This window comes from Thalassophryne amazonica, chromosome 14 (genome assembly GCF_902500255.1).
Source record: "Thalassophryne amazonica chromosome 14, fThaAma1.1, whole genome shotgun sequence".
In the NCBI taxonomy this organism is placed as follows: Eukaryota; Metazoa; Chordata; class Actinopteri; order Batrachoidiformes; family Batrachoididae; genus Thalassophryne; species Thalassophryne amazonica.
The window spans coordinates 49,822,882-49,890,169 of record NC_047116.1 but is presented as its reverse complement, the minus strand read 5'-3'; the positions used below and the strand labels follow the sequence as shown (position 1 = coordinate 49,890,169).

Sequence of the window (67,288 nt, the reverse complement as noted above, 5' to 3'; positions counted from 1 at the left end):
ACATTCACAGTCATTGGACAAAAGCACACGTGTCTTCTATAGTTTTCCATGTAATAAACACTGTATATACTGGATTTTGTACAACGGATTTTCAATCACATCGTGCAAAACGTCCTGTCCGACCGCAATGCATTTTCATTAAAACCCGACAGAGCAGTCTGGACGTGCACAGTAACAGAGGTATGACATTAAAGTTCAGCACTGACACTCGCCGATTATTATTATTTTTTTCAAACTGATGGGACCTGCAGTCTGTGCGTGTGCTACATGGGACACCACTAAAGGCTGTGATCACTTTTACATTTTCATTTCTTTCTCTCCTGTCATATTTTAAAAGTTGTTGCAGTGCGCAGGTGATTACACCCACAATTCATAGAGGAAATTTTCCACCTTACCTTTGATTTGGAGGTTGTAGAAAGAAGAGCTTGCTGAGGGACAAATTCTCCAGAAAAGCCATAAAAAGCATAATCCAGAAAAAAATACATAAAGACGCGACAGAGACCTTTAAAACTGTAACACACTTTTTTTTTTAGATTTTTGGAGTAAATTCAGTTGATTGGACATGATTTGCAAAGGTACACATCTGTCTACATATAAATTCCCAAAGTTGACAGTGCATGTCAGAGCACAAACCAAACATGAAATCAAAGGAATTGTCTGTAGACCTCTGAGACAGGACTGTCTCAAAGAACAAATCTGGGGAAGGGTACAGAAATATTTCTGCTGCTTTGAAGGTTTCAATGAGCACAGTGGCCTCCGTCGCCCGTAAATGGAAGAAGTTTGAATCCACCAGGACTCTTCCTAGAGCTGGCTGCCTGTCTTAACTGGCGATGGGGGGGAGAAGGCCCTTAGTCAGGAAGGTGACCAAAAAACCTGATGGTCACTATGTCAGAGCTCCAATATTCTTCTGTGGAGAGAGGAGAACCTTCCAGAAGGACAACCATCTCTGCAGCAATCCACAAATCAGGTGGTAGACAGAAGTCATTCTTTAGCTAAAGACTCATGGCAGCCCACCTGGAGTTTGCCAATAGGCACCTGAAGGACTCTCAGACCATGAGAAACAAATTTCTATGGTCTGATGAGACAAAAATTAAACTCTTTGGCATGAATGCCAGGCATCATGTTTGGGGGAAACCAGGCACCACTCATCACCTAATCAATACCATTCCTACAGTGAAGCATGGTGGTGGCAACATCATGCTGTGGGGATATTTTTCAATGGCAGGAACTGGGAGACTAGTCAGGATTGAGAGAAAGATTAATGCAGCAATGTACATAGAGATCCTGGATGAAAACCTGCTCCAGAGCACTCCTGACCTCACACTGGGGCAACAGTTCCCCTTTCAGCAGGGCAGTGACTCTAAGCACACAGCCAAGGTATCAAAGAAGTGGCTTCAGGACAACACTGTGAATGTCCTTGAGTGGCCCAACCAGAGCCCAGACCTGAATCCGATTGGACATCTCTGGAGAGCTCTGAAAATGACTGTGGACCAACACTCCCCATCCAACCTGATGGAGCTTGAGAGGTGCTGCAAATATAAATGGACAAAACTGCCCAAATATAGGTGTGCCAAGCTTGTGGCATCATATTCAAGAAGATTTGAGGCTATAATTGCTGCCAAAGGTGCATCAACAAAGTTACTGAGCAAAGAGTATGCATATTTATGTACGAGGTCTGTCCGTAAAGTATCGTACCTTTTTATTTTTTCAAAAACTATATGGATTTCATTCATATGTTTTTACGTCAGACATGCTTGAACCCTCATGCGCATGCGTGAGTTTTTCCACGCCTGTCGGTGACGTCATTCACCTGTGAGCACGCCTTGTGGAAGGAGTGGTCCCGCCCCCTCGTCGGATTTTCATTGTCTGGAAATGGCGGAATGAAAAGGACTTTTTTTCCATCAGAATTTTTTCAGAAGCTGTTAGAGACTGGCACCTGGAAACCATTCAAAAAATTTATCTGGCTTTCAGTGAAAATTTTACGGGCTTCACAGAGAATAAGGACTTTAACTACAGGTTTAAGGACCCCTTTAAAGGACGGTCGGTGCGCCGCGCTGCGAGCTGCGACGATGCGGCACAAACCACTGGATCATTTCTAAGCTGATGGCTCTGTGGATACGAGACCGTCGTGTGCTCTTTCTCTGGTTATCACAAGACCTGGACATCAGCCATTTTCCGGCAGATTTTACTTTTAACAAGAGATTTTGTCATGGAAAGCCGCGCGGAGGCTTTGCGCGTCACGACCGATTCGCTGATGAAGCGAGACAAAGGAACACCTCCGTTTCGGAGTGTTAGAGGACAAGTTGGGACATGTCCAGCTCTCCACAAGTTCTGAACTTGTGGGGTAATGGATGGATGGGCATACAGAGTCCATTTCAATAACACCTTTTTCTGTTCCCTTTATTTCATGGCGGGGGGACAAAAACTGTTTCATGGATTACAGTTAAATGTTGGCCCTGAGGTCTTCCTGCTCCACTTCCTCTCTGCTCAGTACTGCTCCCCTTGACCCACCATTTCTTCCTGCAGCCCAGGAAAGGAAGGAGGGTCAGGAGGAAGGATGTTACTCTGCAAGGTGAAACAGATCACACCTGAAAATTGCTCAACTGTAGCAAAGGTATGTGATCTAGGAGAGCCCCCGTCCAGTTAATTTAGCACTGCTTTCATGGCTTTACAAGGCATCCTGTGGAGAATGACATGAGACAGCAAGCGAGCAATATAACAGAGGAGAGGTGTGTGTGTGCTGTAGACCACTCTAACACCAAACCCACCTCTGACTTAATGTGTGGCTAGGTGCTGGTCAGTGAAGTCCAACATGTTGGTTGATCATTACATGCAGTAATTACCAGCAAAGCCTTCACTGTGAGCCATCACAAGCAAATGAAACAGCATAAAACTGTTCTGATGGTCTGCCCCTTCAAATAAATGTCTTTTCCTGTGGTCATTGCATTTTAGATCGGTACCTGTGATAGGATCTGTGACTCTCAAATGAAATAAATGGACCAACTGCACAGTGTCTGTTGACTCAGTGGACCTTATGATGTCTAATCCCAGGATTTTCTAGTCAATAATCCTATTCATTCGTGATTAACATCCCTGGAGGTGCCTCATTTAGGCTTGGGTGGATGTTCCGCTTAACATATGTTTTTGTTACAATGCATTTGCTTTGATGGTATTTTCTGGATGTGTATCATCTTGCCATCTTGCAGTGAGTGCATTTTTGCTTTCAATCATGAATCTCTTTAGCACACAGTTTTATTTAATTTTTTATTCATATGGCATAATCACCCTGTCCATCTATCCCCAACTCTTCAGTTGTAACGGGTTTAACAAAAATATTGAATTAACATGGAAGAATTATGGCTATTTCAAAGCCTGTAATAATTGGACAAAGGGTAAAGACAATTTAATGATTACTTTTTAAGCAAATCCTTACCAGCCAGTTGTGTTTAGGCAAGTTAGGGGATGGATCCATGAACATTTTCAGATCACTGAACATGTCTTGGACCCTGTTTACATTAATCATTAACAATGCAAACGGCATGTTACTGTATGGTAAATCTGTCAAAAGTTCTCAAAAAGTGAGTGACTGTGCAAAGAGACTTGTGAGGGAAGCCTCCAAGACACAACTCTGAAGGAGCTACAAGCTTCTGTGGCTGTGACAGGAAGAAACTCCACAGTGCAACTCTTCTGTTGTGTAACCGGTTATACGGCTTCATGGTGGAGTAGAACAACCTGGTCGCATGGCAAGTCATGATTCAGCAGCATGAAATATACATTAATCTATTGGTTTGTGATATTGTGACAAAAGCGCCTCATTTTCGTCACAGCAGCACAAGTTCATTCTAATTCATTCTGTGATGGCTGCACAAAATTAAAAGTGAAGTGGGGGGAATTGAGGTGGTTATGGTTAGGGCGGGTGGAAAGAGTAAGATTAGATTATGGTTAAGGTTAGGGTTGGGGGTAGGAGTAGGGTTATGAATAGTGACTTAAAAAAAAAAACCCGTCATGAAAATTTGACTCATTTCGTCATAGAAAAATGAAAAAACAAACAAAAACGTGAGACTGGGCTGAGTAGAACAGAGAAAAGAAGACATGAAATTTCATTTCCAGTTAGAAAGAAGGTTGAGCCTACATCTGATCTGGTTTCTTGTATGAAAATTCTTAAATAGTTAATGCAATATTTTTGAAATACTTGAAATACTTGAATTACTTTTGAAATACTATATTCTTGAAATACTTCTATACCTGACTGTCAGTGATACTCCTCCTAAATGCTTTGTGGATTTCAATGACACTTGACTCGGTAGTAGCAGACCATATGAAGATGTCTATGAAGGAATATTATTCTGAGATAATTGGAAAAATGATATTTGTCAATTAGATGTATAAACAGACAAATCTTGACAAGTTTTTTTTTCTTTTCAATTTAATATCACAATATATAAGTGGTAATTGAACTGAATTTATCAAGTGCTTTTGCATGTGATGCACACTCCCACCGTGCTTCACAGTGATGCCTTACATTTAATTTCACACTCGCACACTGATGTCAGTGTGCTGCCAACGTGAATAAGAAGGCTCTTGTTCAAGGAGACCTTTGTGATTTTCCTCTCAGATGAGGAATCAAACCAAGGATCCTGATCACCACCCGTACAACATACATACAAGCAAAGTATGGCAGACAGAGCGTAGGGTTTCATTTTGTCATCTTGCTGATTGGTCTCTTTTCTTTTCTGTTTAAGCACAGACTTTTGCAGAAAGCATTGAGCAATATTTACAACGTGGTTAGTTCCAGGTTTATCTTTGAACAGGGGATCTGATCTGACCATACTCACAGCAGTCATGTTGCCAGACATCAGATATGAATCAGGAGTCATGTGCAAGTCGCTAACATCTGATACGGAGGGGAAAAAAAAACCCCAACTGATTTGACATGATGGAACTGCACAGAAAATATCAGATCTGTCACATACAGGCACACACAATTTAAATTGAACCCACTTTAAGATAATATGAAGTACTTATCTCTTACTTGTTCTTTTTGTCACGTTTACTATGTCTGGCATCTCCCACTGTTCCTGTGTCTGAGTTTACCCCAAAACCTGTCTGAACACCCTCTGAAGGAATGTGCTGCTTGACAGAGAGACACCGATTGATTGATTGATTATGTTTATATGGCCTGTTTTTAAATGGCTCTGAGATCCAAATACAAAACTGCAAGTGTTGCTTGTGGACATGCAGCACAGTTGCATCAATTCTGATTTGACCTGCGATTGACCTTTGAGAGTAATTGTGGAAAAGGCAGGAGAAAAATTGCAGTGTAATTTACTCTGTTCAAACACAAATCAAATTTGGTGAAAGTTGAACACATCATCTTGACAATAGTTGTTTGTTCTCAACTATTGCAACTGGGAGGGCTTTAAGCTTTTGGTCGGAAAACATTTTTCCCACCTTTGATTGTGGAAAATGACTGACTTTCTTGCTTTTATCTGTCTGACATGTTTAAGTGACATGCAGGTGGTCAAGTAGATTGTCGGGATTTCATTTTCGGATTCTCTTTTTTTGAAGTTTTACTAATTTGGTGTAAGGGGCTGTCCTTTATGCTCACAGTTATGTCAGTGTGACTACTGTGTGTTTTGTCTGTCACTCACCAAGATGTGATGTATCACAGACTGGTCTTTTTTAAAATCCCATTCAGTGTTTAGCTTTGAAAACATTTGACGGTCCAGTTGTAGTTATTCTTTTGGTGCAGGAAAGTATCCTGTCTTGTCCCTGAAAACTATTCAGTGGAACAGGACCACACTGAAATCAGCACAGCTGTCAAAGATTAAGGGGTAACAAAAAAAAAGTGTCTCGAAATGGGAAATGGGAACTGAAAAGGAAATCTAGACTTGGTTTAGTTTACTTGAAAGCGGATGTGTTTTTGGAAAACAAAAATGCCACAGTGGTCACATCCTGCTTTCATTATCAACTTAAATCAATCTGGATCCTGTAGTGGATCTGAAGAGTTGTATCTCTGCTGGACAGAGAGAAACATGGAGAACTCCTGCCACCTCACATACTGTTTTATTTCTTTAAAAAAAACTGTGTCTGTGTGTACCGTAAATACCACCTGTTTTTCCACATCATTCTTGATTTCTTTCCATCAATGAGAAAATTTTATCATTACTACTTTTTTCTAAACCTTGTAGATTTGCAACGACATGTTAGTGTTTTTATTGATTTATTTTTAGAAATTTGGTGGACTTGACATGGTGGATTAGTGATTAGCACTGTCGCCTCACAGCAAGAAGGTTGTGGGATCTCTTCCAACCTGGGCCTTTCTGTGTGGAGTTTGTACAATAGTGTTCAGAATAATACGTAGTAGTGCTATGTGACTAAAAAGATTAATCCAGGTTTTGAGTATATTTCTTATTGTTACATGGGAAACAAGGAACCAGTAGATTCTCACAAATCCAACAAGACCAAGCATTCATGATATGCACACTCTTAAGGCTATGAAATTGGGCTATTAGTAAAAAAAAGTAGAAAAGGGGGTGTTCACAATAATAGTAGCATCTGCTGTTGACGCTACAAACACAAAACTATTATGTTCAAACTGCTTTTTTAGCAATCCTGTGAATCACTAAACTAGTATTTAGTTGTATAACCACAGTTTTTCATGATTTCTTCACATCTGCGAGGCATGAATTTTGTTGGTTTGGAACCAAGATTTTGCTAGTGTGCTTGGGGTCATTGTCTTGTTGAAACACCCATTTCAAGGGCATGTCCTCATCAGCATAAGGCAACATGACTTCTTCAAGTATTTTGACATATCCAAACTGATCCATGATACCTGGTATGTGATATATAGGCCCAACACCATAGTAGGAGAAACATGCCCATATCATGATGCTTGCACCACCATGCTTCACTGTCTTCACTGTGAACTGTGGCTTGAATTTAGAGTTTGGGGGTCGTGTCACAAACTGTCTGCGGCCCTTGGACCCAAAAAGAACAGTTTTACTCTCATCAGTCCATAAAATATTCCTCCATTTCTCTTTAGGCCAGTTGATGTGTTCTTTGGCAAATTGTAACCTCTTCTGCACGTCTTTTATTTAACAGAGGGGCTTTCCGGGGGATTCTTGCAAATAAATTAGCTTCACACAGGTGTCTTCTAACTGTCAGAGCACTTACAGGTAACTCCAGACTGTCTTTGATCATCCTGGAGCTGATCAGTGGGTGAGCCTTTGCCATTCTGGTTATTCTTCTATCCATTTTAATGGTTGTTTTCCATTTTCTTCCACGCATCTCTGGTTTTTTTTGTCCATTTTAAAGCACTGGAGATCACTGTAGATGAACAGCCTATAATTTTTTGCACCTGCATATAAGTTTTCCCCTCTCCAATCAACTTTTAATCAAACTGCGCTGTTCTTCTGAACAATGTCTTGAACGTCCCATTGTCCTCAGGCTCTCAAAGAGAAAATCATGTTCAACAGGTGCTGGCTTCATCCTTAAATAGGGGACACCTGATTTACACCTGTTTGTTCCACAAAATTGACAAACTCACTGACTGAATGCCACACTACTATTATTGTGAACACCCCCTTTTCTACTTTTTTTTACTAATAGCCCAATTTTATAGCCTTAAGAGTGTGCATATCATGAATGCTTGGTCTTGTTCGATTTGTGAGAATCTACTGAATCTACTGGTACCTTGTTTCCCATGTAACAATAGGAAATATACTCAAAACCTGGATTAATCTTTTTAGTCACATAGCACTACTATTATTCTGAACACTACTGTATGTTCTACCCGCGATTGCGTGGATTCTCTCTGGGTGTCTCCAGCTTCCTTCCACTTCCAAAACATGTAGGTTAGGTAAAATGGTGAGCTTAAAGGGCATATCACACTCCAATCAATGCCATCTTTTAAAAAAATTATGTACCAAATTATGAATTATTACTTTCAACTCCTTAACTTGTGCGAGTCCTGATGTATCTGAAAAAAATAAAATTAGTCATATAGAGTCTGAAAAGTGCACACAGATTCAGAGCTAATTTTAGCCATAAAAGTGACGTAACCTCAGGTGCTGACTATTACCTGTCTGAACGTCACTCCACCTGTGTCCACTTCATGAATTACACAGTACACACAGTCCACCTGGGTTGTTTTTTTTTTTTTTTTGTCTCCAAATGTAATATGGCTTGAACTTGGCTTTCAAATCAAATTCTTGTATTTTGTGGCTAACATAGTGTCAGTCTTGCCCTTTTTGTAGCCCACAGTGTATTCATAAAAACAAAACATCAACATCACATATGTCCCAAAAAGACTGAATAATAATGATTACTTTCTGTGAAAGTGGTGTCCCTGATTTCACTCCTGCTGTGTTCACACACAGAGCCATGTAGAATTATTGTTCCACTATGTGGCGCTGTCTTTTGTCCACAGAAAAACAATGTTCCTCAATCAGACTTCTCCAGACTTGCTGGGCTCCTGGTAGCACTTACCTTAGCTATCGATTTAGCACAGCTTACGCAGTAACTCAAAGGGCTGGGATCTGGTCCACGTTCCGGCTGTCCCGTCATATTGTCATTGCCACAAACCCCACATTGACTTGCTGGTGTCCCGCTTGTAGTGTCTTAGCTTAGCGCGACACAATCCACAAACGTGGCCGGTTCCCCACTTTCACTTTAAGAAGTTTTCTCCTGGGTGCACAAGGGTGGGGGGGTGGGTCTTTTGTTGTCCAGTCAGAACTTTTTTTAAATGTGTTGCAGGCATCCATTTCAAAACGAGAAAATATTTGCACAAAAATAATAAAGTTTAGCAGTTTGAGCATTAAATATCTTGTCTTTGTGGTGTATTCAATTGAATATACACTGAAGAGGATTTGCAAATCATTGCATTCTGTTTTTATTTACATTTTACACAACGTCCCAACTTCAGTGTAATTGGGGTTGTAAAAGCAAAAATTAAATAATAATAATACTTATAATAATGATAATAATAATACTGTGCATATGATAACAAGAACCTTAACAGTCTATAAATACATTAAGACAATAAATTAACATTAAAAAAATTACATAATTAACAGGAAATAAAAAGGTTGAGTTCTTCCTCTAAAAACTGTTTTGGTCTAAGGTTCTAAAAACATTCTGAACTCACACACCATTACCACCCTTGAAAAATGAGGCAATAGTGCAACCCACTAAGCGGCTGTGCTGCCAAAAATAAATAAAGTATAAAGGCTAGAAAAAAAAATCAATAATTGAGAGATTCTTTTGTTAAGTATGTGTATGTGCGCGCTGAATAAAAATTCATTCATTCAGATATACCACTGGGGTTCACTTGGCGCCCATGTGTACTGATTAGGGTTTAAAAAGGAACTACTCCCATTTTATCCTAAATCTGCTGTGGTTGACATTACCATGAAACTACATGGTCCACATAGTTATACCTGACAGACACCAGACCATATCTGAAGGACAAATTTAAGACTAATAAACTGTTGCATCAGTTTAAAATGTCAGTGTGACACAAAGTTCTCAGTTATGAGTAGTGGGTCCAACATCAAAGGAAATCATGAAGTGAAATTTATTCAGTCTGTTGTTGCTGCAGCATGTACAAGTTGAAATTATTAGCTCTTCATGATTTGACAATCACAAGCACAATTTTTCAAATCAGAGATGCATTTTTAATTAGGCTCTAACTTGCGTTTTAGGACTAAACATTCTTTAGAAATTTGTCTGTGAGAGCCAGAATTCTTGCTGGTTGGTAGCTGATCAAATACTTATTTCATGCAATAAAATGCAAATTAATTATTTAAAAATCATGCAATGTGATTTTCTGATTTTTTTTCTTTTTGGATTCTGTCTCTCACAGTTGAAGTGATGCCTATGATAAAAATTACAGACCATTCCATTTGTCGGTGGGAAAAGATGCAACATCAACAGTGGATCAAATACTTATTTGCCTCACTGTATGTTAGAAATATAAACAACATTGTGAACAAAGTTGCAAGGTGTGTTATGGTTGGTAGCCGTGTAATTATACAGAGTCACAGTTTGGCGTGATTTAGGTCTCATTATTCAGTTCATAAAAATGGTGCATTCACCAATTTTAGGCCCCACCCACATGAGAACAGATTTAGGTGTATTTGCATAGGTTTTGTATCTTTTTGGCATTTCATCCACATGCAAATGGGGTTTGGTGGCCGAAAACGATAGTATTTGAAAACGGGTCCCAGAGTGGGTAAATCTGAAAATGCTGGATTTGCGTTTCCATGTGCACAAGCAATATGGAATATTTCTGAAAGGATTATATCACAGCACCACCTGTCTATCCACAGCAGCTCATAATTAATCAACTGATGCTGTTAATAGTGTAATTACTTTTTTTACCTCTTGGTGGATCGTTAAATGTATTTTTTTTTTTTTTGCAGCCAGCAAAAAGCTGAAGAGATGATGCAGTGGTGAAAGCCACTGAGTAATCTGCACCCCGGTTACTATTAGGACTGTTATGGATAAGACGCGGATTGAGGAGTGGTCCAGTATCTGACTGAACCCAGCATGAAATAATCAGAAGCAGTTCCAAAAAGAAAACACATTTATTTTTCTCCCTTTGTGCTATACATGAAATACTAAATAATTAGAGTTCTGGTGAGGTGAAAAGGCGGCGCGCTCTCTCAGCGTCTCAACAGTCGGAGTCCGAACGTTCAGGACTCAGGAGTTCTGCCAACACCCCCCCCACGTGACTTTCCCAGACTGTACTCTGCGAAGGAGGAACAGAGGTGAGATTATTCAACACTTATTACTACGAAATATTGTTTAGAGGCAAACTTATCAGCTACACGTTTAGGTCTGGTTTCAAACTTAGTTCAAAGAGGCTGCTGCTCACAGCTAGTGGAGGATCATTAATTCGCACGCCACTGCCGTGAGGAGCACGCCAAACAATTTCCACCAATAATTACTTATAGCTGCGTATAAACGCCAATTTACATTCACGGATAAACTTTTCAGAATATTCACCTCTGTCGTGTGCTGACAACGTTTGCCTCTCACCCTCGTCCTCCTTCACAGGCGTGATGTCAGACTCTGAAACGGCCCTCTGCGTCCGCACACGGTCGTCCCAAGGTCGTATTCTCCGGCAGTCTTATCCAACTCACTGCTGGTTTAAATGTAGTTCTTCATCACTACATTGGTACCAGCTGGAAGTCCTCAGATCTGCACGTGAACATCACAGGTGTCATGGATTGTCCTGATAGAGAGCCGCACGAGAATGCAACAGGTGCAGCCAATCATCGTAACAGAGGAGAGAGACTCTTCTGCAGCACATTTTCCTCAGAGAACAGCCCCAAATCACCTGGGAAGGAAAATAAACACAAAACAACCCAACCTTGTCCAGCCAAACCCCCCCAACACACAACAGTACCCCCCCATCAACGGGAAGCCTCCCGGCGACCGCACAAACCAGACCCAAAAACAACCCCACACATCAAAGGCCAAAGCAGGAGGAGGGCTGAGATCACAGCAGGCAGCAGAGCCGGGAGATGCGGCCGGCATCAAAACAAAAAAAAAAAACATCCCGAAACAACCCCAAACACAAAAACAAAACAACAACAAAAAAAGACCCCCAGCATCCCCCCCAGAGAGTACCACAAACATACCCCAGGGAAGCACACTGGGGTAAACACAAAAGAAAAACACAGTACCCAACCCAACACCCCCCCAGAGGACCATCCCATCAAACCCTGGGGAGGAACAAAAAACACACAAACCCAAAAACCCCAACAAAACCCCCCAACACAGTAGAACACAGGTCAAAGGAAAAAACAAACAACGCCCTCCCCCAACATGTGGAGCCCGACTTCCCCCAGGGGACATCGTCGTCAACCCCAGGAGCAACGACCACGGCAGGAGCCGTCCAGGAATCCCTAGGCATACACAGGAGCCTTAACGTCCCCCAGAGGACCGTCCCATCAAACCCCAGGAGACACCCCCACAACCCAGGAACCTCACCCCAGCCCAACACGGCTGGTCGGCCCCACAGTCAACCTCCCCCCCAGAGGACCATCCCATCAAACCCCGGGGGGAAACAAAAACCCCAAACCCCCAGGGATTTCCAAAAACCACCCCAGGAGCAAACAAAAACTACAGAAAGCCCCATTGACCTCCCCAGCACCCCGAAAGACCCTCCAGATCCGTCGGGAAACATGTCGTGGCAATCGGCACAGGACTACTAAGCCGGAGAAGCCAATAGGAAAAACGCAACCCTGCTCCACCGCCAAGGGCAGGGGAAACCCGGCAAGATGGCCGGTGTCGACCCCCCGACTATACTCCAGCCTACCAGGAGGGGTGGGCAGCGGAAAAGGCGTACGGCACTGATCGGCCCCACCGCTCCGACTGGAGTATATCCCCACTGCCCGACACCTCAGCAGTGCCAATGGCGAACGGTCAGAGGCGCGCTGAGGCAGGAGAGGAACCGGGAAACAACTAAATCTAAGAAAAGAGCCCTGGACACCCCCCCCCCCCCCCCCCAGGTGCAGAGGTCCTCATGGGAATGCCCAGCAACCAACCTGCACCACCCCACAACAGCAAAGACGAACGGCCAGAAGTGTGTGAGGCTGGGGTTAGGGGACAGGGAAATAAAAACCAACAAAATAAAATGACCCATTCCGCTAACAAAAATTAAATAACTATAAACAATAAAAAAAACACACGCTTACCTGAGTCCAAACGAACTCCGACCAGCCAGCCTGTTCACCCCACCAGAACTACCTCAAGTGCTATACACAAAACCTGGTTTACAAAAACTCCCATTTATATCCCACAAAAATGTCCATAAAACACCTGGAGGCATATTATGATGCGGTCTCCTGACGCTCGTTTGACCGGGGCAATATGGCTGTTCTGACCCTTCCAAGTTGCATTGGCTCGTCCACTAGAGGAGCTAGAGGTCCCGTCGGAGGAGTCTCAGAGGAACGAAGAAGAGGCGGTCCGGACTTATGTTGGGGAAAACCCCGAGACAAAACACCCCGTTTGGACGCTCACCCTCTCTCTCGTCCATGCTCCTTAATCCAATCGTCTAGATGAATAACCAAGGATATTAACTCATCTAAATCCTTCGGTTCTTCACGGACGGCTAGCTCATCTTTCAGGGAGTCATTCAACCCGTCTACAAACACCCCCCTCAAAGCAGCAGCATTCCAACCAGACTGAGCAGAAAAGATTCGAAAATCCACAGAATAATCAGCTGCGCTTCGTCGCCCCTGTCGGAGGTTCAGCAATCGTTGAACCACGGTATTTGTTTTCACCGGATGATCAAAAACCAAATGAAGTTCATGGGAAAATTCGTCAAAGGATTCTAGCAGTGATGATTTATTGCTCCACAACGCCGTGACCCACGCCAGGGCGTCACCTCGCAACAGATTAACAACATATGCGACTCGGCTACTCTCAGAGGAGAAAGACGCCGGTCGCTGAGCAAAAACCAAAGAACACTGCATCAAAAACGGCACACAAGCCTCCACATTTCCCGAATAGAGCTCCGGATGACATATAACCGGTTCAGGAGCCGAATCTCCGGATGGCGAATTTATCTGCACCGGGCTTGATGGAACCGGAGGTGCAACCACAGGAAACGGAACAGCCTGAGCTACAAGCTCCGTAACACGGGCGTCTGTCTGTTTAATTTGAATCGAAAGGTGCTGCACTTGCTCCCAAATCATCTCCAGGTGCTTCTGGACTTTCTCCTGAAATGGAACTGCTTCTGCCGCTGGATCCATATTGGTTTGGCGGGAGAATTCTGTTATGGATAAGACGCGGATTGAGGAGCGGTCCAGTATCTGACTGAACCCAGCATGAAATAATCAGAAGCAGTTCCAAAAACAAAACATTTATTTTTCTCCCTTTGTGCTATACATGAAATACTAAATAATTAGAGTTCTGGTGAGGTGAAAAGGCGGCGCGCTCTCTCAGCGTCCAACAGTCAGAGTCCGAACGTTCAGGACTCAGGAGTTCCGCCAACACCCCCCCCAGGTGACTTTCCCAGACTGTACTCTGCGAAGGAGGAACAGAGATGAGATTATTCAATACTTATTACTACGAAATATTGTTTAGAGGCAAACTTATCAGCTACACGTTTAGGTCTGGTTTCAAACTTAGTTCAAAGAGGCTGCTGCTCACAGCTAGTGGAGGATCATTAATCCGCACGCCACTGCCATGAAGAGCAGGCCAAACAATTTCCACCAATAATTACTTATAGCTGCGTATAAACACCAATTTACATTCACGGATAAACTTTTCAGAATATTCACCTCTGTCGTGTGCTGACAACGTTTGCCTCTCACCCTCGTCCTCCTTCACAGGCGTGATGTCAGACTCTGAAACGGCCCTCTGCGTCCCCACACGGTCGTCCCAAGGTTGTATTCTCCAGCAATCTTATCCAACTCACTGCTGGTTTAAATGTAGTTCTTCATCACTACATTGGTACCAGCTGGAAGTCCTCAGATCTGCACGTGAACATCACAGGTGTTGTGGATTGTCCTGATAGAGAACCGCACGACAATGCAACAGGTGCAGCCAATCATCGTAACAGAGGAGAGAGACTCTTCTGCAGCACATTTTCCTCAGAGAACAGCCCCAAATCACCTGGGAAGGAAAATAAACACAAAACAACCCAACCTTGTCCAGCCAAACCCCCCCCCCAACACACAACAAGGATGACAACCTGTACCATAAACTATGTTGGAACAAGCTGTCATTACGGCAGACAAAACCAGATATGCTAAATGCAGTCCACTTGCCATTAGCTCTGCACAGTGCTGCTCAGTATGAACTTGTCCACAAGTGTTTCCACACACCAGCAAACATGTTACAACAATGTACATTGAAGTCAAAATATATATTGTGTTCTGTAATTTTTTAGCCTTTTGCAGTTTTGTGCAACTGTGGCACATTCATTGTGCCACAGTGCACCATTATACTGTGATGTGAAAGGCTTCATGTAGTTTCAGACCTACTAAGCAGTAAAAGTGTCTTGGCAGTCAACTTGGAACCCATTATCTTGATAAGGCCAGGCTTGCCATTACTACTTTATGGTCTACTTGTCAGCAATGTGGTCTGCAATCTAGCCGAACATTGGTTTCCATGGCCACCAGGTGCAGATTCTTCCACCACAAAGACTTATTTGGCTGAAGCAAGGGAAACCAGATCCATCTACTTGGCAGTTTCTGCATGTCTCCACTTTTAGGGAGTGTTCACTTGTCCTCACTAGTAGCCTGCAGAACACAGAGAGACATGACATGAAACAGGAGACTCTCCGTTTGCATTCTCTTGTTCTTTTTACTCTGTAATATCAGAGTTTTACTTTGTACAAATAATATATGATACTTAGTGATTGTTATGGCAAGCTTTTAAGACTACATGGCATGTTTTATACACAAGATATGATCTTTGATTGTATTTTTAAGGTTCTTTAGTGGTTCAACCCTGAATAGAGCATAGTTTTTAACTGTCAGGTGTGATCATTACAAATACAAGCACCAGCTACCACCCAATGTGTTTCTTCAATGAACAGACCATTCAGGATTTCATGAGGCCTCTGGCAGGAATGCCATTGTGCTTGTAAACTCACTTGGCAATATAGCCCTTTTTTCCTCACTATGTCTCCTTATCTTCTGATTGACTCTCATCCTTGAATTCCATTCATTCACCCATCCTCCAAGAACTGCCTTGTCTATAGGACGTCTCATTATACTGCTTCACAAATCTCACACTATGGGGCTGTGAACTGGAGACAATCATATGAGTTGGAGAGATTTGGCCTAGATCTCTACAATAAAAAGAAGGTGAGTCCTTTACCTCTTTTCCTCTATGGTTGTATGGTGTTACCCTATGCAATTTGCTGTGGGTTTGGTGTGTGGGATTTAATGACATCCTCAAACTTTACTTGTCGACTGTCTTTCTGTTATATTCATCTCAGCTTTTCAAACTACCTTATTTAATGAGGAGCAGAGCAGGTGGCTCTGTGGCATAGGAGTTGGACGACCAACTCTTTAGATCTGGGTTTGATTGCAAATGTGTGCTTCAGGCTACTTGTCTGTGTTCCTGAACGAGACATTTCATCTGCATTGTCCCAATCTAACTACCTCTAAATGGGTACTGGCCTTGCCTGGGAAAGTAACCTGCAATGGGATCCCCTGTAGGGGAAATTGTTGACTCTTATCCGCTTCAGGCTACGATGTCCGGGTATAAGCACCGGCCCGATGATCATCAACCTCTATATAGGACTTAAGGTGCCCTGACACTTGCAAGACTTTGATCCGCGCACTTGTATGCATGTCGGCGTCCAGCTGTGTTCCCAGCTGGATGCCGTGCTTTATTCCACCGGGTGCCACGTGCTCTACGCTGGATGCTGCAGATATATAATAATTATTTCATAACGGATTAATGATTTTCTCTGCAAGTTGGCTGTTGAAAATGGCTCTAATTGCTTCCTGAATCACAGAGGACTGCTCCAGCCAGAGCTGTTTGCGCTCTGAATGAGCTGGAAAAAGCCTTTGGAGCCGTCCAAAAAGGTAATTATTTGTCATGTTTACATTGTCATGGCTTGGTAAAACAGTTGTGTGTTCTTTCCTTCCTGTGTGCAGCTGTAAAAGTATGTTTGTGATAGATTTAACATCTCATTATAATTGTTCAGATGAGCTGCGCTTTGATGCAGTGCGCTGACCCAACCACTCGCTCTGTTCACTTCTTCTTTACTCAACTTGACGAGCTGCACGTAGTGTTGGCGAGCAGATTGTGCCACGTTGCATGACATTTATGCGTGAAAGATTTTTTTGAACATTTCAAAATATTCTTTGCACAGTTGCACGCGCCAGTGCCCCTTTCACGTTCAGTCTACACCCGTTAAAGAAGAGTTTACTATCCTGCACGACACAGGGCATGCAAGTGCGTGCATCAAAGTTGTGCAAGTGTCACTGCACCTATACTCTCTCTCATTTTGTTATACCTGTTTATCGTGTTTTGAGTATACATTTTTCTTCCTGATGGTACAGCAGGAATTGTACAGCAGGTCAAAATCTGTAGAGTCTGTGGATGGGTCTGCAGGTGATGCAGTAGCCACGAATGTCAGATACCTGATCTATAGTCAGGTTTTTGTTATTTTGTTTATGTTAAAGTTCTTTAATGAAAAACCCACCTCAATGTAATAGGTAAATTATAGCTCCATAAAAGGTGGATATCATGAGATGTTTGTAACGGCATAGTTTCAGAATCATGACTTCCATTTAAAAATAATTTATGCTTCAGTTTTATATGACAGTGTCAAAGCAATCTGTACTGTCATTCATTCATTCATTCATTCATTCATTTATATAATAGTGGTATAGAATTTGTTCAGTTTTAGTCCTTTGACTGATTATCAAAATGATTGCATGTTGAGCATACCAAGACACCCCACTTATAGTTTGTTTAGCTGCCATGGAGGGGTCAAAATAATTTTTTTTTCACTAAGTTCAGTTGATTCAGATAAAGTTAGGGCATCAGTTCAACAAAGCCTTATCACATGGATTGTAACATGGCTTTGTTTATCTTAAAAAGCACAGCGGTTTATTGGTTAGCACTGTTGCCTCACAGCAAGAAGGTCATCAAATCAAATTAAATCAAATCAATTTTATTTATATAGCGCCAAATCACAACAAACAGTTGCCCCAAGGCACTTTATATGGTAAGGCAAGGCCATACAGTAATTACAGAAAAACCCCAACGGTCAAAACGACCCCCTGTGAGCAAGCATTTGGCGACAGTGGGAAGGAAAAACTCCCTTTTAACAGGAAGAAACCTCCAGCAGAACCAGGCTCAGGGAGGGGCAGTCTTCTGCTGGGACTGGTTGGGGCTGAGGGAGAGAACCAGGAAAAAGATATGCTGTGGAGGGGAGCAGAGATCAATCACTAATGATTAAATGCAGAGTGGTGCATACAGAGCAAAAAGAGAAAGAAACACTCAGTGCATCATGGGAACCCCCCAGCAGTCTAAGTCCATAGCAGCATAACTAAGGGATGGTTCAGGGTCACCTGATCCAGCCCTAACTATAAGCTTTAGCAAAAAGGAAAGTTTTAAGCCTAATCTTAAAAGTAGAGAGGGTGTCTGTCTCCCTGATCCGAATTAGGAGCTGGTTCCACAGGAGAGGAGCCTGAAAGCTGAAGGCTCTGCCTCCCATTCTACTCTTAAAAACCCTAGGAACTACAAGTAAGCCTGCAGTCTGAGAGCGAAGCGCTCTATTGGGGTGATATGGTACTACGAGGTCCCTAAGATAAGATGGGACCTGATTATTCAAAACCTTATAAGTAAGAAGAAGAATTTTAAATTCTATTCTAGAATTAACAGGAAGCCAGTGAAGAGAGGCCAATATGGGTGAAATATGCTCTCTCCTTCTAGTCCCCGTCAGTACTCTAGCTGCAGCATTTTGAATTAACTGAAGGCTTTTCAGGGAACTTTTAGGACAACCTGATAATAATGAATTACAATAGTCCAGCCTAGAGGAAATAAATGCATTAATTAGTTTTTCAGCATCACTCTGAGACAAGACCTTTCTAATTTTAGAGATATTGCGCAAATGCAAAAAAGCAGTCCTACATATTTGCTTAATATGCGCATTGAAGGACATATCCTGATCAAAAATGACTCCAAGATTTCTCACAGTATTACTAGAGGTCAGGGTAATGCCATCCAGAGTAAGGATCTGGTTAGACACCATGTTTCTAAGATTTGTGGGGCCAAGTACAATAACTTCAGTTTTATCTGAGTTTAAAAGCAGGAAATTAGAGGTCATCCATGTCTTTATGTCTGTAAGACAATCCTGCAGTTTAGCTAATTGGTGTGTGTCCTCTGGCTTCATGGATAGATAAAGCTGGGTATCATCTGCGTAACAATGAAAATTTAAGCAATGCTGTCTAATAATACTGCCTAAGGGAAGCATGTATAAAGTGAATAAAATTGGTCCTAGCACAGAACCTTGTGGAACTCCATAATTAACCTTAGTCTGTGAAGAAGATTCCCCATTTACATGAACAAATTGTAATCTATTAGATAAATATGATTCAAACCACCGCAGAACAGTGCCTTTAATACCTATGGCATGCTCTAATCTCTGTAATAAAATTTTATGGTCAACAGTATCAAAAGCAGCACTGAGGTCTAACAGGACAAGCACAGAGATGAGTCCACTGTCTGAGGCCAAAAGAAGATCATTTGTAACCTTCACTAATGCTGTTTCTGTACTATGATGAATTCTAAAACCTGACTGAAACTCTTTAAGTAGACCATTCCTCTGCAGATGATCAGTTAGCTGTTTTACAACTACCCTTTCAAGAATTTTTGAGAGGAAAGGAAGGTTGGAGATTGGCCTATAATTAGCTAAGATAGCTGGGTCAAGTGATGGCTTTTTAAGTAATGGTTTAATTACTGCCACCTTAAAAGCCTGTGGTACATAGCCAACTAATAAAGATAGATTGATCATATTTAAGATCGAAGCATTAATTAATGGTAGGGCTTCCTTGAGCAGCCTGGTAGGAATGGGGTCTAATAGACATGTTGATGGTTTGGAGGAAGTAACTAATGAAAATAACTCAGACAGAACAATGGGAGAGAAAGAGTCTAACCAAATACCGGCATCACTGAAAGCAACCAAAGATAACGATATGTCTTTGGGATGGTTATGAGTATTTTTTTCTCTAATAGTTAAAATTTGGGGTTGTTCTTATTTTCTTCAATAAGTGATGAGTAGTAAGATGTCCTAGCTTTACGGAGGGCTTTTTTATAGAGCAACAGACTCTTTTTCCAGGCTAAGTGAAGATCTTCTAAATTAGTGAGACGCCATTTCCTCTCCAACTTACGGGTTATCTGATTTAAGCTGCGAGTTTGTGAGTTATACCACGGAGTCAGGCACTTCTGATTTAAGGCTCTCTTTTTCAGAGGAGCTACAGCATCCAAAGTTGTCCTCAATGAGGATGTAAAACTATTGATGAGATAATCTATCTCACTCACAGAGTTTAGGTAGCTACTCTGCCCTGTGTTGGTATATGGCATTGGAGAACATAAAGAAGGAATCATATCCTTAAACCTAGTTACAGCGCTTTCTGAAAGACTTCTACTGTAATGAAACTTATTCCCCACTGCTGGGTAGTCCATCAGCGTAAATGTAAATGTTATTAAGAAATGATCAGACAGAAGGGGGTTTTCAGGGAATACTGTTAAGTCTTCAATTTCCATACCATAAGTCAGAACAAGATCTAAGGTATGATTAAAGTGGTGGGTGGACTCATTTACATTTTGAGCAAAGCCAATCGAGTCTAACAATAGATTAAATGCAGTGTTGAGACTGTCATTCTCAGCATCTGTGTGGATGTTAAAATCGCCCACTATAATTATCTTATCTGAGCTAAGCACTAAGTCAGACAAAAGGTCCGAAAATTCACAGAGAAACTCACAGTAACGACCAGGTGGATGATAGATAACAACAAATATAACTGTTTTTTGGGACTTCCAATTTGGATGGACAAGACTAAGAGTCAAGCTTTCAAATGAATTAAAGCTCTGTCTGGGTTTTTTATTAATTAATAAGCTGGAGTGGACGATTGCTGCTAATGCTCCACCTCGGCCCGTGCTACGAGCGTTCTGGCAGTTAGTGTGACTTGGGGGTGTTGACTCATTTAAACTAACATATTCATCCTGCTGTAACCAGGTTTCTGTAAGGCAGAATAAATCAATATGTTGATCAATTATTATATCATTTACTAACAGGGACTTAGAAGAGAGAGATATAATGTTTAATAGACCACATTTAACTGTTTTAGTCTGTGGTGCAGTTGAAGGTGCTATGTTATTTTTTCTTTTTGAATTTTTATGCTTAAATAGACTTTTGCTGGTTATTGGTGGTCTGGGAGCAGGCGCCATCTCCACGGGGATGGGGTAATGAGGGGATGGCGGGGGAGAGAAGCTGCAGAGAGGTGTGTAAGACTACAACTCTGCTTCCTGGTCCCAACCCTGGGTAGTCACAGTTTGGAAGATTTAATAAAATTGGCCAGATTTCTAGAAATGAGAGCTGCTCCATCCAAAGTGGGATGGATGCCGTCTCTCCTAACAAGACCAGGTTTTCCCCAGAAGCTTTGCTAATTATCTATGAAGTCCACCTCATTTTTTGGACACCACTCAGACAGCCAGCAATTCAAGGAGAACATGCGGCTAAACATGTCACTCCCGGTCCGATTGGGGAGGGGCCCAGAGAAAACTACAGAGTCTGACATTGTTTTTGCAAAGTTACACACCGATTCAATGTTAATTTTAGTGACCTCCGATTGGCGTAACCGGGTGTCATTACTGCCGACGTGAATTACAATCTTACCAAATTTACGCTTAGGCTTAGCCAGCAGTTTCAAATTTCCTTTGATGTCGCCTGCTCTGGCCCCCGGAAGACAATTGACTATGGTTGCTGGTGTCGCTAACTTCACATTTCTCAAAACAGAGTCGCCAATAACCAGAGTTTGTTCCTCGGCAGGTGTGTCGCCGAGTGGGGAAAAATGGTTAGAAATGTGAACGGGTTGGCGGTGTACACGGGGCTTCTGTTTAGAACTACGCTTCCTCCTCACAGTCACCCAGTCGGCCTGCTTTCCTGGCTGCTCGGGATCTGCTGGAGGGGAACTAACGGCGGCTAAGCTACCTTGGTCCGCACCGACTACAGGGGCCTGGCTAGCTGTAGGATTTTCCAAGGTGCGGAGCCGAGTCTCCAATTCGCCCAGCCTGGCCTCCAAAGCTACGAATAAGCTACACTTATTACAAGTACCATTACTGCTAAAGGAGGCCGAGGAATAACTAAACATTTCACACCCAGAGCAGAAAAGTGCGGGAGAGACAGGAGAAGCCGCCATGCTAAACCGGCTAAGAGCTAGTAGCTGCGCTAAGCTAGCGGATTCCTAAAAACACACAAAGTGAGTAATGTGTAAATAATTTAGAGGTGATTCAGCAGAGGGAGTGCTTTAGTTAAGGCACGTGAAACAAATCGTTATCTAGTTAACTAGGTCAATCTAACTGCGCAGATTAAACAGCTAACAGATACAGCAAAACACCGCTGTGCTCCAGAACAGGAAGTGATACAATACCGCAGTGAGAGCCAACCACCAGTAGAGGCCAGTAGGCCAGTCATGGGATCAATTCCCAACTGTGGCCTTTCTGTGTGGAGTTTGCATGTTCTTCCCGTGTTTGTGTGAGTTCTATCCAGGTGCTCAGGCTTCCTCCCACATCCAAAAGGCATGCACGTTAGGTGAATTGGAAACTTTATAGTTGTCCAGGTCTCCCTTGTAAAAGAGATCTCAATCTCAATGGAACTAACCTGGTTATATACATGGACTGAAATGGAGGAAGAGCATGACATGTTGGTTCCCCAGTGTGGGGAACAATGTACTCTGTCACCCTCTGCAATCTGGGCTGTACAAATTGAGGGCCCTAATATTGTCTTTTCAATGAAACACCTCTTTGCCCCACTTAATATGTCTTCATGTACTATATTGACCATCTGGTACCGCCACAGACATAATGTCAGTCCCATTAGGTATTTTCTCCTTTCATTACAAAGGATTAAAGTGTCAGTTGAAAGCCGAAGACAGTATTCGCTGAGGGCTTGTTCCTTGTAAGCTAAAAGATTTTCCAGTCTAGCACTTACACTAAAGGATGAAACATTATCTGATGAGTCTTCAGGGAATGATGGACAGTTTAAAATCTTTTCTTCATGATATTCTATGAGTTTCATGTGTGAGCAGTTAGCCAGTTTTACATGATTAGGGCTGATGAACGGCTTGTAGAACTCAACTATGGGCATCTTCATGTATGGCACCATCTTTGTCTGAGTACTCTACTTTTCCATGATTTGTGCATTTACAACAATTTACATAAGTGGGGGATTAGTGCAGAATTTTTCTTCTTTTTTTCTCTTTTGCTCTCCCATCATTGCTGCAGATGTTAAAGTGTAGGTGACACGTAATGCCATGTTTTCATGAATATTTAAGACTAAAATTAAACAATAGTTTGACATTTATCCTTTCCTGATGCGCAGTTCTTGAAGAGATAAATATTTGGATTTTGAACTGCACAAAAATCAGGAACTTCCCGGCGTGCCGACATTGGAGAAGAAGACAGAGGAATTGGCGTCAGCTCCGGAACCATTATCTTAATTGTCCCATTAATTTATGTATTTTTACAGGCTACTGACATACCTGTTTCCATCAAGTGGATCGGGTCGGCGCTGCACCGTGTTTTCTGTGTCAGAACGGTTATTCTTGCCGGCAGAATATTTTTCGATTGGCAGGTGGAAACACTTATATTGACAGGTGCGCACACAGACTGTAGTGTGGATTCTCCACTCCACACGGAAGCAGAACTGACTCTTTTCACGTTATTTTATTTGATTTTATTGTTTTTGGATCATGGGAATTTTGTTGCATGCAGACTGAAATATTAGGAGCAGATGAGGCGCTATGAATCCTTTAACTTGAAGCGCAAAGCGGACCGCTGTGGAACAAGAGGTTCCATTCACAGCAGAGACTCGAACCATCAGCTGCAGACGCAGTGAACAGATTACACCTGCAGCGGACTGTGTCGGTCGTGGTTCAGTACAGCAGAAACTCGAACCATCATGGACTTTTTCTTCTGCCAGGAGAACGAATTAAATTATTTTCACACGTTTTCATTAAAATGAAGATGCTCTCACTGAAACGGACAGATAAGTCTATATTATTTCCTCCTTGTGCAAATGGTTTTAATATTTAATAATAATGTATTATGCTATTCAAGAAGGAAACAATATTTATTTTAAAAGTAGCTGATATTTTGTGTTCCTCGTGACATTTTTCAGATTTGAATGTACCCTTTTCTCAGAAAAAAATCATAAATAATAATAAAAAAAAAACACACCATCACCAAAACTGTTTTATTATCAGTTGATTACACCAAAGAGCTGGCAAAAAGCATAATCTCCTGCCTAAATCGCCTGCATTATTTATTTATTTATTTTATAATGATCATTCTGTCTTCTGAACTCTGCCAATATCATCACTGTTGTCAGACTGAAGGTTTTCCTCCAAGTTTCTTCTCCCTCATTGTCATCTAAATACGTCTCAAACCCATAAAGCTGTCCCCCCCCACAACTTATTCAGACACACGTTCAGACTGGACTTAAAAAAGAAAAAAGCTCCACACTAGAAAAAAAATCGTCCATAAACAGCTCGACCTCTGCCGTGTTTACAGTTGATTTGGGCTTGAATCAGCAGGCATTCCAGTGACGTAGCAACAATATGATCGTGGCTGAAGTCTGAAATAGAGTGCAGGCTTCAGACAGCTGTAGTTTATCCTTCACATACACACTTATCATTAACTTTTATTGTTCAGGATTTTTTTTTAAAATATCAACATTTCATAATTTTTAGTGATTATTTGTGCACATGTTTTGGCATCACCTACACTTTAAGGGTTTAAAAGTGTGATACACTCTCAAGTAGACGTGTTTTAGTTCACTTTCATGGTGACATTCACTGTCAAATTGCTGATCTGCAGTGACAAGCTCCTGAAGTGCTGTGCAAAGCTGAAACTTAACACTTGAGTGAGGCCTTCCAGGGTCAAACAACCGGCAAATGGACAAAAAGACCGGCCAACAGCCTGGTCTTGCGATCTGCTTCAACCTGTACCACACAGAAATGAGATCTGCACACACATTCTTTCCACATGAGTCCTACTTCTTCACCAGAGGATGATGTTTACTTGTGTGTTCAAGATCAACAACAGAAATGGAAAAAAGTTCATTTTGGAGATATGTTGAGAACTGAGGGAGAATGTGCTTTTACACCCCTGCCAATGTTTGTAAGATGATTCTTAAATGTTAGACCTGTGCTGACAGGTAGAGATTTTCCATTTGAAACATTATTCCAGTCTGAGGCAACATAAAGCGAAATTGACAGGTGGGGGAATTGTTGAAATGCCTTTATGAAGACATTTCATGTTCTCAAGGCAAGGTCTGTATTCAGAGTTCGCCTGGGATTTGGCTTGAAACACAGAGCCCTATATAAGGACAAGAGAGCGCACTTGCTATGCTGCTTCCATAGTATGAACCTTCCCGTAAGTCCCCTGCAGCATGTTCAGATTGGGTAAAACACAACGCAAAGTACCCAGATATGTAAGTATAGTGCACACAATTTGTATGAGTGTAAACCGTGACAATAACACCATGAAATGTGAATTAGCCTATTCACTTGGAATTCCTTCTGTTCTTTCTCCTCTTTGTGCACCCATAACATTATGAGGGAAACGGGGTTGGCTGAAAAGTTCTGCTACAAATGTGATTATTTAAATAACAAGCAAGATAATTAAACTAAAATTAAACTAGTATGAGAATAATCCCCATTGACTATCACAATGACAAAATGTTTTCACCTGCAATTTCAGGCATGCACAGAGTCACCTTTGATGTAATACATCAGTAAGAAACTATGATGTATGTGGACATGCATTTGAAACAGTGTGCACTTATTGCGTTAGCCACAGCAGCAGGTTGTGCACCGTATGTCTACGGTGTACCTGTGGACATTCATTGACGAATGAGTGTGGTCTGTGGTGACTCCTTTGTGGATGTGAATACTGCCAGGAGGTGGGAAATGAGTTTGGAGGGCAAAAATCCAGCCATGACGAATGTACAAGACCTTCATCGGGAAATGTCTTAATGACCAATTTGTGGGACTGCAATGACATAGCCCTCACAGAATTTTTGGAACATGGCCATACTGTTAACTCTGACCATTATGTGGATGCTTAGCAAAAGCTGCGTGCATGCTTGAAATGGGTTTGCCCTGGAAAAGACACAGTTCTTCAGAATGTCAGTGCTCGTCAGCAAACACAGGATGCATTGCAGTGGCTACAATTTTCTGAGATTTTCCCACACCTGCCGTACAGTCCACACTGTACACTGTTACACTGTTGATTCAGAGGTGGAAGAAGGATTGCATTTTTATGACTCATTTTCCATCAAGCAGATGCTCAAAGTGGTTTACAATGATGCCTCATGCTTACATGTGCCATTGGTCAGTACCCATTTTTTCAGCTGGGTGGACTGAGACAAAGCAGATGAAGTGTCTTATCCAAGAACACAGAGAGATATCATGAATGGGATTCAAACCCAGGTCTACATATTGGCAGACCACCTCCCTATCCACTTGCTCTACACACCTGTATAGAGGAAGTAGCTCCACCACTCTGTACCAAGCAGTGACACGCTGTCGTTTCAGGAAGTGGTTGAATGAAGTCTCTAACATTCCATCACTGATTTGTTAACAGATGTTTCTGTTAATAGATTAGGCTATAGAATACCTAGTTGTACCATTTTTAAAACTCTTTGATAGCATTAACATGGGAGATCAGGTGGGGTATCGTGTCCAACTAACACATGAAGACTAACCTGAGATGGACATACTACAAATCTGTCATGATGTTTGTCATTTAATTTATAGATTTTTTGTAATAAAACACATGTGGACCTTTAGGGTGAATCACAATGTCTTTGCATTTTTTGCAAGCTCCTTATCAGGGTATTGTATTGTGAAGCAGTAGTTTAAGAGTTGTGTCAATTTAGTAATATAGTTACTATTGCTAATGTGTACAAAATACCATTCAACAATTCTGCAATGCAGTATGGTAAAGGTTGCTGAGGTGGTTTTAATGTTTAAAAGACCAACAACCCCCAAATTTTTCAGTACTATGCCATTGCCTCAAGGTTGTTGGACGGTCAGTCAATAAATTTTCCTGTGTGACTGGCAGGAGAATCTTAAGAATGCTGGTAGTCTGGGATGTTTGTCAAAGGACAGCCTGAAAGCCAGAGAGGTGGGCCTCTATTTTATTAGATATGGACTTGTCTTGGAATGTGACCATAACCATGATCTACTCTTGACTCAGAGAGTGTGAGGCTGTTAGACAGGTAGATATTAGTTAATTAAAAAACGAAACATGTTCATGTGTTGTTGTTGTGTTTTTTTATTATTATTTTTTTTAACATAGATTAACTCATATTAAAAAAAAAAATCTGGCTGGAAGGAAAAAGTGCCTGTTGCACAGGGCAGTTGTTTGAAATCAGGTATCGTTGATGTTTGCATGATGTCAGTGCCAACTCAGCACATGCAGCTGCTTGACAATAAAAGCCTCCACTGAAGAGTGCTGATCATGGCTTTAATTTTAAAATGACTGTCCACTGACAGACGGGACTGGCTTCCATTACGTTTCAAGCGTAATTGTTAAGTCTGTACATGTTCTTAGGTCATGTTGCCATAAATGTTTGCACCTGCGCTTCCTCAACGCTACATCTGCAGTGAATCTTGCCCATGAGTAATTTAATAAGTGTATTTGTTGCATGTTTACCACTTTTACCTTTAACATATTTTTATTTATGGTAGGTATTTTGAATAAATACATACAAGTTTATCCTCCCTTATTTTGGAGAATAAAGATCAATTAAAGGAAATATTGTGCTATGAACTACCATAATGTCATCAATTAAATGTGTAGACTTGTTTCCTCAGTGTCAGCTGTAATGTTGCATGATGTGATGCGAACTGTTTTGCTGTAACATTACTTACTGATATGTAGATGTCATTTTGCCGTTATAGCATGACAGTATGTGCAGCCTGAAGAAAAAGTCAAACTTCTCACCCTCTAAAAGTAAAATCTTGCTAAAGGCAAAGATACAACAACAAAAAAAGTGAGGTCTTGAGGTGTGTCTGTGTGGGTGGGGGCCTGTACTCTACTGGGTCCTAATTTATGAAGCTGGCCTTCTTCCAAGTATAATACATAACTAGGCTCTCTCAATGGGGTGAAAAGTACACTGATAATGACTTAAGCCTTGATAAACTCAGTGGAGAGCAGTGATGGCAGATGGGTCATCAAACGCTAAAACAGGGTAGAGCTGGGGGTGTTGGGTGTTGAACATATTGTCGGTGGGAATAGTTTAACATGGGACACATTGAAAAGTCACCAGGAAGTGTTGGCTCACAAGAGGTGAATGTGTGTTTATCTAACCTTCCAGCTTCTGTCCTGCCATTGTTCCTATTCCTCTTACCAGCACCCTGGTACTTGGGACCCATTCCTGCTGTGCATTCCCTGGTCATCCTGTACCTTCAGGCAGTGCTATTGGGTTACTGCAGCATTGCCTAATCTCGGCTCTGGGCTCAAAAGAGGCATAGTTATAAGATCTGGCATTCAGTTTGAAATAATCTGTCCCTTTCACGAAAACAGACTATGCGCTCTGAGTGTTGTAGATTATTTATACCCTAAAACCACCGAGAAGGGAATGTGTTCTCATAGAAGCAGATACTAGAATTTCCAGTTTTAGAGCATAAATACATAAGGTTACACCCTGGTACAAAAAATGGCTGTGGTCTGTGTAGTTCATGCCTCCCTCCATGACAGCTGTACAGAGGGGTGAATTTTTTTTATAACTCCTTAGTTTAAGACATTTTAAGATATAAAGTTATGCACATATATATGTGTGTATGTATATAGAAGGGTGTCACAATATGTGTTTTTATTGAACCCTACGGTACACATGCAACAGTTCAGTGCACAGAACTGCACGCACAATAAACAGTACAATGCTGCACAATCTGATTATAGACATGCATATTTGTTTCCATAAATAAGCGACATTTTATCTCATGTCCACAGAGTGTGTCCTTCTAGTTTCACGATCTGTGCCGGAAGGCGGGGTCTTTCTACCCCTTCACTGCAGAAGGAGTGGCCACAGCCCCCAGCTTGCTGTGCCTAAGTGAAACAGGAAAACAGCCAGCTGAAGCCAGTGACAGGGTTGTTTAACCCAGAAACTTTGGAAGCATCGATGGAATTGGTTAATTTCCATTTTTCTTCAGAAAGATTAATCTAAAAGTGAAAGTGCACTGATATGTGTTTGTGTTGAGTCACCGTCCATGTATAAGGTCAGTCCGCTTTAGAGTTTAGACAAAATGCCACTCGCCTATGACAAAAGTTGATATTTGTATGAATTAGTGTAAAATTTCACACTGTGTACAATGATTTAAATTCTATACAGAGTGATATGTTTTAAGCAAAGGCGTGATTTGTAGAAAAGTACAAGAAACTTAAATTGACTGAATTTAGAAGGCGTTCTGCCTCCACGGACTGTGTGACATAAAGACAAACAAAAACATCTGGATGCTTGAGCCAACACCAATCTCATCCAACAGAAATGTAACTATCTTCTACGACAAAGAGATCCCAGCAGGTAGACATGTCGAAGGAGGTGCAATAAAACCTGATACTGTGTTCTAGTACAAGCAAGAGAAAACAGGCAAAATTATTGACGTAACAGTCCCCAATGACTATTGCCTAAATAGAAAATCACGAAATACCAAGATCTTAAAAATGACCTGTGCACAACATGGTCATTGAAAGAAATAGATATGGTGGGGGCAAGAGGGCTTATGAAGAAGAATGCAAAGAAATACATTGAGGCAATCCCTGGACACCCAAGTGCCCAAGAGGTGCAGTTATCAGCAATAAAGGGAATGGTCACCATCTTGAAGAGAGTCCTTGGATACAATGCCAGAAATGTTTAGGGTGCAACTATAGACCCCGGATCTGGGGCCCATGGCATTCCATTAAAAAGAAATCCAAGAGAAGTGACAAAAAAAAAAAAAAATATCTATACATATATCTTGTTGAAATAGTTCTTTTCATCGTACTTAAGTTAGGAACAAAACAAAACTCAACACTTGAACATTCAAGCACGTACGCACGAAGAACAAGGACACCTAAAAAAAAAAAAACAACAGACATGCTGCAACTTAAATAAACCAACTTCACAGGCCCCACGAAAAAAAAAAAAAAATACTGCTTCAGTATGATGAAAAGAAGTATTTCCCATCATCAGTGTAGGTAAAATGAAAAGGTGAAGTTGTACAGTTGTTTTTGTTCTGTCCAACATGTACAGTACCTGTAAAGTGTAACGTCTGCCTCTGTCGGTGGGTGCAATTTTGTGATCACATGAAAAATACATGGTAGACACTTGATAAGCCTATACCTTCTTCACAGTTGTCATGGGTGTTTTTGGTGGCTTCCCTCACGGGTCATTCAGGTTTTGAGACATCCTACTGTATACACTTACCTTACAATACCACACAGTTTCTGTTTATTCAGGGTTGATATAATGAACTTTAAAGCATATTCAGACACCTTTTTTTTGTTTCTCAAATCAGTAGCATATTTTTGTTTTAAAACCTTTTCCATGTCCTGCATTTCATGTGTGAAACCCTGCTTCTTAAAAATAAAGCAATTTAGAATATGAAAGAACATTATTCTTATCATTGCTCCACATGTAGTTTCGTAAAATCCACTCATGAAATGTCCTTCCTGCAACAGATTGTCTCTGTGGCACAGTTTGTGTTGTGTTTGAATGGTGCATTGTTTGTCAGAAAGAAGAAAAAGAGGCCAGACGCTGCCTCCTCCCAACTCCAGCAACACCTTCCACCCCTGCCTGCATATTCTGGTTGCTGTGTGTGTGTGTGTGTGTGTGTATGCGCTTCCCATTCTACTCCTCAGTATACTCAATCACCATGTGCTTATTAAGCATTTGTTAAAATGTATTTATTGAAGTTCAGGTGAGTTTGTGTGTTCATTAAGGATTTCTGTCAGCTGCTTTTCACAATCAAATAGTTCCTTAAATCTCTTTGACTCCTCCCTCTCGTCTATCCCTAAGTCCTGACTTTATCTCTGCTTTCCCTCAGTGAGTCCGAATGGCAATAAGCTGAGTGGCTAAAGCTGATGTGAAGGGTCGGCTTGCTTTCTGTCCCCCACACAGGGAAGTCTCCTTAGTGAACAGCCACAGCTAGTCTGGAATGTGTCAGGGTTGACAATAGCCATGTACCCTGACCTCTGCCACCACCGTCAGCTGAAAAACTATCAGGCTCTGAGATCTTGTCTGGCGGTGCCCCAGTCTGATTTGTTTTTCCTGCTCTGACACATATCTGTGTAAATAAGTGAGCCTGCACTGCAGTGAGTGTTTGAAAAGCACCTTTAAATTTCCATTACACAGTTGTGTTCAAAATTACGAGAAGTGCTATTTTTAAGTGAGTAAAGCTCAAAATCTTGATAATAGCTTTTATTTTCATAAATGCAAATGCATTGGGAACACTGCACAAGCAAAATGAAGAAAAATGTATCAAATTTATTGTAACATTACAGCAAGTAAAGAAAAAGGAAGGCTTTTTAAAATAAGCAGTGTTTGCTTTTTTTCTTTACAAATGCAAACATTTACTGTATAAAATGAAAAATGGAGGCACTGTGTATATAAATGTCTGTAATTCCTACATAGTTGATGTAATTTTTTTTCTTGAATGAAAGCTGAAAGTCTGTGTTACAAGCACATGTTTGTTTCATTTCAACTCCATTGTGGTGGTGTACAGAGCCAAAATTACAAAAAGTGTCACTGTTCAGATACTTAAGGACCTGGTTCTATTACAAGGATAAGGGGCTAATTTATGGCCTGTAAGCTGTTAGTGGCAGTGAGGGCTTATTTAAAGGTAAGCTTTTAATTTTGTGTAACAGTGGTGGCAGTTCTCTCACTGAATAATGCACTGTGTGTTCAGTTCCATACATTGTTGCTCTGAGTTTGTGCTGTGGATTCTGTAGAATCTTTGATGTTTAGGGATGAAAGGATGTACTCTTGGTCTTAAAGGGCACCTTGCATTTTCTCTGAAGACTATGCTACAAAAGTTGCATGTCACAAACAGGATCCTCTTTGACACGTGCACTCCAACCTTGAACTTATCTCCACATTATCTGGACAAGCTACACTATATGTGAGAACACAGTCAGTTGGACCAGAAAGGACTGGGTGTCTTGGTGGCTTTTCTCACTTTTCTCCTTCTTGCACAGTCACTGTTTTTCAGAGCTATATAGAGGTGGGCGATACCGGGAATTTTGGTATTGATCCAATACCAAGTAAATACAGGCCCAGTATCGCCGATATCGATACCAATACTTTTTCATATTTAAGCTTCATAGATCCAAAGGATCCAAAAGACCTAGGATAGAATTTTGCCAAACATTGTACGTGACAACAAAATACTTTATTATCACAATCAACATTTTTGTTTAAAAAAAATCACTCAACACAACTTAAAACAAAATCTCCTGAGGTAGAGGGCTGACAAACCACAATACAAGGGTGCGCTGCTCCGTGTTTTGTGACACAGCGCAGCACTGCTCAGACAGAGAGTAGACTTTGATGAATCTGCGTGTGCAACAGTCAGTGCATGCGGGAGAGAAAAAAAGCTTGAGTATCAAACTTTTTACACAAGGATATTATCGATATTAGGATATTAGGATCGATCCACCCACCTCTATTATCTACTCCATGCAGATTCATCATGGAGTGCCATACTGTTTATTTCTTCATAATTGATCATTTTTGTAAATAAAATTGATTTAAATAAATTCCAAGACATATTCAGTATCAGCTTTACAATCAGAGAGCCTCGTCCACAACTACTAAAAAAACACTCTTAAACTGTCTTTGATGTCAAAGGGGGCAATACCCGGTATTAAGAACAACAATATGTAAACTTGATCAGAGTCATTTGGGTAGTTTCTGTTGTCATTATGATTTAAAAAGAGTAAACACAGCTGTTTGACAATAAATGGCTTCATGAGTGAAAAAAAAGTTTTTGTGTTATCATTCATATTCTCTGAAAAATGGCCACAAATATCTGTATTCACAGCCAAGGGACCCCTCTGTGCGTGCATGTGTGTGTGTACCTGCCTTTGATCACGGTGAAAGTTTGGAGAGCTGACATTTGCCGTATTGGTATGCTGTATTTTGGGTCAAGGCAGAACGCTGCCAAAACGGAACGTTGATCGGGTTAATATTTTTGGAGAAACTGTCTATATTGGCTAACACCACTGAACAATGGACGCTGATAATTACATTCTGGACTCATGCCATTCCAACAGGGGGCGGTAAATTTATATATTAATAATGAAGTGGCATCTGTGGCATCTAATATAATTGTAACTACATTTAAAATACATCGATGACACAAGAAAGTGAAAACACTTATTTCCATTCTAGTCCATTTAAAAATCAAATGACAAAATAGAAGTAATAAAGTAAAATAATAACAATAATACGGCTAATAATGATAATAATACTAGTGTGCACATAATAACAAGAACTTAAACAATTTAGAAATATATTAAGGCAGTAAATTAACATAAAAAATTACATAATAAACAGGGTTGAGTTCTTCCTTTAAAAACTGTTGAGGTCTAAGGTCTAAGGTTATAAAAACATCTAAAAACACGCCATTCTTACTCATAGAAACTTTGTATAATTTGTTACCACCCTTGAAAAATGTCAGCTAACTATTTTATAAACATTCTCCAATGTAGATCCCGTGGATCCCCACGGGTAATGAGCTAGATTTATTTTAACACCGTCTTATTTTTGTTTAAACAAACGTATATTCATTTCATCCCTCTCCCTCCACTCACTTGCATGCAAGTGCCGACACACTCATCTATCTCTTTTCTCTCCCTCTCTCTCATAATTAGGGCTGCAGGTATCAAATGGTTAGTGCACTTGGTTTCAGTGTGCAAGGGTCCTGGTTCAAACCTCACCCCTGCTACATTTCTCCATGCAATGTGCAGTTGGCATCAGGAAGGGCATCCGGCATAAAAATTGTGCCAATTCAACATGCAGATCCACCTCAGATTTGTTGTGGCTACCCCGAGGGCAAACAAGGCAGCAGCAAACAAGGGACTTACTTATTATTTCTGAATTTGTAGGTGTCAGGACTTGCTGCTGGGTGCTTATCTGTGTTTCTGCCTGTGCGTGTCCCTCACCCCTTCCAAGCCACTTAAGCATTGTACCATGTTTCACTAAATTACATAATGCCTTACAGGTTATACAAGTACACCATATTTGGTGACCCAGTAGATTCTGCGATCTGCATGGTTTGCATGGTTGGATTAGACATGAGGCAGGTCACAGATTGTGATGCCACCACATTTTTCTCTTTTTAATTCTGGCAATAAAGTAACATTTAGATTCTCATAGGTGGTGAGTTTATGCAAATAACATCTATTTTGAAATTATCTTGGACATTTTTTCGACTGTCTCAGAGTTGTCCCCGACACCATGTGTCCAAGGAGCTATTTTTATGGTTCCCAGGATGAGGAGACATTGACCATTTCAAGCCCTGTATATCCTGTTTCCTGCATGCTGTATCCAGGCAACACTCTTTGCTTAAACCAAATGGAGGTTTTCCAGTGGATGAATAGGTGTCTGATATGGACATTCTTCTGATATGCAGTGTTGGGGAAAGTAACTTTGGAAAGTTACTTCATTAGTTAATTTATACAGTTATATTTTACAGTTACTTAATACAGTTAGTTCATTAGCAGCTGCGGACACGTCGGCAGCTGCTGAATGTAATTAATAAAGTTACTCATAATCTAATTTGGTTATTTTTAAGATTTAGTACTCAGAAAAGTAACTATTAGTTACTTTGTTGATAAGTTACTTTGCTGATTGCTCAATCGTACGAGTAACCAACTTACATTACTTGTTACCTTATTAGTTACATTACTTATTAGTTGCAAGTTTTCAGCAGATTCTAATAAAGTAATTGCATAATGCTGCTAATGAAGTAACTGCATAAAGCAACTGTATAAAGCAACTAAAAAAGTAACTTGTCAAAGTTACTTTTACAACACTGCTGATATGCACTAATATATGTGAAAGGGCCACTCCAGACATTGTGGGGCATTTTTTTTTTGCAGTTCATATTATAAAAGACTTTGGGAAATGTATTATGTAAATAAAACAGACACCCATTTGTCTGCCCCACCCTGCCAATAAATAGGCACTTTTTGTCATCATTCACTGTATCTTTATTAGGTTCCGTCACTGCAGTGCAGGAGGTATAAAAATGGACTCTGTCAGCATGTGCATCAGCCAAGTGTGTGCATGCATCTCTTTGTGCTTTCATGGCCTTTATCATATGATTACTCACCACCACCTTTGCATACCTGAGAGACTGAGTGAGAGGTTTTCTGGCAAGGAAGTATTCTGTGCATAGTTTCAAGGTGCACAAACAGATCATCCACAGGAGCAGCAATCATAGATCACAGCTCCCTGTTGTGAAGCATTTGTGCACCTCTTTCAACAACATCTCCACCACCTCCATCTCTGACCACCTCACCTCCTCTTTACTCCCCCAATTCTTGCTGTTCCTGAACACTGGTGCCAGCCCCTTTTCAGTACTCCTTTCTTGTTAACTGGCAGAAAACCAGCATAAAACAAATGGTACAAACTCAAGTTATATACAAGTAATTTTGACGACCAACACACCTATGAAACAAAAGTGAGCACAGCCTTCTTACACCGTGTGGGCGCTAGCTGGGAAAATGGCAAATATGTTAGTTGGACACTGATTTTTTTCAAGGTGGAAGATGAGACTCATTATCTTATAAATGATCTCACATATTGATGTAGTATCTTGGGAACTATCTTGACTGGTAGCAAACACCTTTGTTTCACATTCAGTGTTCAAATATCAAGATAAAAATTTTTAAAACATACAGTATCTTTATCCCAGTACTTTGTAGCATTGAAAATTCTACCACTGTAAGGTGTCTTTTTTCTTTTTATTTTTTTTCCTCGAACATGTACAGTAAGTGTGTTTTAGACTTGTTGAAGCAAGTTACCTTTATACTAAGACAGGTATCTTAGTCCTTGCATTGGAAATCTTTGCACACCTCTCCAACCAAAGATCAAACATCAGTAACACAAAGCAGTGATGAGGGAAATCCCTGTTCATCTGTTTAAATGATAAAGCTCCACAGCAATACATTATGCCTGGAAGGTGACTCATTCTTCTCCTACAATATCAGCTATAAATTTACTAATGGTTAATGAAAGTGTTACAGATGTAAAATCACTCACATGTGGTTTGGAAACGCCCCAATCATTTCCTTTTTCAGATCCCCCGGAAATGATTTTGACATTCCTCATCAATTACTCACAATTGAGTCCTTCACGCCCCCGTGCCTGCCTGAGCTCTCGTGTAACGTCATATGAAGCAGTATTCAGGAAATAAGAGGCGTTTACACTGACTATTATTTTCTGATATTCTCATCAGACTCCACAGCCTTTATTTTTTTTAAGTTATATCCATGTTGTTCCAAGTTTTCTGAGCAAGTCTTTTAATGGTACAAAAAGCAACAACACTGACTTTGAAACTGTGAACTCTACTTCCTCTCTTACCATTTATGCAGAAGAACTAGAGATCACTTTTACTGATATATCTTTCTGACCCAGAGTTAAACATTTTGTTATTATAGGGCTTGTAGCTGGTTTAACAAACAAAACATTCCTCTACTTGTAAGTGACCACACAAAACCACAGCCCTGGGGCAGTACTTTTGGTGTGCCTGTCAGCCTGCTTTTTCACATGCAGTGTTTTGGGATTGCACGTCCTGAACCAACATGACTGGAATGCTTTTTCTTCTTTTGTCCCCTTTTCAAAGAGTGGCTCTTCTGTTCTAATATGATGCAACCCTAATTCAAAAAAAGTTGGGACAGCATGGAAAATACAAAAAAAAAAAAAAAAGTAAAAACCTGTAGTGATTTTTACATTACTTTGGCTTCTATTTTATTGCAGACAGCATGACCCCAAGATATTCCTTGTTTTGTTTAATAGTATACATCCATTCTTGTATTTTAAGCCTGAACATATTCCAAAAAAACTGTGATGAAGCAATTTATGGCTAGTTATGAGGGGGGAAAAAAGTAGGCTAACTGAAAATAATGGTCATTTCAAACAGGTGACATCAATAAGTGATTGTAATCATGATTTTGTACAAAAGCATTAAATCAAATCAAATCAAATCAGTTTTATTTATATAGCGCCAAATCACAACAAACAGTTGCCCCAAAGCGCTTTATATTGTAAGGCAAGGCCATACAATAATTACAGAAAAACCCCAACGGTCAAACGACCCCCTATGAGCAAGCACTTGGCGACAGTGGGAAGGAAAAACTCCCTTTTAACAGGAAGGAACCTCCAGCAGAACCAGGCTCAGGGAGGGGCAGTCTTCTGCTGGGACTGGTTGGGGCTGAGGGAGAGAGTCAGGAAAAAGACATGCAGTGGAAGAGAGCAGAGATCAATCACCAATGATTAAAAGCAGAATGGTGCATACAGAGCAAAAAGAGGTGAATAAAAAGAAACACTGGGTGCATCATGGGAAACCCCCTAGCAGTCTAAGTCTATAGCAGCATAACTAAGGGATGGTTCAGGGTCACCCAATCCAGCCCTAACTATAAGCTTTTTCAAAAAGGAAAGTTTTAAGCTTAATCTTAAAAGTAGAGAGGGTGTCTGTCTCCCTAATCCGAATTGGGAGCTGGTTCCACAGGAGAGGAGCCACATTATCCACAAAAGGCAGAGTATTTGAGGAGCCAAGATGGGCTGAGGAGCTCCAGTTTGTCAAGAAATGCATGAGAAAATAATTAAAATGTTTTGCAATTCATGGTTTGCGAATAATTCACGATTTGCAGTGATTCACATTTTTAGGGTTCACACCGTTGGCATGCCTTTGATTTACGCAATAGCATGACCTGTGTCGTGTTGTGTGTTGCTGGAGAGTAAACTTGTCTTTAACAGGTGCAGACAGGATGCTAGAGGGGCGCCAGTGCGCGCTATTGTGCACAGAGAATTTTGAAATGTTCAAAAAATCTGTCACCCACAATTGTCGTGCTATGTGACGTGACCTAATCTCCAACACAACGTGCAGCTCGTCAAGTGGAGCAAAGAAATGAACAGAGCGAGTGGTGACATCAGTGGATCACATTAGAGCACAGCTCGTCTGAAGGATTATAACAAGAAGTTAAATCTGTTATAAACATACTTTAACAGCTGCACACAAGAAGGAAAGAACATGCAACTGTTTTATTAAGCCATGACAATGTAAACATGACTAATAATTACCTTTTTAGACTGCTCAAAATGCTTTCTGCAAGTAGTTAGGCATGCACATGCGTGTCAACGGCTTCGGCTGCAGCCTCCTCTGTGACTCAGGAAGCGATTACAGCCATTTTCAATGGCCAATTTGCAGAGAAAAATGATTAATCTGCCACGAAATAATTATTTTATATATGCAGCATCCAGCGCAGAGCGCGTGGCAGCCAGTAGAACAAAGAATGGTGTCCAGCTGTGAACACAGTGGGTGGGATTAAAGACGTTCGTGCTATTGTGTGAGTCACAGGCATGCTCATGTCAGTGCACCTTTACTGATCGGAATGATCTCAAAGGTGCGTTGCTAAGATTATCTCCATTACAGCAGTTTTTTTCCCCATGTAAAAAGGCCAAATATTAAGTATTTTATAAACATTTGATATATAACCTCCAAGGATGTGCAATTTACCTCATCACTCACAAGGTAATGACTCCTAGAAGCAAGTTAGTCAGAACTTGTCTATCAGATCCTTTTTTCTTGCTGTTAAACTTGCAATTCTGCAGTTTAACCATATGTTTAGTTTCACAGCTGTTGCTACCTTGAATGGTGAGTTAGGAACAGCTCCAGGTACATCTTCTGGGTCCAAAATTGGCTTGAAAGTACCTCATCTCTCTTTGTTTACATTCACAGATGCTGGTTGTAGGCATACAGACAATCCCACGATGCATTGCACAAGGGCTACTTCAAGGCATAGGAGTAGAGAGACTGGAATGCTAGAGTTGTTTCCGCTAGAGTTGGGGTAATTTACTTCCGATCGTCTGCCAGCAATAGCAGGAGATGCACTTGTTAAGGACAGTTTCTGCATGTTTTCTTGCGTTTTCTGCCGTGGGTTGAGCAAGTTATCCCTTCTAAGTATGTTCAAAGTGTAGCTTGAATGAAGTTCTTTTTGATTTGAAATCGTATTCATGACAAAACTTGCAAATATTATTGATAAGAGCATGCAGACTGTCAGTAACTGTGGTGGAAAATCACTGTCAATAATCATTAATTATTCATAAAACTTGTATAAAAATACAGTAAAAGCACACATCATTCGTCATTGAAAAAAGCATCATAGTAAAACATAAATATAACAGTATAAAACTCACAAACAGTACAGTACAGTAAAAGTCATCAAACACCATAATAAAATTGTCAATCAATAAAAATCAAGCACCATAAAATAATCATAGTATTCCTTTGAACTAATAACACTTGGAGCATTTACCACATGATGTGGGAGGCTGTTCCAAAATGGTATCACTAAATATAAAATATTTTCTTGTCATATCTGCATATTCGAACCTCAAAAATATGAGTGACCTCTCAAACATAAATAAACTCTATTTTGGGAAAAAAAAAAATAAATAAATATATATATATATATATATATATATATATATATATATATATATATATATATATATATATATATATATATATATATATATATATATATATATATATATATATATGAAGAGTTCAGATGCAAAACCCAGTATCTCCAAAACCATAAATTTGTACTTGGCTGTCAAGGGGACCATCAGTGTGCAAAATATGAAAGAATTTGAACAGACTGTTTTCATTTTATTGATGAAAGTCTGTGCATTTCCGAATATGGTTTCCTTTAAATCTCCATTTTCAACTGGATTTTTCTCCATTAAAAAAAAAAATACTTACTGGGTTTTGCATCTGAACTCTTCATATACTTGTATATGGTAGTGGGGATTTTAGTCAGTCCAATGGCAACATGCAGAGATGTATGCAATATAAGAAGGTTGCTGGCCACACTGCAACAATTTCTATTTTTTCCAAAGGATTTCAAAGAAATATTGGCTGGCATCAATCTTGAAGATCCTGATATTGTTCCAGAAGAACCACATTCTTTTGCTGAACAACAAAACTCATTAAGAACAATTCACATTTTATTTTCAGTCATAAATTATTTTGATATCACTGAGGTATCTCACACAGTCAATATGATGAAATATGCATCATTTATTTCAGTCCACACAAATCAAAGAAAATATGAGCAGTATTATGAAGGATCTGACACCTGCTTTCAGTTTCTATCAAGCTGCCAAAACTGTGGAAAAATCACCAGCAAGAGCAGCGGTTTTGTATGATATTACATGATTTAAATTGACATGAAAGTTTTGTAGTTTCAGAAATGTGCACATTGCTAGAGAAGCATCTGAGTTCTTGCATAATGAAGACATCCAGGATATCTGAGATGAACTGTGAGGCCTCACAAGCGGCATTCTACCAGACGGAGGCTGACAGGGTGACACAGGTGGCAGAAGACCACCAGATGACTCTTGAATGCTGAGTCAAGCAGTTCTCAGTCAGGCAACGTGGACAGCCTTGTTACCCCAGATAAAATAGTATTTAGAGTAAAACAAAAATCATCAGTATTTACAAAATTGATTGAGTTAATGTTGTAAAATCAATATAAACACAGAAAGGTGAATATATCAATGATACACAGATGACACAACAAAACAAACGCTTAATTCCATTGTGGTCCATGTGAGGCTAAAACTTGAAAACACTGAGGAGCTCGATTAAGACAGAAAGATTGCAAAGACATTATAATCTCATCAATTAATGTAAGTAGCAATAAGTGGGATACTAATAAAATAAGTACAAATTGAAGAGAACAAGATCTCAATAAATTAAAATAAATAGCAACTGTATTCCTGTAGAAGTGTAGATGACAACAAATTTAGCACCACATTTTGGACAAGAAAATAATGGACTAGATGATAAGCTCATCTTTTGGACCAGAAATCACATTAAAAAATAAAAATAAATAAAAAAGGTGGTGTGATCCTCTTCTCTTAGCTTACTGAATAAAACTGACTTGAATTTTCTTTTAAAACTTGCCTTATTGCTAATCGACTGCAAGATCTACATTTTATTTTAGATATATTTTAACTGAATAGTTCCCAACATGTAGGATACGTGGGTTATATCTTGATCTTTAAACCTAACCGGTTGTTTGTAAACCTTTGCAGCAATAACAGTGCGGCACCGATGAAGCATTTTCATTATGAGCAGCGTGACTTTGTGAGCGATAATCAAGGCAGCTACAAAATGTAAGGCTTGCTAAATTATACAGATTTAATTGATCAAAACCTTTAACCTTATTTTGTGATGTTTGATATTGTTGATTCCCAGCAGAATATTGGCATTTATAATACCTGTGAACGAAGCGCTGGCTGCAGAGGAAAAGAGCGGAAGTGAAGAAACTTTACAACAGCAAACTGGATACATTTATAGATCGACACAACTTGCTTGATGAAAGTCAATATGATTTTAGAGCGAAAAAGGTCCACGCCACTGGCATTGCTCGATTCCATAGAAGAGATCAATAAACATGTGGACCTAAGGGTAATAGTTGCAGGTTTATTTATTGACTTAAGAAAGGCTTTTGACACAATTGATCACAATATATTATTTCAAAAGTTGGAACTGTATGGAATCAGAGGGGTTGCTCTGAGTTGGATTAAAAGCTACTTACAAAACCGAAAGCAGTTTGTTAAACTCGGGGAATACTGTTCTTTTATGTCTGGACATCATTTATGGGCTACCACAGGGTTCTGTGTTGGGCCCAAAATTATTTATTTTATACATTAATGATTTATGTAAAGTCTCAGATCTGGTTAAAACTGTTCTCTTTGCATTTGACACAAACCTGTTTTGCTCAGGGGAAAATCTGCAACAATTATTATCTGATTTAGGAACAGAAATGATAAAGTTAAAGAGATGGTTTGATATTAAGAAATTATCATAAAATTTGTCTAAAACTAAATTAATGTTATTTGTAAATTATAAAAAAGACATACAAATTCAGTTAAATATACATGGGGTAAACAAAGATGATGTCAGAGAATAAGTTTTTAGCTGTCATTATTGATAAAAAAAATTAATTGAACAGCTCATATTCAGCATATTCAAATGAAGGTATCAAAGAGTATTGCAGTATTAAATAAAGTAAAGCATGTTCTTGATTGCAGAGCACTACACACTTTGTATTGTTCATTGATTGCACCCTAGTTGACTTATTGTGCTGAAGTTTGGGGCAACAATTACAAAACTACATTGCAACCATTATTCATTCTTCAAAAAAGAGCATTAAGGATAATTCATAATGTAGGTTATCGAGACCACACCAACCCATTGTTCATTAAATCTCAAATATTAAAACTTAATTATATGATTTTGTTCAAGACTGTTCAGTTAATGTACAAAGTGAAAAATAAACAAGTGCCATTTAGAATTCAAGAATATTTTTACTGAGAGAGAGGGAAAATATAATTTACAGGGCTTGTATCATTTTAAAATTGCTGGCGCTCGGACGACCGGGAAAGGTTTCTGTGTCTCCATGTTGTCAATTGTATTTGTAAACTTGTTCAGTAACATTCATTCATGTATGTGTATGTATATATATATATATATATATATATATATATATATATATATATATATATATATATATATATATATATATATATATACGAGGTCTGTCAATAAAGCAACGGTCCTTTTTATTTTTTTCAAAAACTATATGGATTTCATTCATATGTTTTTACGTCAGACATGCTTGAACCCTCGTGCGCAAGCGTGAGTTTTTCCACGCCTGACGGTGACGTCATTCGCCTGTGAGCACTCCTTGTGGGAGGAGTCGTCCAGCCCCTCGTCGGAATTCCTTTGTCTGAGAAGTTGCTGAGAGACTGGCGCGTTGTTTGATCAAAATTTTTTCTAAACCTGTGAGACACATCGAAGTGGACACGGTTCGAAAAATTAAGCTGGTTTTCAGTGAAAATTTTAACGGCTGATGAGAGATTTTGAGGTGATTCTGTCGCTTTAAGGACTTCCCACAGTGCGAGACGTCGCTCAGCGCTCTCAGCCGCCGTCGTCAGCCTGTTCAAGCTGAAAACCTCCACATTTCAGGCTCTATTGATCCAGGACGTCGTGAGAGAACAGAGAAGTTTCAGAAGAAGTCGGTTTCAGCATTTTATCCGGATATTCCACTGTTAAAGGAGATTTTTTTAATGAAAGACGTGCGGACGGGTCCGCGCGTCGGGACGCAGCCGAGTGTTGTTTGAGTGTTGTTTTTCCCCCCTTTTGCTTATTTTGGTTATGTAGTCTGTCTGGCCTGATCATGAGTCAGCATGATGATAAGACTCTATTGCCACTGCCTTTGCATGCTTGCATTGGCATGTCTTACACCAGGGCTTTCATCTGCAAGCAGTTTCTTTGCTTAGTGGATTATGCAGATGAAGTTCCACAGAGAATATAAAGATGCAGAATTTCCTCGTTTTAAATCTTTCTTCCACAACGCTGTCCTCAGAAATGCTCAGCTGAAGCACGTAAGACAAAGACTGCAATCTTCTTTCTTTGAAAACTTGTGTGGCACACAGTTTTGAGTAATGTTTTTGAACAGTTCTGTGCACCAACAGGACTCCATGCTGAATATGTTATACTCATTATGAATGTTTTTTTTTTTTACAAAGAAAGTGTTTCTTTGATTCAGTAAATAGCTGAGCATTAAATTCATGGATGAGATGGCCTGGTCACACTGTAAAGAAGTGAATCTCATTGCTGATGAAGATCTTGTCCACATTAACCTAATTTTGTTTGAAAACATATTTTTCCTCTCCACTTTCATCTTTCATCGGCAATGAGGCCTAGTTTATACAACCCCTGGGAAAAATTATGGAATCACCGGCCTCGGAGGATGTTCATTCAGTTGTTTAATTTTGTAGAAAAAAAGCAGATCACAGACATGACACAAAACTAAAGTCATTTCAAATGGCAACTTTCTGGCTTTAAGAAACACTATAAGAAATCAAGAAAAAAAAGATTGTGGCAGTCAGTAACGGTTACTTTTTTAGACCAAGCAGAAGAAAAAAATATGGAATCACTCAATTCTGAGGAAAAAATTATGGAATCACCCTGTAAATTTTCATCCCCAAAACTAACACCTGCATCATATCAGATCTGCTCGTTAGTCTGCATCTAAAAGGAGTGATCACACCTTGGAGAGCTGTTGCACCAAGTGGACTGACATGAATCATGGCTCCAACACGAGAGATGTCAATTGAAACAAAGGAGAGGATTATCAAACTCTTAAAAGAGAGTAAATCATCACGCAATGTTGCAAAAGATGTTGGTTGTTCACAGTCAGCTGTGTCTAAACTCTGGACCAAATACAAACAACATGGGAAGGTTGTTAAAGGCAAACATACTGGTAGATCAAGGAAGACATCAAAGCGTCAAGACAGAAAACTTAAAGCAATATGTCTCAAAAATCGAAAAATGTACAACAAAACAAATGAGGAATGAATGGGAGGAAACTGGAGTCAACATCTGTGACCGAACTGTAAGAAACCGCCTAAAGGAAATGGGATTTACATACAGAAAAGCTAAACGAGAGGCATCATTAACACCTAAACAGAAAAAAACAAGGTTACAATGGGCTAAGGAAAAGCAATTGTGGACTGTGGATGACTGGATGAAAGTCATATTCAGTGATGAATCTCGAATCTGCATTGGGCAAGGTGATGATGCTGGAACTTTTGTTTGGTGCCGTTCCAATGACATTTATAAAGATGACTGCCTGAAGAGAACATGTAAATTTCCACAGTCATTGATGATATGGGGCTGCATGTCAGGTAAAGGCACTGGGGAGATGGCTGACATTACATCATCAATAAATGCACAAGTTTACGTTGATATTTTGGACAATTGAAAGGATGTTTGGGGATGATGAAATCATTTTTCAAGATGATAATGCATCTTGCCATAGAGCAAAAACTGCAAAAACATTCCTTGCAAAAAGACACATAGGGTCAATGTCATGGCATAGGGTCAATGTCAATGAGCAGATCTGATTTGATGCAGGTGTTAATTTGGGGGATGAAAATTTACAGGGTGATTCCATAATTTTTTCCTCAGAATTGAGTGATTCCATATTTTTTTCCTCTGCTTGGTCTAAAAAAGTAACCGTTACTGACTGCCACAATCTTTTTGTCTTGATTTCTTATAGTGTTTCTTAAAGCCAGAAAGTTGCCATTTGAAATGACTTTAGTTTTGTGTCATGTCTGTGATCTGCTTTTTTTCTACAAAATTAAACAACTGAATGAACATCCTCTGAGGCCGGTGATTCCATAATTTTTGCCAGGGGTTGTACTTCATACAGATACTAACATTACAGCTTCAGCCAAAATAGCAGGGTCTTGGTCCCAATGTGAGAGAGCAGAGGTTCTCCAGGATCAGGATTGGGAGCCCAGGTATAATGTTGAGTTCCATGTCCCTCCAAATACACAAGTCAGCAATTGGCAGTGACATTGCATCCAAGGTAAATGCATTCCAATTTCGACAGAATGCAGTAAGTTGGAAAAATCAGCCAGATGCCTCCAAGATTTTGGAGTAGAGTTCTACAAAAACAAGTGGTCCACAAAGGAGACATCATGGAAAAGGAAAAATGCTGCAGAAGTTACACTGGTGTTTTAATGTCTTGTTCCGTGTGTAGTCATTGTTGCCAACATCTCCCAGGTTAAGAAATATTAGCACCGCCACTTGATAAACAATGCATTTCTCTGTATTTTGTGCATAAAAATTCTGTAGCAGCATATCAACAGGCAGCAGTAGGACAGTACTTTATGCACGATTTATTAAATTGGACACAAAAAAGCCAAACGTGCTAAAAAACTAAAAAGTACACCTTTTGCACCTGTTGATGCTTAGAACAGCCATCTTAGATTGTGAACCCTGGGTATTTGTTGGTGGAACAACTTGGCACGTTGTCATCCCAGCTTCAGGGGCCAGTCTTGGGGGAGCGTAACAGAGAAAATCTGACTTCTATGTACAGCTGGGATGTACCATAAGGATGCTGTCACACCTAGCAGAGTTTGGTGTTAAGTTTTCGTGTGCTTTGGCATGGTTTGTGTGTGCATTTATTCCAGAGGTTAGAGGTCTGCTTGCTGCTTGGCATTGATCAGCATAAGTTGGAAAAGGTTGAATTTAAACATTTTCAGAAATTTCAGGAGCTTGGCCAAACTTGCATTACATATTCACATAGATCACAGAAAGATGGAAGGTATCGAGAGATATGATGGAGGATTGAGAGATTTTAAGCCTGACTCAGAAAAAGTAGGGCATGATTGTCCGTGTGTTGCATTATGAGAAACCAGCATTTCTTGACATTGCACCCAGTAAGTCAAAACCTCGCATTTTTTGAGGAATGTTGGTTTATCAGAATGCAAATGATGGTGAACCACACCTTACTTTTTCTGGGTCAATCTCAAAATGTTTCAATCTCCTCTCTGAGATACATCAAGTTGTACTAGGCCTGCCCTGGGCCATACTGAACTGCACACAGGTTGGGCCAAGGTGGCTGGGGTTGCACTGAACCCCGGGGGAGAGGGTATAGTACTTTTCCAGACTTTTGCTGAGTAGTGTGCCTCCTCAGGATGACTTGGCACCAAACACTATCAGTTGAGAGCTGCTGGGAGAAATCAGTCAAGTTGTGCAGAGGTGTTACTCAGCTCATTACAGTACAAAATGGTGCAATATTCAGTGAGGCTTGACAGTTACTCAAGGACTGATTGCAAGCATTGAGATAGGAGCTGGAGGATTCATTAACTAATCATCAAGCACACTTCAACCAAGTTAGGTTATGCCAGTATTTTGAAACAGGTAAGAAATGTTTGTATTCATTTGTACCATGTGGTTATACTTGACCTCCATTTTTTTTTCTTTAATATTTATTTCATTCATTTAAAAGAAAAACAGAAAAGCAAAAAACAAAAGCACCACAATACCAGAATGAAAAGGAGCAGAAAGAAGAACAAGTCTTATGATTTCTGCCCCTTTTAACAATACAATCTTTCAATATACAGCATCATAGTCAACATTATTTAACAGATTGCATTTCTTTAACTTGTCACATACCACTGACCCATTTCATAATTATGACCATTAATTAATAGATTACATCACTGACAGGTTACATTTAAACTTAAGACACTCCAAACATTATTAACAGTTTACTTCTTTTTTTTTGACTTTCTTGCAGCCCACTGACTTACTTCATAGTTTCATACTTACTTAATACATCTAATTTAATATGTTTTTTAAATAATTTAAGCGACCTTAATTCTTTAATTTCTTTATTAAGATTGTTCCATAATTTGACACCATTTACTGCAATACTCCTTTCCTTTACTTTGGTTCTAAATCTTGGTTTTTTAAAGACTTCTATTCCTTTCAATTTATAACTACTTACTCTTTTTTCAAACATATTTTGAATGTTTGTTGGTAAAGTATTTTTATTAACTTGGTACATCGTTTGTAATATTTTCAAATCAACTAAATCATGAAATTTAAGTACCCTATACAACCTCCATTACCCCAAGACAAAATAATTGGATCCACAGCACTATCTTGAGTTGTTAAGAAACCTCTGAGATTTGTGCAAATTATGATGTCAAATGTAATCTTACAGAGAGGAGACATTTCACGTGTTCATAATTGGATAAAAGTGATGAAAATGAATTTTTTCATACATTATATAAAAAGAAAACTCTTGGTAAAAAAAAAAAACATTGTGTACAGAGCATGTTAGAAGCTTTGTATGATCTCATTTAAATGAGGCTGAACAGTTAATTGTAATTTTTACAGTTTGCAGAGTTAATACTGTAGCCGCTCATCCTGACACATGCAGCTAAAGGACAAAGGTGTTGGCACTCGGAGTTAGCGTATGTTGGGAAACTGCACTCTAACATCAGGACATTCATAACTTATTCATGAATAAAACAACACAATTGAATGCTGTCTAAAAATCAGGAGTTCTACCATGAAACAAACATGTAAACTGATTTCATAGAAAGCAAGCAGTTTACATAGGTTTACTCTTGAAAATTTTCCAACATCATCCATTTGTTTTCTGAATATCTTCATATTGTTTTGAGACAACTGTGTGGGATGAACTTTGTGAAGGACACAGGGAAAACACTGATAGCCTCACAGGCTGTATTACAAGTTATATAAACTTTTGTGTGGAGAACACTGTTCCCACCAGGACTGTACAGTGTTTTTCAAACAACAAAACCTGAATTAATCCTGATGTAAAGTCCCTCCGTAAGGACAGGAGGAGAACCTTTCCATTAGCGAATAAGGAAAAGCTGATGGGTATGTCGAAGGAGTGCAGGAGGAAGGTCAGTGAGTGCAAGGACTGCTACAGGAGGAAGATGGGAGCTCAATTGCAGCTGAATAATATCACCAAATCTGGATAGGCCTTAAAACCATCTCTGTTCATAAGGCGCCAGACTGTAGGGCCCCAAAACTGGGCAAATGACCTAAACTCATCTTTAAATAGATTTGATCAGACATCTCTATCAAACCTTTGAACCGATTAGTCCTGCTGCAACCCCCCTCATCAGCATTCCCAGTGTACTGCTTCATCCAGCTCCCCAAAGTGCTCACCTCACAGTCACCCCCATCGCTTTTCTCACCAGTCCAACCCCTCAGCTCCCCAGCACCAAGCTGTCCCTTACACTTACTTGGGTGAGGAATGACCTCAGGAAGATAAAGGTGAGGAACGCTGCAGGTCCTGATGGCATCTGCTCCAGGCTCCTTAGTTCTTGTGAATACCAACTGTACAGGACTGTGGAGCACATGTTCAACATGAGCCTGATACTGAGTAGAGTACTACAGCCGTGGAAGACATCCTATGTTGTACCACTGCTAAAACCCCCACGCTCTAAAGGTCTCAGCAGCTACAGGCTGGTGGCATTGACATTTCATTTGATGAAGACTAGAATGGCTGGTCCTTGTTCACCTGAGGTCCCTTGTGAGATAATCATTCGACCCACTGCAGTTCGCCTACCAGCCTGGCATCACGGTAGATGATGCCATTATCTGTCTTCAACATAGAGGTCTTTGTCACCTGAAGAAGCCTGGGAGCACTGTGAGGATCATGTTTTTCAATTTGCCATTGCTTTCAGCATCATGTAGCTGGCACTCCTGAGGCACAAACTGGAGCTGGCAGGGGTAGACATACACCTCACATCCAGGAACATCACATCCTGGGCAATCTAACCCACCGACCACAGTATTGGAAGACCCAAGACTACAAAACTGACATGGGGTCTGTAGTACAGGGGCTCCCAACGGTACTGTTCTGGCTCTGTTTCTGCTCACCATGCACACTGCAGATTTCTGTTAAAATTTCCCCTCATGCCACCTGCATAAGTTATCTGACTTCTCTATCATCAACCTCATCACAAATGAAGATGATGGGGAGTACAGAGAACTGATACAGGACTTTGTGGGCTGGTCTCAGCGGAACTGTCTCCAGATAAATGCAGGGATTACCAAGAAAATGGTGGTGGATTTCCGCAGGTACAGACACTCCTACTCAACACTAGTGAATATCCTGGGAGTGGACATTGAGATGGTGAGATTCTGTAACTACCCGAGTATTCATCAGAATAATAAACTGGACTGGACTAATCATGTATCTGGTCTGTACAGGAGGGGCCAGAGCAAGCTCTATCTGTTGAGGAGACTGAGGTCATTTGGAGTACAGCAGAGGGTGTTAAAGACTTTTTTTGACTCTGTGATGGCATTAGCCATCTTCTTTAGAGTGGTCTCATGGGGCATTGGCATATCAACAGCAGAAAGGAAAAAGCCGGACAAACTGATTCATAAAGGCCAGTTTGTCGTGGAATGTCCCATTGACCCACTGCATTCGGTGGGTGACAGGAAGATAGTATCCAAGATATCTTGCTGCTGGACATGGTACGTGAGACACTATCACAGCACTGAGCAGCTCCTTTAGTGACAGACTGAGTCACCCGAAGTGTCTGAAGGAGAGGTATTGCAGTCCTTCCTTCCTGCTGCCATTACACTTTATAATCTGCACCGCTCCCAGTTAATGTATATATTTACTTGTGTACAACCCCTGGCAAAAATTATGGAATCACCGGCCTCGGAGGATGTTCATTCAGTTGTTTAATTTTGTAGAAAAAAAGCAGATCACAGACATGACACAAAACTAAAGTCATTTCAAATGGCAACTTTCTGGCTTTAAGAAACACTGTAAGAAATCAAGAAAAAAGATTGTGGCAGTCAGTAACGGTTACTTTTTTAGACCAAGCAGAGGAAAAAAAAATATGGAATCACTCAATTCTGAGGAAAAAATTATGGAATCACCCTGTAAATTTTCATCCCCAAAACTAACACCTGCATCATATCAGATCTGCTCGTTAGTCTGCATCTAAAAAGGAGTGAACACACCTTGGAGAGCTGTTGCACCAAGTGGACTGACATGAATCATGGCTCCAACACAAGAGATGTCAATTGAAACAAAGGAGAGGATTATCAAACTCTTAAAAGAGAGTAAATCATCAAGCAATGTTGCAAAAGATGTTGGTTGTTCACAGTCAGCTCTGTCTAAACTCTGGACCAAATACAAACAACATGGGAAGGTTGTTAAAGGCAAACATACTGGTAGACCAAGGAAGACATCAAAGCGTCAAGACAGAAAACTTAAAGCAATATGTCTCAAAAATCGAAAAATGTACAACAAAACAAATGAGGAACGAATAGGAGGAAACTGGAGTCAACGTCTGTGACCGAACTGTAAGAAACTGCCTAAAGGAAATGGGATTTACATACAGAAAAGCTAAACGAAAGGCATCATTAACACCTAAACAGAAAAAAACAAGGTTACAATGGGCTAAGGAAAAGCAATTGTGGACTGTGGATGACTGGATGAAAGTTATATTCAGTGATGAATCTCGAATCTGCATTGGGCAAGGTGATGATGCTGGAACTTTTGTTTGGTGTCTTTCCAATGAGATTTATAAAGATGACTGCCTGAAGAGAACATGTAAATTTCCACAGTCATTGATGATATGGGGCTGCATGTCAGGTAAAGGCACTGGGGAGATGGCTGTCATTACATCATCAGTAAATGCACAAGTTTATGTTGATATTTTGGACAATTGAAAGGATGTTTGGGGATGATGAAATAATTTTTCAAGATGATAATGCATCTTGCCATAGAGCAAAAACTGCAAAAACATTCCTTGCAAAATGGCACATAGGGTCAATGTCATGGCATAGGGTCAATGTCAATGAGCAGATCTGATTTGATGCAGGTGTTAATTTGGGGGATGAAAATTTACAGGGTGGATTCCATAATTTTTTCCTCAGAATTGAGTGATTCCATATTTTTTTCCTCTGCTTGGTCTAAAAAAAGTAACCGTTACTGACTGCCACAATCTTTTTTTCTTGATTTCTTATAGTGTTTCTTAAAGCCAGAAAGTTGCCATTTGAAATGACTTTAGTTTTGTGTCATGTCTGTGATCTGCTTTTTTTCTACAAAATTAAACAACTGAATGAACATCCTCTGAGGCCGGTGATTCCATAATTTTTGCCAGGGGTTGTATATCCCAGGTTTTGTCTTGAAAGGGGAGTCTTCAGTGGACAAACTGCAATACTTTTGTTAAATCTGTTTTACTGTACACACACTGGACTACCCATTGCAAATAATGTATATGTGTTCTGCTTACAGTGTACACAGTATTTCTCTATTTTTCATACTCTTGATTCGCCATACCTAGGTATTTGTGTTTGCCTTCTACTTGCATATTTTACTCTGCCCTACTGTTACACAAATTTGTTACCACTGCTGCTGTCGCAATACACATTTCCCCATGTGGGTCTAATAAAGAAATAGATTCTCACTCTCCTATCCTCTTCTCGTATAGGTTTATTATTATGTTATACATTAATGCAGTACATCAATATAAGCTGGAATATCCCTTTCTCAGCCTCTCTCTTCCTTCTGGGGGGGGTGTTGAGAGTGTGTGTATCCCTCGAGCTGTGGTCACCGGCCAAATGGGAAGGTATTATGTCCCTAGGATTGCTTAGCTCCTTGTCCTTCTTGTGTGAGTTTGCATGTTCTCCCCATGTTTGTGTGGGTCTTCTTACAGGTGCTCCAGCTTTCTCCTACTTCCAAATGGAGTGTAGGTGAATTGGTGACTCCAAATTAATCTTGGATGTGAATGAGAGTGTGAATGTGTTTGTCTCTCTGTGACTCACACTGTGGTTGGCAATGCGAACAGTACAAATCGGATTTATACTGGATTGTTTTCTACCTCAACCTACCTACTGGCTTGACTAATTTGAGCAGGATCCACTGAGGTTTGAAAGCAGATGTGGCAAGAATCCAGCTAGCTCAGAGATCATGATGTTGTACTTCCTCACTATATTCACACTGCATACATTGTGTCCACAACATCCTCTCCATTGTGGCAGTGTTCAGCACACTACCCAGCATTCAGACCAGCAGTCAGGATTGAATCCATCTTGAGCCAGTTTGCCAACCCCAGTCCATACACAGGGCCTATATGTGGCTGACTGATGGCCTGTTCAGGGTGTGCTCTTCCTTTTGCCCAATGATCAGTAGGATAAACTCCTGCTTCCCCATGACACTTAATTGGAATAATGAGAAAATTCATATATATCAAAGGTGCATCCAAAAAGTATCAGACCCTATTTTATCCCGCTGAAACAAATGAAGTGGGTGAGTTGTCATTTGGTGAGGAGGTGTAAGGGTCTGTTCTTGCGCATGCATGAATTTTTTGTCATCCGCAGAGTACATCAAGCCTTAGAATGAAGACGTGTAATGAGCCCTCGTCGGATTTATATTTGCTATAACAGGCCTGAAAGGCTTGAGGCCATCCACAAGCTGCAATGACCAAGTGCTTTGATTGTGGATGACTGTCGTGTCACCATACAAGAACTTTTGGAGTACGTGGAGTTCAGCACAAGTTTTGTACATTTCATTTTGATGGAGTATTTGGGCATGCGGAGAGTGTCTGCAAAATTGTTGGCAAAGCCACTAACTGTGGAGGAGAGGCAACTACATATGGAAGTCCTGCAGGTGCTCATTCTGCTCAGCTGCTTCAGGCTTTTGTGGCCAAACACAACACTCCTGTGACTCATCAGGCTTCCTACTCTCTCACACACCCTTCTCCCAGCAGTTCTGTAATTGATGGAAGCCTTTCTGGAAGTCCTCTTTGAAATGGTGTACAGTTGGGCTCATATTAAGTCCCTTTTAGTGTCATTTGAACAGCCAAAAATCAGAGAGAGCCATATCAGGAGAGTAGGAAGACTGACAAATTGTGTTATATTTGACCAGGAAACATGACTGTTGGAGATGGCCTAATGTTGTTGTGTCATGTTACAGCAAATGAAAATCTGATGAGGGCTCAGTGCACATCTTTGGTCTAAGGCTTGCTGCTCATGGCTGATGTGCTCTGTGGATGACAAAAAATCATACATGCACTGCACAGTCTGGTCTGGTGTTTGGTCTCTGCTGCTTGGCCACAAAACGTTTTCTGCCCTCCAATTCTACTTTCACCATTTAGGTTGCGAATTTGGTATAGTAATTTTGGATTCATCATAAGCACACTTTAGTTGATATAGTCACTCAGCAGTCGTACACATGATCCTGAAATATACTGCAGGCAGACATTTTTTTGGCTGCCAGCAATTGCTCAGGGTTGCCAGAGCAGGTGCAGTACAGGTTCACATTGGGATTTGGCACAGATATTAAGGCAGATGCCCTTCCTGACACAACTTCAGTTCGAGCTACTAGCGTGTCCACTGGCCAAGTAATAATCAGGACCAACTCTGCTTCACTTCTGGATCAGCGCTGTGCTAGAGGCTAAGGAAGCTGTCTGGGTGACACTACAGGAATTACCCAATGATTTGTAAAGTCCAAGGAGTAATTTCTGCTTTTAACATCAATTACATGTGCTGGCTTGTGTAGATGTCTGTGTCTAGGCACATTTTTACAATACAGGTAAAACTTTCAAAACTAGTTGCTCTGTGCAAATATTCTTTGTTTGCTGAAATCAGCACCTCATTGATTCCCAGTCTACAACTCTGCAGTTGAAACCCTTTACATTTAAAGATCAGAATCCTTTTTGATGCTAAAATAACTTTTTTGAGGTAATCCTCTCTGAATGTTTCCACATTGTATGAGCAGCATGCCACAAGACCGTTACTGCTTTAATTACACAGAAAATACAACTCTTGTGTAAGCAGCATCGTTAAGATGGTATAAATGTTTGTCAAAGTCTAAATGTTTGCACAGGAGATTACTATTGCATGAAAGGCTTGTCTCTGGTGGTGTTGGCTGGAGGTAACGGACACATCTGGATTTTCCCTGCAAGGAGAAGAAATTTATGCTTTACCTCTGGTTGTCCTGACTCATGCTCTGCAACCCCAAAACAAAGTTTTACTCATTTCGGCATGAGTCACAGGGCGGAAATAAACAGCATGAGCTGCTTGGGCTGGTATATCATCTGTAATGAAGACAAACTGGTGTGTTTTTGCTGTTCTGCAGAATATGAAAAAACATTAACGTTAATGACTTGATATCATGAGCTTTACGGATAAATGCACAACTTAACTATTTTGTGTGTGTATTTGTGTATGTGTGTATGCAAAAACTGTTTTGATAAGTGAGATCAACTAGCTTTGATTCCTATTATGTGCATAAACCAGGAGATTATTATAAGTATCCATAATTCACACTTCAGTTCCCAAGTAATTAAAAAAAAAAAGAAATGCTCCTCTAAATTCAAGTCTCAGCACATCAGTGTCTCAATCCTTTCCTGGCAATGTGGTGACGATGGTTGGTTTGTACTAAAGCCAAGTCTGCCAGTCTGCCCCCCACCCCACGTCATGCCTGGTGTATTATATGTTTGAGAAGCATGACAGATCACCATTGAAAACCAGCCAAAGACTTTCATTGTGTGACAACAGACAGGGAAGGCTCAAATTATGTGGGCAGACAGAAGAATTACCCATTTTGGAAAGAGTCTTTGCAGAAGTTAAACAACTGAAATCCCACATAAAAGAGAACTTGGCCACAATAATAGTACTTTTTGATTTTTTGATGGATTGTCATTAATGGCATTTCTCATTCCAACTTAAATGAGAAACTAAACAAACATGCTTCATCATATTCATGTGCCAGGGTGTAGTCTTTCAGTTTGGGTGGCCTGTTGTTAGTAATATGCTAAGCTTAATGGAGTCTAGTGCTTTTATCTGACATTTTAACCATTATTTAAAGATTCAGTTTCAATAGAGCCAACAGAGCAAAACTGTTTAAAGATGTTATTATAGATGTTAGAGGATAACAGAGCACTCCACAACTGTTTAAAAACCCTGTCTCACGTTCACAGATATGCATATTGGAACCTAAAGATGGGCCATGTCATACCATTATCAATATACAGTGTTCCCTCGCTATAACGCCGTTCACCTTTCGCGGCCTCGCAGTTTCGTGGATTTTTTTAGTCCAATTTTGCATGCTTTCTTTTTTTGTTTTACAGCGCATTGTGTTCTGCGTCCTCATCAAGCAGGCCAGTCGCGGAACCGTTCTGCGTGTCTGTTTATAAGAATCTTCTCACCCAGAAGAAGAAAGAGCGTCAACAACTACCCGTAACTGTGTTCTTCACTCAGAAAAAGACACCTGCACCGAGGTGTCACTCAGTGGAAAAAGACGCGACAGCATAGCGGCGCCAGGACGCAGAGGCGCAGTCAGAGGAACTGTGAAATACTGGTCAGTCACTATTAATAATTTCTTATGTGTCCAACCTCGTAGGTTGATCGTTAAAATTAAATTCCTTAGTTCTAAAAGCCATCATAATTATTTATAGGAAAATGTTCTATTTTTATTTCTCAAACAAATGTTTGGGCCTGAAAACAGGTTGGTCTTCTTTTGCTACTAAGGTTTGAACATTGAGAGTGTTTACACAGGAGAGGAAAGTGAGAAAATGTTAATGCCTGTTTGAGAAAAGTGTATAAAGTGTGTAGTGAGGGGTTTTACAGCCTTAAAACATATATAATAATTGTAAAAAATAATGCTGACTACTTTGCGGATTTCGCCTATTGTGGGTTAATTTTAGAACATAACTCCCGCGATAAACGAGGGACCACTGTACTGGTAGAAATTCTCCCTATGGTACATATTTTTCATCTCACAATATTCACAACATAGTTGGTAACGTATTTTCATATGTGGGTAGCTCATGTAGAATGAAAAGAAGCATTGCCAAAGGTTGAGTTCATAATGTGCAAGGAAGAAATGCTAAGTTGAATATGTAAAACGCACAATGACACAATGTGATTATACTGTCGGGTTTGTCAAAAACAGGACAATGTGTGTTGCTGTATAACCCACACTGTTGTGTGCAGTGGAGGGAGCATGGTTGCATTGTTGGTTCCGTCTTTGCCCCATGCAGATGTCCAGAGTCAGAGAGAAGAATATATATATATATATATATATATATATGCCACACTAGAACACAAATTTCAGTGATCCCAATGCTACTTTGTTCGCACAAGATACAATTTAATTACATAGTTTGATTAGTTAGTGTGCTGTGCTAAGTTGAGCACATGCTGCACACTTAATTGAGGTAAAGACTGAGTGAGAGATGTTATTATTGTGCATTTACAGTGGCAAGAAAAAGTATGTGAACCCTTCAGATCATCTTAATTTTGAAATATCAAAAAAAAAAAAAAAAAAAAAAATCAGATGATTCCCTTTAATCTCAGAGTGAAACCTAACCTCTACAAAAAGGCAATGAATGAAATAAAAGTATAAAAGCCAAAATAATGAGTTGCATAAGTGATTGCACCCCAAATTCCAACAGACATAAATCACCACTTTTGCAACCAGTTTTCTGGAAACCAGTCAGGTGATGGCTACATGAGTATGGTGCTGTACGGTCAAATTGTCTGGAAGAGGCACTTTTCAAAAACTGAGTGACCATGCAAGATGACAAGTGAGGAAAGGCACCATCCATCGGGAAGGGCATGTGCCTTGCTCCACTGTCGCATTGAATTTAAAATGTCCCATTGGTTTTGCATCTTTTGCACCATGGGGGCAACGTATCTCACCAGTGTTTATTCTACATAAACTGCAAAATGATGGCTGCCACTGATTCAGGAGGTCAGGTGCACATTATACATAGACCATGTGGAGAGAAGCCCCGCCAGGCCAGATTTTTTATTTTTACTCTCTTGGTTAATAACAGGTGAAAAATACAGTATAATAGCGATTAATTTTGATGTCAATATCTTGCTGCTGGTTACCTGACTTTCTTTCATTTAAACAATGCAGCCGAGTCATGCATGCCCTTGTGAGTAGTCCGTAACTCCTTTACTACATACCAGAATAATGGTGGGTTCTTTGAAAGCGTGGGAAAAAAATGGCAGGCTTGTTTCTAAAAGAGAGAGAAAAAGAATCAAGAAGGTAACCACTCCAAATATCAGTCTGGCTTAGATTAACTGTGAGTTATTTCCCCTTGGGAGTGTTTATACTGTGTTGTCAGACTGAGCAGTTGTGAATTTTAATTTGAAGATAAAAATAGTTTGGGCTGGTTTGGGATCTGTTTGGTGTGTTTTTTATAATAGATTTTAACACTAATTTGAAACTCAGGAGTGCATAATCAATAAGCTACATGACATAAGCAAATGGCTTTGTTGTAGCTTAGTTGTGAGCAGTAGATGTGATTGGCATTTTATTGTTGTAGAATCTTTATGTATGCTTCAGCTGCACTGCTTTTTATGGTTGGGAATGTACTGTACTGTTCAATGTATTGTGCTATATATGTATCTACAACCCCAATTCCAATGAAGTTGGGAAGCTGTGTAAAATGTAAATAAAACAGAATACAATGATTTGCAAATCCTCTTCAACCTATATTCAATTGAATACACCACAAAGTCAAGATATTTAATGTTCAAACTGATAAACCTTATTGTTTTGTGCAAATATTTGCTCATTTTGAAATGGATGCCTACAACACATTTCAAAAAAGTTGGGACAGTGGTATGTTTAGTACTTTGATACATCACCTTTCCTTCTAACAACACTCAATAAGCATTTGGGAACTGAGGACACTAATTGTTGAAGCTTTGTAGGTGGAATTCTTTCCCATTCTTGCTTGATGTACGACTTCAGTTGTTCAACAGTCTGGGGTCTCCGTTGTCGTATTTAGCACTTCATAATGCGCCACGCATTTTCAATGGGTGACAGGTCTGGACTGCAGGCAGGCCAATCTAGTACCCGCGCTCTTTTACCATGAAGCTACACTGTTGTAACAAGTGCAGAATGTGGCTTGGCATTGTCTTGCTGAAATAAGCAGGGACATCCCTGAAAAAGACGTTGCTTGGATGGCAGCATGTGTTGGTCCAAAACCTGGATGTACCTTTCAGAATTGATGGTGCCCTCACAGATGTGTAAGTTGCCCAATCCATGGGCACTAACACACCCCCATGCCATCACAGATCCTGGCTTTTGAACTTTGCGCTGGTAACATCTGGATGGACTTTTTCTTCTTTTGTCCGGAGGACATGACGTCCATGATTTCCAAAAACAATTTGAAATGTGGTCTCATCAGACCACAGCACACTTTTCCAATTTGTGTCTATTTCAAATGAGCTTGGGCCCAGAGAAGGTGGCAGCATTTCTGGATGTTGTTGATGTATGGCTTTCGCTTTAGATGGTAGAGTTTTAACTTGCACTTATAGATGTAGTGACAAACTGTGTTAACTGACAATGTTTTTCTGAAGTGTTTCTGAGCCCATGCGGTAAGATCCTTTACACAATGATGTCTGTTTTTAATGCACTGCAGCTTGACGGATCGAAGGTCACAGGCATTCAATGTTGGTTTTGGCCTTGCCGCTTACCTGTAGAAAGTTGTCCAGATTCTCTGAATCTTCTGATTATATCCCTAAATTCCTTGCAATTGAACAGGCTTTGCAAATCATTGTATTCTGTTTTTAATTTACATTTTACACAACGTCCCAACTTCATTGGAATTGGGGTTGTATATCTGCCAGATATATATGGGGGAGTCTCCCTGATGTTTGTGACATGCCATAGCTTCAGAGTGTTTTTTTCCCTCATCGCTGACATTGGTAACATATCATTTTTAAATTACAAAGTGGTTGAGATTAAATGTGTGTTTGGTACACAATGACAAATTATTTCCATCTGACATGTTTTTTTTCAGGCTTCATTATCAAATTGTAGTATGTCGTGATAAATATCAAATCAATCAAAATGGGGAAAAATTCTATCTATCTATCTATCTATCTATCTATCTATCTATCTATCTATCTATCTATCTATCTATCTATCTATCTATCTATCTATCTATCTATCTATCTATCTATCTATCTATCTATCTATCTATATATATATATATACGAGGTCTGTTAGAAAAGTATCGGACCTTTTTATTTTTTGCAAAAACCATATGGATTTGAATCACGTGTGATTCAAAACCATATGGATTTGAATCACGTGTGATTGCATCAGCCAAGCTTGAACCTTTGTGTGCATGCGTGAGTTTTTTCACGCCTGTCGGTTGCATCATTCGCCTGTGAGCAGGCTTTGTATGATCAGTGGTCCACCCCTCTCGTTGGATTTTTATTGTGAATAAATGTCTGAACAATTTGGAGCTTTGCTGCATCAAATTTTTCCAGAAACTGTGAGAGACCTGCAGGTGGACACCATTCGGAAAATTCAGATGGCTTTCAGCGACGATTTTATGGAGATTACACAGATTAAGGAGTGCTCCAGCCGGTTTAAAGACCGCCCACAGTGTCTGAGAGCGCGGCGCGCTCCGAGCGCCGATCAACAGGCTGAAACCCCGCTGAAACAACCAGATCATTTCCAACGTGAAGGCTTTGTTGATCCGGAACATCATCTGACTTCCACAAAAAAAGGCAGAAGGCGTGGACATCAGCACTTTTTCGGCACATTCCACTGTTACAGGAGTTTTTTTCATGGAAAGAGGAGTGGAGGGATGTGCCACCATGCTGCTCATGGCGCGGCACAAAACCACCTCCGTGTTGGTCTCACAGGACGGCTTTCAGATGGCTCAGACGGCTTTCGGTGGTGTTTCGGTCGTGTGACTATCCGAGAAATTGTGTATGAGCTGGACATGCCCCAACATGTCCTGTAAGGCTTCATCACGGCGTTGCTTTGCGCCATGCGGCTCCACCGCGACGCGCGGAATTCCTCCGCTCCTCTTTCCATGACAAAACTCCTGTAACAGTGGAATGTGCCGTTCATTTCTAAACTGGACACTGTGTTGATCCGAGACATTGTCTGACTACCACAGAAATTGCGGAAGACGTGGACATCAGCACTTTTTCGGCACATCGAGACAGACGGAGGAATTCCGCGCATCGGGACATTTCCGCATGGCGCAAAGCAACGCCGTGATGAAGCCTCACAGGACATGTTGGGGCATGTCCAGCTCATGCACAATTTCTCTGATAGTCACACGACCGAAACACCACCGAAAGCCGTCTGAGCCATCTGAAAGCCGTCCTGTGAGACCAACACGGAGGTGGTTTTGTGCCGCGCCATGAGCGGCATGGTGGCGCATCCCTCCACTCCTCTTTCCATGAAAAAAACTCCTGTAACAGTGGAATGTGCCGAAAAAGTGCTGATGTCCATGCCTTCTGCCTTTTTTTGTGATAGTCAGATGATGTCCCGGATCAACAAAGCCTTCACGTTGGAAATGATCTGGTTGTTTCAGCGGGGTTTCAGCCTGTTGATCGGCGCTCGGAGCGTGCCGTGCTCTCAGACGCTGTGGGCAGTCTTTAAACTGGCTGAAGCACTCCTTAATCTGTGTAATCCCCATAAAATCGTCGCTGAAAGCCATCTGAATTTTCCGAATGGTGTCCACCTGGAGGTCTCTCACAGTTTCTGGAAAAATTTGATGCAGCAAAGCTCCAAATCGTTCAGACATTTATTCACAATAAAAATCCAACGAGAGGGGTGGACCACTGATCATACAAAGCCTGCTCACAGGCGAATGACGCAACCGACAGGCGTGAAAAAACTCACGCATGCGCACGAAGGTTCAAGCTTGGCTGATGCAATCACACGTGATTCAAATCCATATGGTTTTTGCAAAAAATAAAAGGTCCGATACTTTTCTAACAGACCTCGTATATATATATATATATATATATATATATATATATATATATATATATATATATATATATATATATAATATATATATATATATACGTATATGCGATACTGCCCAGTCCTAACTGAGCCTTAGTTATTTTTTAACAAACCTAGAAGAGTTAAATGCATTAAACAAAGGCCACTGAGACAATTATGCCTGAGGCATTGACACATAACACACACTCACACTTTGTGTTGGTATTCTTTTTCATTTGTTAAGCACTTAACCAAATTATTTTCCAGAAATGTTGTAGTTGTGCTGTAGTTATACTACGGACATGCTGTGTGTCTATGGCTATTTTTACACAGATCCCATGACACAAACGTGGGACATTATACCTTTACACTACACGCTACACCTGAGCATTGCGTCATCAAACCATGTACTTGATCATATCAGTGTGGAACTGTGAGCTTCATTTTCAGGTTTGTCACAGTTATAGACAATGACCTTCTTGGATGCACATCTGTGAGAATGAAAGTGAGACACTTTCCTTTCCTTTCTGATTAGTATGAAATAAAAATTATCTTTCACTACAACAGTCAGTCTGTGAGTTTGCAATTGCATGTATTACTTTGATTTTTCATGTGTTCTATGTGTGACTGCTACAAAGCCAAAGTCTCTTTGTAGACACCATTTTCCTTAGATTATACTGTTGACCAAAATTCTCATAACTCACATACTACTAGACCATGCATATCTGGGAAAGGATATAAACACAACAGTCATCTGTGCAAAAATAAACAGGTACAACAAAGAATTCCCAGGGGAAAAATTATGTATTCGTGCAGACATGACACAGAAACGGATGTAATTTTTGAAAGAACACAAAAAGGTCAAGAGTTTTATTTTAAAAAATGCCAGCACTGTTTTCCATTCCCATAGTTTCTTTCAGAGCCCTCTCAAAGAAATATCTGGATAATTTGCTCTTCTTCTGCCTGTTTGTTTATGGATACTAATCCCCAAAGTCAACACTCTTAATGCTGGACTTCCGATTCCAGTGTTGTTTCATCTATGCGGTAAGTGAGAATGACGGCATGTCATCACCAGATAGCCAATACAACACTGTTCTGGCAGCAAACACCATCCACTCCTCTAATATTGCAAAACCTGTTAAATAATCATAGTTATGTTTCCATTAGTTTATTTAGTCTCTTCTCAAGTGTTCCAAAGCCCTGCTTTGTTAGCTTATTTTAAAATTAAATTATTTTAGCTGAATAAAAGTAAAAAAGCTTGTCTCAGCATTTCACGTGTCAGATGTCTGAAGAAGGAAGCGTTCAGACATGCTGTAGACTCCTGGTAGGCATTCTCCTCACTCATCACTGCAGAACAGCTGGTATGTGCAATACCTTCTATTTACTTTGTACCTCCAGAATCACTTTAAATGGTATCCACCAATGGAAAAATAAAGATTACGAACTTGGGTTCTAATTGTTGAATGACAAGTGGTGTTTGGTATTGGAAGCATTTGCAGACTGTGAACTTAGCTGGCCACCATCAATCAGTTTTCACCACAGTTATAGTTCCCAAGTTCAGTTTTTAACTTAAATTTTCATTGAGCTGATGGAAATTGTAATTTTCATCAATTTGGCATGTTTCACTAAAACAACTGAGCAGGAATAGAACGTGGTGATAGTGTTAAAAATGATGTGTGGCCTGTGAAACTGAAGTATCAAATGCAAATGGTTAATACTGTACTATGCAATGTGTTCAAACTATACTCACAACCTGGTCATGGCTTGTTTATGAAGTCTCTTTCTCATTTTCCTGGACATGAGTCCCTGAAAGTCATTGTTTGAAACCTTCTCCATACCTTGAAAAACCTTAGCAGCATTTCTGTGAAGGCTGTAAAATTGTTGTACATGCTGTGTAATTTTGTAAGATAGGCATATATGGTTGTTTTTGCACATCACATAGCATGAGCAGGTTGATGACCACACACACGTTCATATTCCTGAACAACCATGACCTCCACACACTAGTTCGTTGTGTTTATGGACTGTAATCTGTGGCGATGCGTGGCGTTAAAAGTGAGAAAGGGGCTTTAGACTTTAGTACAGAGTTGGGGCGAAAAGTACACTAGGTATGGTCTGTTCTTGGTTCAGGTCAAAGCATTTGCCACCAGATGGTGGTATTGCTACTAAGATAAGTTTGTGGTATTGCTACTAAGTTAAGTGTGTGGAGATTCTCAGTCTTCTGCCGCATTCACACCAGACGACACACGAGCGACGGCAATGGACGTGAATGAAGCGACGTGAATGAAGTGATTTTGAGCGATTGGCGCATTTGTGGCGCAATATTGCGTCACGTTGCCCTCCTCCTCAAGTTGAAAAATCTGAACTTTTTCATCTTGTTGCGTCGCAATGACCATTCAGGGACTGGATATGTAGTGACGTGGAGATGTCTGGAGTTTATACTTGATGTGGACATGTCCTGTCTCTGGCAGCCAGCCAGTGAGCAGGACTTATGTCCCTTTTGTCCTTTATTTCATAATTATGACAGAGTTTGAGGGGAGAGGGAGCAGCAGACACCGCAGCAGCAACAGACAGTTTTTTTTGACGTGCGTGCACGAACGAATCGTCTGTGAAGATAAATTTATTAACTACATAGATGTATAATAAAACAAATGGTGACATCAACTGTTGGCGTAATTATTAGAAAATGGAAGAAACACAAGATGACTGTCAATCTTCCTCGGTCTGGGGCTTCATGCAAGATCTCGTCTTGTGGGGTAAGGATGGTTCTGAGAAAGCCCTGAACTACATGGGAGGACTTGGTCAATGACCTGAAGAGAGCTGGGACCACAGTTGCAAAGATGACATTAGTAACACACTATGCCGTCATGGTTTAAAATCCTGCAGGGTAGCAAGGTCCCCTTGCTCAAGCCAGCACATGTAAAGGCCCATTTGAAGTTCACCAGTGACATCTGGATGATCCAGAGGAGGCATGGGAGAAGGTCATGTGGTCAGATGAGACCAAAATAGAGCTTTTTGGTATCAACTCCACTCGCTGTGTTTAGCGGATGAGAACAACCCCAAGAACACCGTCCCATCTGTGAAGCATGGGGGTAGAAGTTTAAGTTTTGGGGTGCTTTCTGCAAGGGGACAGGACGGACTGCACCATATTGAGGAAGGATGCTGGGGTCATGTATCGTGAGATTTTGGCAAACGCCTCCTTCCTCAGTCAGAGCACTGAAGATGGGTCGTGGCTGGGTCTTCCACAGCATGACAGTGACCCCAAACACACAGCCAGGGCAACTAAGGAGGGGCTCCGTAACAAGCACTTCAAGGTCCTGGAGTGGCCGAGCCAGTCTCCAGACTTCAGCTGAAAATCTTAGGAGAAAGCTGAAACTTGAAACCTGAAAGATCTGGAAAAGATCTGTATGGAGGAGTGGACCAACATCCCTGCTGCAGTGTGTGCAAACTTGGTCAAGAACTACAAGAAACGTCTGACCTCCGTAACTGCAAACAAAAGTTTCTGTACTAAGGTCAGGTTTTTCTGTTGTATCAAATACTTACTTCATTTATTTTATTTTATTTGATTAAAGTGCAAATTAAGTATTTAAAAATCATGCAGTGTGATTTTCTGATTTTTTATTTTTTTTTTAGATTCTGTCTGTCACAGTTGAAGTGTACCAATGATTAAAAAAAATACAGACCTCTCCATTCTTTGTAGGTGGGAAAATTTGCAAAATCAACACTGGATCAAATACTTATTTGCTTCACTGTAAACTTCAGAAAATATGGTGGGTTGGTGAGTACGCATCTGTTGAATTTACTGTTCACCAAATAACAGCTCCATTTTGAAGTTATTGCACTTTGCTGAAAGACAAAATCATGGCAAATATTTTGTTTCACATCCGTTGTCATGCTTTATTTTTTTCATTTGGTGAGGAGCTTTTGTTTGCCTCTGGACTTGCTAAATTGGTAACTTGCTAAAGGTAACTTGCTAAATTGTGGACAGATGAAATCTTAGAGGAATGGTTTAGGACTCTTTACAATGTATCAGTTTGTGGTGAAGGTGCAGCTACCCTCAAAGCTGAATTTTCAACTCTGTGACTCTTTGACCCAGCTCATACTTAACCAGCACTGTTTGGATTCCAAGTGTGGAGACTCCCACTCTGTATTTTCAGGTCCAGAACCTGGTAAATAATTTTACAGGCCAGGATGACCATATCTGTGGAGGGTGGGTGGAGAGAATCACATCTTGTCCTTAGAACAATCATTTATTTGCGGATGTTCAAAAGAAGAAGCATATAACTTTTTAAATAAATAATAATAATAACATAGGCTTTCTGTCCCTGAACATGAACATTGTGGCCTTTTGAAATGACTTTTTTTTTGCATTGAAGTGATTAATCTGAAATATGCGGCACATATTTCACTAGAGTTTAAATCACTTTAGGATTATATCAGACAGGTGAGACAGACGAGAAGTCTGAGAAGCAGTAGTGGGAAATGTACCTAAAATTAATATTACGGTATTTTTCACTTTTTAGACTGACATTACATCACACAGCCTTAATGGTTTTGCACTATATGACCCCTTTAATAATTTTATTTGAATTACTATTTTCATTTTTAAATCTGCACCTTCAAAGTTAAAATGTGAATGAAAACTTAAAGACTCAAAGATTGATTTTTTTTTTTTTTTTATATATTTTTTCATAGAAAAATCCATTACAGTGTTAATTCATGATTGTTTAGGCCTGGGTTATACAACAAAATCACAATTTAACCATTTCCATGACTGTTAACTTATGTCTCCATGTCAAATTACTTATAGCAGTTTGTATCTCTAAGAACAGTATTTAAGAGGTGTTTTGACTAGTGAGGTCTGAATACAGTCATCTTTTACTGATTATTTCATCTGTATCATTTTCTGTTGGCATCATAAAAATAAACCGTGTTGTCTGGTGGAGGTTCTCAGGCCTGATTTCTGACCAGTGTTGATGTTATTGCACACTTCCATATGTGGCGCGTTGTTGCACAGGTCTCACTGCCCACTCCCACTGATTAGAAGGGGCGAGAAGTATTTCAGGTCAGGTGAAAGAGTCGTGTATTTACGTATGGGTCTAGATCACACAAAGATGTGGAGGAATTTTGTCATTCTGCTTGTCTGTCTCACCTGTCTGATATAACGACTGTCCTGTGACAGAGGTCTGTGTCCCATTAGGCCAATAATGTACCTTCCAGTGATTCAGTCTCCCTCTGCTGATGGAAGAAGTGAATGTCATGAACCGGTGAGATTGATTGATTACAGATTCTGTCTCTTGTCTGTGTGATGGATATTGTGTTGATGTCCCATGCCGTTTGTTTTGACGATTTATGTCAGTAGGTGTTTGTGGTTTTCTTTGCGCCAAGTGTCAAAACCTGACCACCACATTCCTGCAGACTACTGCAACTTAAAGCCTTTGAGAAATTTCTGATCTTTGTGAGAACCATATTAGAAACTTGTAAGACGTCACTGCTCCCTGCTACTGTCCCACTGCTCAGACGTGTTTAAGCTGCGTGCGTACAGTAGTTTTTTTTTTCTCTCCCCCCGACTACATGCTATATGTTCACGAGCTGCTTTTAGCTGTGACCTGGATCTTTGTGTGACTGTTTGTGTTTTCCACAGGTGTGTTTTAGTAAAAGGAGAGCACACCCTGCCTTTTGTAGCTCACTGCATTCAGTGCGCTGAGCAACCATTTATCAAAGAGAAGTTAATTTTTTACTCAGCACTGTGAACTTGTAGCATTTGTTAACATTTTATTCTTTTGACTGACATCTATCCACCCTGAAAAGCAATATTTGTTTGGCAGCTCTGTGGACTGATGTGGTCAATCTTTAAGCCATTAGAAACATGTTTTTTCACTATGTGTGCTTCTGATTATGTTTAAAAGTAACTAGTCATAAAAAAGTGTGAAATATGAATCATAAAGGAGATAGTAAATGATGCAGGAATGTGTGCTGAATTCTGAAAGAGAAATCATTACTGTAACAATGATGGCTCACATTCTGGACAATAGAGGGCGCTGCATACACACATCTACCCCTCTTTTCTGGCAGCATGTTTGCCAGAACAGATAGATGGGGTGCCAACCTGATACAACCATAGTGCTGCTTTTTT

At 40.2% G+C, this 67,288-nt stretch overlaps 1 long non-coding RNA gene across 1 annotated transcript; it reads left to right on the top strand.

The window, feature by feature from the left end:
- The first annotated feature begins 29,053 nt into the window (after positions 1-29,053).
- Positions 29,054-56,336, top strand: LOC117525234. Its single transcript, XR_004565003.1, has 3 exons — positions 29,054-29,342; positions 53,929-53,936; positions 56,326-56,336. It is a non-coding gene; the product is annotated as an uncharacterized LOC117525234 (long non-coding RNA).
- The last annotated feature ends 10,952 nt before the right edge of the window (positions 56,337-67,288 follow it).